The 72089-nt window shown below is 42.6% G+C and overlaps 2 protein-coding genes across 4 annotated transcripts; both read left to right on the top strand.

The window, feature by feature from the left end:
• Window positions 1-37734: 37734 nt before the first annotated feature.
• Window positions 37735-44483, top strand: LOC114274109 (uncharacterized). 2 transcript variants are annotated; one of them, XM_028215982.2, is made up of 4 exons: window positions 37735-38016; window positions 43792-43895; window positions 43973-44120; window positions 44213-44483. In XM_028215982.2, exons 1-4 carry the CDS (start codon window positions 37998-38000, stop codon window positions 44245-44247), a joined length of 306 nt encoding a protein of 101 aa, XP_028071783.2. In that variant the 5' UTR covers window positions 37735-37997; the 3' UTR covers window positions 44248-44483. The 2 variants fall into 2 exon arrangements, with proteins under 2 accessions (XP_028071783.2, XP_028071775.2); XM_028215974.2 differs by lacking the exon at window positions 37735-38016 and adding an exon at window positions 42981-43215.
• Window positions 44484-53216: 8733 nt separating this feature from the next.
• LOC145822812 (uncharacterized) lies at window positions 53217-57084 on the top strand. Of its 2 annotated transcripts, XM_082921058.1 has the most exons (5): window positions 53334-53571; window positions 54551-55207; window positions 55365-56136; window positions 56218-56316; window positions 56525-57084. In XM_082921058.1, exons 3-5 carry the CDS (start codon window positions 55570-55572, stop codon window positions 56945-56947), a joined length of 1089 nt encoding a protein of 362 aa, XP_082777184.1. In that variant the 5' UTR covers window positions 53334-53571; window positions 54551-55207; window positions 55365-55569; the 3' UTR covers window positions 56948-57084. The 2 variants fall into 2 exon arrangements, 1 of the variants encoding a protein (XP_082777184.1); XR_014364533.1 differs by having other exon boundaries at window positions 53217-53571; window positions 54551-56136.
• The last annotated feature ends 15005 nt before the right edge of the window (window positions 57085-72089 follow it).

Raw genomic sequence — 72089 nt, 5'->3', positions numbered from 1 at the left:
AGTGTAGGATTGGAGCTGAAAGGAGTGTTTCTGGTATAACATCTCTTGTCTCGGCTTGCCCCTTGATTCAGACTGCCCCCAACTTGAGTGGCAAAAGTATCATCCACAGTTTTTGTAACCATTGCAAGCACTTGCTGTTTGTTTAGTCCTTCGGCCTTCAATGCCTCAACAGCCCGTTGAAGTTGTTCATGGGGACCAATGCTTGCCCCTACCTTGTTCTTACCACCTGCTTCCCCTTTGCCAAGGGTTTGGCTTTCTTCAAATGCAGCCAGTCCCAAGATTGGAGAGCCTTTTGTTATGAAATTCCCGGTATGTGATGTGGTCGATGAGGGAGCCTATGTCCCGGAGGCCAGATCTGTCACAGTTCTTTGAAGATCTTCAATCATTCTCATCAACTCAGAAGTAGTGGGCTCACGGGTTTGAGATGATTGGGGTCCAAGTGCATCCATCATGCATAAGTCCATGCTTTCTGGAATGAACACCTTAGGCTTGGGTAGATGGGTCGGGGTGATGTATATGCTGGGGTCGAAGGTGGATGGTAGTGTATGGATGAGGTTGAGGTGGGGAGGTGACGAGTCAATACTAACTTGAGGTCCTTTGGGTGGAACTAGGGTCTCTTTATCAATAAGATCTTGAATCTTATGGCGGAGGCGGATGCAACGGTTCGTATCATGACCGTGTTGTTGATGATAGGCACAGTATTTAGCTGGGTCATATCTTGGTGGAAGAGGATTTGGAAGGGGTTGGGGTTCTAGGAGTTCTAGGTGTCCTTCTTCTCGCAGCTTTTTCAAAGCTTGAGAGAGACTCATGTAAAGAGGATGGAATTTTCGGGTTTGGGGCCGATTTGAAGTGGCAGTTTTTTGGCCATTGAGGGAAATGGTGATAGAGTTTACTTCTGAGCATTTCACAACTGCACTACCATCAGTAGTAGCATTGGAACTGCGAGCAACATTTCTCTTTAACGGCTCATTATCTTCTGCAAAGATCCCTTATCGGATGGCATCCTCGATTTGAACCCCCATTCCATGAAGGTCTGGAAAGGTAAACAGTGGTAGTACGATCATTTTCTACAACAACATGCCATGTAAATTCCGAACAATCATCCTGATCTGATCTTTGTCGGAAGGCCTTGTAGTCATCATTGAGGCCTTTGCTCTCCATCTCGTCACGAACTCTGAGAAACCCTCCTTTGGTTCTTGGAGGGTGACTTTGAGATCACGAGTTGTGACTTCGATCTGTGTGTTATAGGAGTATTGAGCAATAAAGGCCTCAGCCAGCTCTTCCCAGTTCCGTTTCACAGAGTCCTCCAATTTTGCATACCAGATTGCGGTTATCCCAGACATGGTTCGGCCAAAGAGAGACAACTTCTAAGCTGTGGTCAAACCTATTGGCCTCAAGATATCAGAAAACAGGTGGAGATGCACCCTCGGGTCTCCAGAGCCGTCAAAGCTATTGATATGCGGCATTTTGAATCTGTCCAGCAGTGTCACAGCTGCATCGGTATACCCATCCTCGATGTCCGGGATGGACTTTACTCCCTGAGATTTCTTGAACATCTTTTCAAGCTTGCCCAACTTCAATGCTAAATGGTCTATCTCGAACTCAAAGGGAGAGTCTGGTAGGTTGATTGGTGCTTTAGACAGCTGGGGTAAGATTGTGGGCGGAGCCGGCCCCGTCGGAATGTCCATACCTTCCTGGATATTTGGTGTCTCCCCAGGTGCTGGAGCTCCTGGTGGGGGAGGAGCTTGATGCGAAGCAGATGCTCTGTTTTGCTGTTGCAGCCTGGTGATTAGCTTAGCCTGTTGGGCCATGATCGCAGCCTGCTGTTTGGCAAATTCCGTCTGGCGGGCAGCGTCTTGCTGCATGAGTTTCATACTTTCTTGGAGTTGACGCATCATTTCCTCCATCCCTGTCATGTTCTGCTGTTCCGACTGACTGACTGGTATATCTATCTTTGTGATAAAAACTGAGGCCTCAGCCTGACTGTTCACTGGTGGGGTGGATAAGGGCCACTGATCTGGTAATTGTTGAACTGGTGATCTGTGCTTGACTGGCCCTTTTACCCTGCCTCTGGCAAAGGAACACTGATTGCCCTTGAATTGAATCTCTAACCCGACAAAGTCTATCAACACAAGTCCAATGAATTTGGGGGATCTCAGAGCCTTCTGAAGCTATGGTTCCAAGACTACCCTAGCAAAAGAGAAAACAGACAGCATCTCAGCCCAATTTCACCATAACAGATTTGAGCATAGCTGAATGACTGCACTCGTTACTGATTTCTGCCCCAAAATTCTACCTCAAATCTGATACCCTCGGGTAAAATTGATTCCCCAAATAGTGATGCCCGCAGGCCTGATGCTCGGACTCGCAAACTGATACATGCATTCCTGTAGAGACGCACTCTAAAAGCACATAGCAAGAAAATGAGAGCCAAAACACTCCTATGGTGGGGTAGGGTTTCCCTGTCCTATTTTGTCAGGAGCTAGGGTTTCACTACGCACATAGTGGTTTCAAACAACCTAAACTCGGGTAAGCAACCTGTCCTAGCTTGGAATGGTCACTTTGGATTCTGAATATACACTAGGTCGAATGGTCAAAAAGGGTGCCCCGGTAAAATCGGGGTTTGTATTCCTGTCGTGGCAGAGCCTGCAACCGTCAGCGTTATGGCACATTTCTCGAAGTGAGCCTCCGGCAAACCGTTCAGGAATAGCATACGGCAGACACGGTGTCCCAGGCGCACCAATGCACATGCAATGCAAAGAAACACATAAGTGTAATCAAAACAAGATATCATGAGTTCGAGTCAAGTTCTCTAAGTCCCCAGCAGAGTCGCCAGAAACTGTAGACGTCCCCGAACGTCCTGAGAGGGAAATCCCGTTCTGTTCATTTGGGCTCATTACAGTTCGGACTCAATTGTCACGGTCCTGTATCTAATCTCGCAGAGTGCAATGCAAGACCAATGAATCATCAAAGAGTCCAAATCTGGCAAATCGTTTTGAAAAATTGATTTTTTATAAAGAAGTACCAAACATGGACTGCTTTGCCAGATACAGAGTCGCCACCTAAACATTTTCTTTTGGAGGAATTTAGAAAACCCTGACTCGTGCCTAAGGCCACGTGTCTGTCATCACCAAAGTTGCCTCGGCTTGGGAACTTGGGTACGATTGGGGAAGGTCACTTCGTGAGCACCCCCGCTCGCCCGATCAAAGATCGGCCTCTACTAACCATGATATCGAGTTTTGAAAACATTATGTGCTCTTATTCCGGTTATTAACCTAGATTTACTACGTGATGCACACATCATACAAGTATAGATTGAATCGCCTGAATTGGAACAAAACACCTCATGTTTGCTTTTGAACCGGTTTGCTACTCGCAAGTAGGCAAAAATGCGAATTTGCCACCCTCAGGTGGGCTTAGAAAACAAGATGATTTGCCACTCTCAAGTGGACTTAAAACTCACAGTCAATGCATTATTCCAATTCAGATAATCCAACCTTCACCCACAGGCATTCAGGCAGGTATATCACATAAGCAGTTAGCCTCATGGTAAACATGCTATCATGGCAGTCACTCACACGCATGCAAGGATGCTAAAGCATAAACACTTACCGAGTACTCCGAGCCAAAACATAAACTAGTTAGTAATCAATGCATGATCCTAGTTCATGTTAAGATGGCTAATGCAACACATGCAAAATGCAACTAGAAATAGGCTCGCTATCCTAAGAATGGCATATGCGATGCTACAACTAACACGTGTTCAACTTAGAATTGGAATACAATGCAGTTAGTATGATGCGCCGAGCCCGGTACATGCAATACAGATGAATGATGCAAACATGCAAGCATAAGTATGGTAATTGAAACATGCCCTAATCTAACCATCATAAGCTGGTAAATAAAAGGGAGAAAGACGTGGGGTTAGAAGACATATATCACACAAACGCACACTTATTACAATTGTGCCCTCGGTCGGAGGGTCCGAATAAATATTACACAACCAAATAAATAATTAACTACTCTAGCTAATTGAATATTACAAAATCCTAATTAATTAACAAATTAACTAAGAAACGAAATAAACTAGCATGCAAATCCATGGACTGCCTCAGCTCTATTCTGAATGATGAAAGATGCATGCATGCTCGAGTCGCCTTGTCGGGAAATTCCTCGCGATGCCCGGATTTGCCTCTGTTTGCAATTGATCCTGGAACACTGTACAAAGCTCTAGAAGGCTGCTGGTTTCTGGTTTGTTGCAACAGAGAGCAAGAATGGGGCATGGCAAAGTATTTTCAACATATGTGTGCACGACTATTCTCCCCGTCATTGCATGAGCTCTAGGGAGTGTAGTCCTCGATCCTCGTGCCACCATTCATGCATCTCGATGCATGATGGCCGAGGAGTTGAATTGCACGACTCGATATGAAATAAATGCGCATATGAACACAATAACGCCTAAACTCCATCATGGGTAATTCGGAGTGTCGGCGACCAAGAATCGAGGCACGTTTCATCACTTTGAGTACGAAACGTCCCGCGTTTCCCGTGTTTGGACTAACTCTACTCCAAACACAATGCAACAAGATGGCATACACAATGTGACTAACATGCAATCCTAAATGCAATGCAACCTAATCATGTTGGCATGCGAGGGATGATATGCAATCATGCAACTAGCATACGCAATGCTATGAACCTAGAATGGCATACTCAATGCACATGAACTATATGGCATACGCAATGCACACACGAAGATGGACATGCACGAAGACATGAACAAGGCATACACAATGCGGCGATCAAGCATGTGACAACATGGACATGGCATACGCAATGCAAGATGGACTTCATCTAAAATGAGTGGACCTCAGTCACACTCAAATCAGTGGCCATTATGATGAAAATGAGATAACAAAATGCATGCAAATATGCATAGATGCAAGGGACCGAACCTAAGGCACAAAGTGCAACTCTACCAAGGCATGGAAAGGGTGAAATATGGCATAGAATCGCATATGATCCAGCTCTAAAATGGCATAAAAGATGGTCCCAAATCATGCAAACGACTCACTCAATGCATGTAGGATGGCACAATTACCGAAACTAGTGAAGTGCATTACACTAGAGGTATGCAAAGCGATGCAAAAATGACCAAATCACCCCCAAACAGTCCCCTAGGTAGACCCGAAACAGTGGGGAAATGGTCTAAAATGATGGCTCAAAGTGCATGGAAATGAAGCTCATGCAATGGTCAAAAAATGAGGCATTCAAGCACAACTCTCAAACGCATTTAAAGAGTGAAAAACATGGGAATATGGCATTCATGTAAGCTCTGAGATATGATGTACAATGGCCCCAAAACATGGAAACACCTCAGTATATGCATGCAATGGACCTCAAAACTCAAAGTTAAGCATGGATATTGAACTACAGGCATGCAAAACAAGCATCATTAGACCATGAAACCCAAAAACCGGAGCAAATGGAGAAAGTTAAGTGGTCCCGAACCGAGGCGCACGGCTGACAGCTCCGGAAACTGGAAATTGGTCTCCAAACAGGAACAATGGCTTACGACCACGAAATGTAGCTTACGGCCATTGAGAGATGGTCTACAAGACCTCTCCCTCCCTTTGGGAAGAGAAAGCAGAACCTGGTTCGTAAACCGAGGCGAAGCACAAAAGAGTCTCGAAGTCCGGAGTCAAGGCTCTCAGTCGAGACTCTATAACTTCAGAACGAGCACAATATGCACCATCACCGAGCGCTCAGTCGATGACGTCCGAGTCTTAAGGTCGGTAAAAAATGGGGTGTCTACAGTGACTTAAGGGTTCATTCCTCTTCAAGAGGTATACCTTATCTTGCCTTTGTACCATCTTTATACCACTTATTTTCCATATTTTCTTGTTGTTTTTAAGCTTTTTAAAACCTATTTTTTTTGGGCTGAAACTTGTGGTTTAAGGCCTTAAAGGGTGGAGTGGTGGTTCACCCTTCTTTCCACCTTGTTGTTCTAGCCTTTACCCTTGTGTTTCCCATACTTTCACTATCTTTTTTTTGAGCTTGTAAACACTGATTTTCAGAGTTATTTTAGTGGCTAAAATCATGTTTTGAATTCCAAATTTGGAGGGGATAGCCTCCCCTCCTTGTGTTTTGTTTACTAGCCTAGCATGTTCTATGTTTTAGCATTTTAATCTAGTTATTTTTAGCTCAATTCCAACATGTTTTAGGACATATTTTAACCTATTTTAGCACTGTTTTGGGTTGTTAGTTGCATTTGAGCTTTGTTTTGCATGCTTCTAGTGTAATAGTCCTCATAAGCTTAATGTTTTAGGTCTTATACATCACTTATTTGAGTTGATAGCACTTATTTTGGGCCTTTTATATTTCATTTCAACACTTAATAATCTTTGCAATCTCCCTCTTTCTTGCCTTTTCATTTTGCTTTGAAAGTGGTTTCAAGTCACTTGTTTTCTCAAGCATGAAATTAAGGTTTCATACTTAATGGTTTAATCCCTTATGGGGTTCATTACCAAAGGTATGATGCTTCTTTCATGCCCAAAGAAACTTGTGTTTTGAGCCCTCTTTCCTTTAGAGGACTTCAATTCACCATTGGACTTAATTGGATTAAAGAATGGTTGGTAAATTAAAATGAGTAACTAAAACTTGGAACTAAAAGTAAGAAAGATAATAATTGGTTGTGTTCAATCAGACGTTAATTGAACACATGGAAACTTGGACCATTTCATACTTGCTAGTGATGATATGATCCAAGTCCCCAAGGTCAACTTCTTTCCTTGATCTTCCATGAAAGGGAGGAGGCTTGTGTCTTTTCTTGCATTTATTAAGCTTGCACACTTGGTTTCACAAGCCATCATGCAATGAAATTGCATCCATTGATGGTTTGTGAACCGGACTTGCTACTCCTTTGATTTGCTCATGAAAAAGATGGGTAAGTTATGCAAACAAACCTTGGAAATACCTTGTATATGCTCTGTTTGTCTTCTTGCAGCAAGATAAACCTGTGCATCAGTGGTAGACAGGTGGCCGATAGACCACCAACCATGGCCGGCTGGTGGCCGTCAGTCTTTATCAGTGGTCGGCCGGCCACTAATGCAAAATTTGGCAGTATGTTGGTAAGGTAGAGCAGAGTGAGCAGCAGTGTTGGTGTTCAATTGTGCAAACAGAGGCATTCAGAAGCAAAACAATGGTGTCTTCAGGAGGAAACCATGCATGCGCATAAGCATCTCTCATTTCCCGAGGCGGAGTAGTTAATTACTTAGTTTAATTATTAATTACACTTGCGTTGTAATTATTTAATTAATTAGTTAACTACAATAGTTAATTAATTCCAGTGTTGTAATAATTAGTTAAGTAGTTTAACTAGTTATTCATTTTGGTTTGTAATAGTTAGCCTAATTGGCCTAGCTTAATTAGTTAGCTAGTTAGCTAGTTTATTCATTCGGACTCTCCTTTGTGAGAGCACAATGTAATAATGTGTATGTTTTCCAACCCCACGTCTTTCTCCCTTTTATTTACTAGCTTATGATGGTTAGATTAGGGACATCATGTTTCAATTAGCATTCTCCATGTTTGCATGCATTTGTATTGCATGCACCAAGGCTCGGTTCATAATTCTAACTGCATTATTAATTTCAATACTTCTTTGAATACGTGCTTAGACCACATGTTACCAAATTGTTTCATATGCCATGTTTAGTAGCTGAGCCTATTGAGATTGCATGTCGCATGTGTTGCATTAGTCATATTGCATAAAGTTAGGATCATGCATTTTTCTAATTCATTTCTTTTTTGGCTTGGAGTACTTGGTAAGCCTTTACTCATTTTAGCATAATTGCATGAGTGTCGATGTTGCCATATTTAGCATGCTTGCCATGAGGCTAAATGCTTAATTGCTATAACTCCTTGAATGCCTGTAGATGAAGGCTTATTGCTTGGATTGGAATAATTTGAGTAATGTTTATATGCAATCAATTTTTCAAGTGGTACATATTTCGAAACAATTTTCAAAACAAACATGAATCAAGTGTTCCAAGTCTTGCAAGTTAGTCTATAGCTTAATCTTGACTGTTGCAGCCTGGTTATTACCTCAGCCTGACGAGCAGCATCTTGCTGTAGTATCTCGACTGTCTGTTGCAGGTGGTATATCAGTTCTCCCATACTGTTTGGGGGATATTGTGCCATTGGAATAGGTGAGTGATCTTGTGCTGGGCTAGAAGTAGAAGATTGTCTTTAAGCCTGACTGGACGCAGGTGAGTTAAAAGGTGATTGCTGTAAAAACTGAATCGGTGAACTGTGCCTGAATCTCATTCGTCTCGTAACTGGTGGGAGTGAAATAAACACAGGCTGTCCCCTAAAAAGATCTCCGGCTTTGCAAAGCCTTCTGACTCAGGTCCAGAGCACTTGGGGGATATCCGAACTGTCTGAAGCTATGGTGTTTACTACTTAGCAAAAAGAAATAAAGTGAAAAGAAAGCAGTAATCAGAAACTACACAGTACCTCAGCTCAGATGTTAACAACACACAGATGGAATCAAAGCTGTAGGATTGCACTCAACACCGAATTCTGCTCCCCAAAATTGATACCCAACTTGCAATTGATACGCACATTCCTATACAGTTTGACTGTGAAACACATACCAATTAATTGAGAACCAAAACATCCCTATGAGGGGGTAGGGTTACCCTTTCCTAATTTCGTCAGGAACTAGGTTTCACTAATTCAATAAGTGGTTTCAAGCAATCCTGTATTGGGTGAGCATCTTGTCCTAATTTGGAACAGTCACCATGGCTTTACTATATGCAACTAGGCCGAATGGTCGAAACAAGGTACTTCAGCAAGATTACGTAATATACCTCTTACACTTAACACTGAGAAGTAAAAGGAAGATCAAACGGTCCAGCGGTAGCCCAGATCCAAAGGTTTTGTTCCCATTATAGTAGAGCCCACGACTGATCAGCCTTTTGACAAACTTTTAGGCAAGCCTCCGGCAGATCGTCTAGGATAGCAGATGGAAAACACAGTGACTTAAGTACACCAATGCAAATGCAATGTAAAAAACATATATAGGTAGATAAAATTTCACATAATGAGTTTAAAGTCAAGTTCTCTAAAGTCCCCAGCAGAGTCGCCAGAAACTGTAGCTCGACTTTTCGCGCTTTTTTCGGAAAGCGAATAGCCCTATAGTTTGGACTCCACTTGTGGTTCTGAATATGATTTCATAAGTGCAATGTGAAATAGTGAAAACACAAAAAGAGTCCAAATTCAGCAATTCTTTTAGAAAATCGATTTGAATCAAAAATACCAAAAATGGACTGCTTTGCCAGATTATAGAGTTGCCACCTAAATATTTTTGAAAAATTTAGGAAACCTGAGACTCGTGCCAAAGGCCACTTATCCGTCATCACCAAAGTGTCTTGGCTAGGGAACTTAGGTACGAGAGGGGAAGGTTATGAATTAAGCACCCCACTAGCCCGATCAAAGATCGGCCTCTGCTAATCATGATGTGATTTTTATTTATATTATATGCTCTTGTTCTGATTATTAGACTAGCATTACTACGTGACGCACATAAGTATAGACTAATTTGAAAAAAATTGAAACATTTGATTTCATGTATGTTTTTGAAATTTTTTTTTGATACTCGTCACTTGAAAATGTGATTTTGTACATTAATCAATTTGTCCCAATTTAAGCAATTAGCCTTCATCCACTCGCATTCAAACAAATATATCAATTAAGCAATTAGCCTCATGGTATTATGCTTGGCATATCAACAATCACACTTATGCGATATGCTAAAGCGATAAGTGCTCACCTAGTACTCCGAGCCAAAACAAAGCAAAATAATTAGAAATATACATGCTCCTAATTGATACGATATGACTAAATGCAATGCACACATTATGTATGTCACAGGCTCGGCTATGAGCATGGCATATGATTCCACTCTAGACATGTGGTAAAGCACGTATTCAAGCAATGAATTGAAACATTTGATATCGAGTTAGCATGATGAGCCGAGCCTTGAATGTATGTAATACAAGTGGATGCAAACACGAAGTATGCTAAACAAAATGTGATGTCCCTAAACTAACCATCATAAGCAGTTAAATAAAAGGAAGAAAGATGTGGGGTTGGAAGGCATACACATTATTACAACAGTTTGATCCCTCACGTAGGAGAGTGCGAATCAATGTCCGAAAGTCCGAATTAAACTAACTATTGCAAAATCGAATGAATGAATAATAATTAACTTAACTAAGCTAATTAACTACTTTATTATAACAAATGAAACTAACTAATTACAAAACGAAATTGAATAATTAATTGACTAACTAATTAGTTACAACACTTTACAAAACTAGCTAGCTACAACTAATTAATTACATTATGATAATTATAACTTTAATGAGACAATTAATAGCATTCGACAAAGGCGTAAATGAAGATGGATGAAGGTTGCATGCACAACGCCTGAGAGCTACTCTGTCTTTCCAGCCACTACCTCTGTTTTCTACAAAACTGCACTGCTGGCCACACACTAAGGACCGACCGTGCATTAGTGATGGCCGGCCTGGTCCACAGATGACCAGCTGTGCATCAATTTGGTGCAAAACTCTGTTTTTGTGTTTTGAGGTGAACCGGTGCAGATAAAGCGTTCTCAAGCTTTGTTTGTCCCTTTCTTCCTTCTCTGTCATAGGAAAGCCTCGAGAGAATGTTGAAATTGATTCCAAAACCATCAACGAGCAAATTGATTGCTTGATGATCTTAGATACAATTTTGGACAAAAATCAATGAAATACAATGAATATGACCACCCCTCCCTCTTGTCATGGAGTGAACTTAAAGAGGGTGGTAGAGACGCTTCAAGAATCATCAAACGCCATGAATTAGCGTATGATCACTCTTGACACAATGGACTCGGCATAACGTTCGGCCGAACCCAGGCAATATAACTCATTTTCTTTATGTTGGTTGGTTCATTTTAAGCCAATTTTCTTAGTCTTTTCCATTCTTTAGTCCATTAAGTCCAAGGTGATGATTACATCCACTAGATGAGAAGCGTGTGAAGCCGGAAATAATTCTCAACATGAAAAAGAGACTATGCCGTTGGTGATGAACCTCCGTAGAGATTAAGCCATTAAGCATAGATCTCTAGCTTATGCTTTGAACAACCACCAACCATTTAAAATCACTCTCAAATTAAAGAAATGAATGATAGGTTACTTGTTAAAAATGAGGTCCAACACGGAATTTAAACAAGGGCCAAAAATAACATATAACAAGCTACATATGAGAACTTGTGATACAACAAGCAAACTAATCAAAACATAAACTAATTGAACAAACTAGGATAGCCCTAAAACAGACCCTAATATGCTAAAAATAGTAGCTAAAACCATATTAAAAGAGCACAAAATATAGACAAGAAATAAAGAAATACAAAACAAGTAAGCAAATCCAAGGAGGGGTGGTTAACCCCTCCACTTTTGGGAATCCTAAACCATATTTTAGCCTCTGAAAATGGTCCAAAAATAGTCCAAGAACAGCCCCAAAACAGTGGCTAAAATAAGAGAAATAAGTGGGAAACACAAGGATATAAGCTTGGAATAAGGTTCAAGGAAGGGTAGTTAACCCCTCTACCTTTGGTAGCTCTTAAATCACAAGTTTCAGCCCTTGAAAAAGTCCCAAAATAGTATGAAAACACAAGAAAAAGATGGACAAAGATTGAAATGAAAGCAAGAGAGAAAGTAGTAAGCTTTTACCTCTTGTGGCGAAGGTGTTCTTGTTGTAAACCAAACTTGATTCCAAAGCACTCTCAAGTTTGAGTTATGATTTTCAAATCTCAATCAAAATTCCAAGTCCAAGCTGTTGATGTGGTATATATGGATGATATGAGAGCTCAACGGTTATGAGAGTATGAAGAAGACTTTCAAAAGAAGAAGTTCAACTCTTTGATAATTTCTAACACCTTGATATTTGATATTTTCTCTCCTTGATCTTTTTCTAACCCCTAAAACACAGGTCTGAGCCTTTTATTTATAGAATTTGAGCTACAAATCAAAATATCTACATAATAGACAACTGGTAGATTATTGCACAATTCTGCCCAGAAAAGTCAAAAGGCCCGGCCGGGCATTGGTTCCCACGGCCGACTATCACTGAGGCATGACCGAGCCTCAGTGTAGTTCCATTGTTTCTCACTTTCAGGTTCAATACAGGTTGGTACAATGTTCAAAACTGAATTTTGGGACAGAAATACAGTAGGTATGGGAGGTTTGGATTGTTTAGAGCTTGAAATTGGATTTCTTTGTTGAGAATTCAAACCACTTACACAATGTAACCTTCATCATTAAGTGCTCGGAACAAAGCGCCTAAGTCTTATGAGCGGTCAAAATTGGGGTGTCTACAGATTGCACAGTGTAACTTTCATCATCGGGTGTTTGGATTAAAGCGCCCAAGTCTTAAGGGTTGTAAAAAATGGGGTGTCTACAACTGCCCATGAGGAATCTGCTTCCTATGTTTCAACTCATCCGATGTTCTGAAATCTTTAAGATGAGTTTGTATGTCTCCTCCCTTGGTGTTGAGTGGGTGGCACCAATGTTTGTCCTCTTGTCTGTCCTCCCTACTGAGCACTGGCCTCTACAGCAGTCGGTGGCATTCTAGACAATGGCAACGTCGGTTGCATCACCTTACTTTGCATCATAAAGTTCACCATCACCCTATAACTTCGTCAGCTTATTCGCCAAGTCCTTTACTTCATCATCCCTTCGCATACATTGGTCCTTCTAGACTTAGAGATCACTTTTGTTATAGTACTCCTCTCAGTTGCCCCTCCTCAGGCCATTACGACCCATGGTGGCATTATTCGTATCTTGTGCATCATCACCAGTATCTTCTCCTTCAGCATTTGGATCAACGTACTCTTTGTTTTCTTTGTCCTTGCGGTACATGTTGTCCTCAACCCTTCTTTCTTGTCTGGCATTGGCTAGTTATTCCTACTAAGTTCCCACAGACGACGCCAAATTGCGGGTGTTAATTTTTTACCTCACAACCAAACTAGATCTCTCCATCGAGATCCTAGTGTTAGAAAAATAATGTTTTTTGGTGACTTTAATGCAATATTAAATTGGGTGCCAATCCTCAATTGAGGTGGAGTAAAGTGAGTTTAGATTCTTTGTAGTGAGATCTTTACACCATAAAAAGAATGACCAAAAACCATTAAGGTTTGAATGAGAAATTGACTCATTAAGTTGGCCTCATGAAAGAGGTGTTGGGAAATGTGTAAAACCTTATATCCCATATTGATTGTAGAGGAGAGCATTGTTGGGTATTTAAATCTCATTTTTTGCATAAGGGTGTAAGCTCTTTGGGGAATCCAAATTTTCCGAAGGAAGGGAGTTATAGATGCTTCAAGGATGGACTTGGGCCAAGACTATGGTCCAATTTGGTTATGCAAAAAACCGGACTAGCCAGGTCTGGGTCCGGGTCCATGGTCCGTGATCCGTGGGTCATGGATCATGGATCGTGGATCTTGAATCTTGGATCTTGGGACTTGGGCTTGGGCTTGGGCTTGAGGCTTGGGGCTTGGGGCTTACTAGAATGGATTGAGTGTGAGGATTGGGCTTGGCCCACCCATCTTAATCTTTTTAGGCCAAGCTAGATCTGTGGGCTGCAGATATATATACACAAAACTTAGGTGTATAATAGAGCTGGTAACTCCTCTATTCATGATGGATTTAATCCATAAGTTTTATAGATTAATACAGAATTGAATTCTACATTTGTGATGGGCCTTGATGGCTAAAGCCTCTTTCTCTCTCCCTCTGTGTATAAAAAAAGACCCTTTTCCTTCATTCTGTTTACCTAGAAAATTTGCACTTGTCTTCAAAAGATTTCCTCCAGTTTTATTTTATATATTCTTCCTGTGAAAGAGTGCTGCAAAGTTCTGTTCGCTGAAGCTACTCGATTGGTGCATTGTTGTAGTTGGTCCAACCGTCGTATCTTAGGAGACAGACGTCGAACAACCTCTAGCACCCAACCAGTGAGACGGCGAATTTGGTTTAAGGATACTGTCTAGTGCAGGTTTCGGTTTGCTTTCTTTTTGTCATTTTAGTGTGTTATATAATTCTATTCAACTGGTATATTTAGCATGTTTCATGTTCTGCAATTGTTTATGAATCTATTTGTATTTAATCACACAATTTATAAAACAAACTGAAAACATATTAGTGTTTTTCATGAAATTGAAATTAGATATTTAGATTCATATGAGATTTGTAAGAATTAGATTTTACTGTGCATGCGGTTTCGGTAGGAACAATCCACTGGTTATTTACTTTGTTAATTGGTACACTGTTTTGCATTGATGAATTCAATTTTTCCTTTGCATACACTATTTCGGTGGCAAAGTTTCATTGCTACTTTTCCCATTGTTTGTATAGTAGTTGTTTAATAAAATATTAATTCATACCTATTCTCTGGGCAAATGGTCCACTGGTTTTCTTTCCTGGAAATACATGATTATGCAATGATATGTTTTAATTAGCATATGTTTATTGCTAGCTCTCTAGTAATATTTACATATTGATTGGTTTAGTAAATTTTATCATAATTTCCTATCATGTTTTGTATGTTTTTTTTTTTTTTATATTTTATATATATTTTTTTATTTTATAAATTTATGACATACTTTGCATGTCGAGAAGTGTTTAAATTTTAGTTAAAATAGACATGCTAATTGGGTTCTACGGTTTGAATATGATATACATGTGAATTAACTAAATCCCATTGTTTTTTAGTGTAATTTGCATGCGGATTATTTTTCTTTAGTTTTTAGAATTATTTACATGTGAATTGCTAGCATTATTTACAAATTTGTTGTGTGTTAATTTCATACATAACTCATGACTATTAAATTTTAATTCAATGCTTAGAGTTATAGGTTTATTTTGTAACTCTTGTCTATTCATATTTTAATTTAATTGTGGAGCTATAAAGTTTAATTGTGTAACTTGTTTATACTTATATACATGGTTAATGTATAAATTAAATTATAAATTTAATTTTGGAGTTTTAGTTTTATATGTAACTCTTGCATATTAATTTATTTATTTGGGGTTACAAGACTATATGATTATTGTTTTGTATAAATTCATATGTAACTCATGGCTAGAATTTTAATTATTTAGAAGATATAAGGCTTTGTAACCTTTGTAATAATTTTATAGAACTCTTGATTGTTAACATTTAATTTTTATTTCTAGAGTTATAGATTGATTTTTGTAACTCATCTAGTATTTTAATTGATTAGTTAATTTTGTTATTAAATAGTTTGCTAGATGGTTTTAAGTAAATTATTATATTTATAGTTTCTTTAGACTGTTTGGTGTGTATTTTCTTGTGTTTTTCTACTAATTTTCTTTACAGGAATACCTATGTAAAAGGAATTGGAAAAACAAATATAAAACCAAATGAATAGTATTTGGGATGTCAAAACAAAAATGTTTGGACTACTAACTTTTGTGTTGAACAAGAATACCTAAGCGTGGAAATAAGATTTTTGGACTAAATAGAATCCTTATGGATTGGCTTCTTTCATATATATTTGAAGCAATTTTTTGCTTGGACTTTAGTTATGGTTTTTACCAATATGTAAAAGCAAGTTTTATTTGCTTGTAATGGTTGTAGTAATTGTTTTACATTTCTTGTAATTTGGTTAACAATTTTTAAATTGCTTATAAGTGTTAGACCTTAGTTTGTTATAACCTAGTTCATCCCTTGGAAAACTTAATTCTAAAAATTGTTTCTCACGGATTAAGAGTCAACATGCTCTTGAAAGTTTTGTCAAAAGATTAATTAGGTTTTAAGTAGGATCGATGTGACCCATTCAGTTTTCCTTGGAACATTCCTGACCATGTTCGATTCTAGGTTAAGTGGTGAGAGTAGTTTTGAATTAAATTTCCAACTTTGAGATTTTCTTGTGTTAAGTTTAATTTTTGGAACACAGAAAGTGAAATTCTGTTGCATTTTTTTAGAAATGACAAATGTCGCCGATACTGCTACTACTACTAATGTTGGTGGGGATTTGAACCCCAGGGCAACTGGCTTGCCAACCCCTACTGCTATGACCTTTGTGGTCAACCTGGCTGCTGTGACCTCTATGGTCAATCCTGTTGTTGCTCCTACTATTCCTGGAGGCTCGCTCAACCATCATGAGCGCTTGAAGAAGTTTACGGGAGCAAATTTCAAGAGATGGCAGCAAAAGATGCTATTCTACCTGACTACTCTAAGCCTTGTGAGGTTTTTGAGTGAAGATCCATCAATCGCGAAGGAGAATGAGCAAGACAAACAAAGCTCATGGCTCTAGACGATTAGAAGTAGTTAGACTTCTTTTGTCGGAACTATGTTCTGAATGGCTTGGCAGATTCATTTTTCAATGTGTTTTATGCCAAGAAGTTGGCAAAGGAGCTATGAGATGCTTTGGACAAGAAGTATAAGACCGAGGATGCTTGGGCAAAGAAATTTGTCATTGGTTGGTTTCTTAATTTCAAGATAGTGGACTAAAAAATTGTCATTAGTCAAGTCCAAGAGTTCCAAGTAATTCTGCACAAGATTCATGCAGAGGGAATGTTCTTGAGTGAATCATCCCAGGCAGTTGCACTGATTGAAAAGTTTCCTAACTACTGGAAAGACTTCAAAAACTACTTGAAGCACGAGCAAAAGGAGATGACAGTCAAAGAGCTTGTTGTCAGACTCTAGATTGAGGAAAACAACAGAAAAAAAAGACGGGAGTACCTCCACTGTGAAAGCAAATGTGGTTGAGCATAGCTAGTCCTCAGGGGTGAGGGAAAAACCATCGACAGGCAAAAGCTCGAAGTTGGGGACAAGAGGCGGTGTCTCCAAGAGACTAGTCTACAAGCTGTAAGAACCTACTTTTAGGTTTAATGGGAAATGCTTCAACTGTGGAACTGATGGGCATCGGGCAGTTGACTGCCGCAAGAAAAAAGAAGCCCTACAAAAAGTACCCTCCACAGAACAAGAGTCGTGCTCACATGGATGAAATGGAAGATCTATCATAAGATGTGGATGACATGCATCTGGTAGCTGTCGTCTCTGAAGTGAACATGGTGGGGTCCAACCCAAAGGAATGATGAGTGGACACTGAGGCTACTCCCCACATCTGTGAGGAGAAAAAGATGTTCATAACCTTCGAACTAGTTTCAAATGGTGAGAAGTTGTTCATGGGGAATTCTACTACCTCAACTGTTGAGGGAAAGGGCAAGGTGGTCCTGAAGATGACTTTAGAAAAGAGTTGACTCTGAACGATGTCCTATTTGTAGCAGACATTCCTAAGAACCTTATCGCAGGGTCATTCTTGAGAAAGCGTGGCTTTCGTATAGTATTTGAGGCTGATAAGGTCGTGTTGACCAAGAGCGGGGTTTATGTAGAGAGAGGGTATATGTCGGACAGTATGTTTAAGTTCAATGTAATGACTCTTGTCTCGAAAATTAATGAGAAAACTTTTTCTTCTGCTTATATGCTTCAGTCTCCTAATTTATGGCATGGTAGGCTGGGTCATGTAAATTTTGACTCTTTGTGTGAATTAATCAAATTAGATCACATACCATCTTTCAAAATTAATCCAAATCACAAGTGTGAAACTTGTGTAAAAGCAAAATTGACAAGGACTTCGTTTCATTCTATTGATAGAAGTACTGAGCCTTTGGATTTAGTGCATAGTGATGTGTGTGACTTGAAAGTCGTACAATCACGTGGTGGCAACAAGTACTTGATCACTTTTGTTGATGATTGCACTACATACTGTTATGTGTATTTGCTTAAAAGCAAAGATGAGGCGATTGATAAATTTATTCTTTTCGAGAATGAATTTGAGAATCAATTAAGCCGTAAGATCAAGGCTTTAAGAAGTGATCGTGGTGGTGAGATCCCCATTTGCCAAGACTTGTGCTCAATTTGGGATTATTCACCAAACCACAACACCTTATTCCCCTCAGTCAAATGGTGTTGCTAAGCGAAAAAATAAGACGTTAAAGGAAATGATGAATATAATGTTGATAAGTTCTGGGTTGCCACAGAACTTGTGGAGGGAAGCAATTCTCTAAGCGAAATACATTCTTAATAGAATACCTTGAAAGAAAGTAGACAAGACTCCATATGAATTATGGAAAGGCCACAAGCTTTCATATAAATAGCTACGGATGTGGAGGTGTCTTTCAAAAGTGGCGGTACCTACACCCAAAAGGGTTCGAATAGGACCGAAGTCAGTGGATTGTATATTCATTGGCTATGTACATAATAGTAGTGCATATCGATTTCTTGGGTTTAAATTTGCTATTCCAGATATACACAAGAATACTATCATGGAATCAAGAAATGCATATTTCTTTAAGGCTATATTTCCTTATCGTCTCTAAGAAAGGGTTCCGAGTTCCATGAAAGAAGTTGAAGATGACTATGATCAGATAGATGATCACGTAGATGATCAAGTCGATAATCAAGCTGAGGAAGTAGATGAGCCAAGAAAAAGTAAGAGGGCTAGGACTGCAAAGTCCTTTGGTCCAGACTTCTTGACTTATATGTTAGAGGGAGAACCTCGAACTTTCCATGAAGCTGTGACTTTACTTGAAAGTCCTTTGTGGAAAGAAACAATTAAAAGTGAGATTGATTCCATCTTACAGAACCATACTTGGGAGTTGGTTGATCTACCCCCAGACAGTAAGGCCTTGGGGAGTAAGTGGATCTTTAGAAGAAAAATGAAAGCTGGTGGGTCAATTGATAAGTATAAAGCTAGACTAGTTATCAAAGGATATAGGCCGCGAGAAGGCCTGGATTACTTTGATACGTATTCACCTGTGACAAGGATTATATCCATTCATATGGTGATTGCGATAGCAACTTTACGTGGTCTGGAGATACATCAGATGGATGTAAAGACAACTTTCTTAAATGAAGATTTAGATGAAGAAATTTACATGGAGCAACCCGAGGGGTTCTCAGCTCCAGGACAAAATAAGAAAGTCTGTAAGCTTGTCAAATCATTGTATGGTTTGAAGCAAGCTCCCAAGTAATGGCATAAGAAGTTTGACAATGCTATGTTGTCAAATCGGTTCAAAATCAATGAGTGTCACAAATGTGTATATGTCAAAGACACTAACAAAGGTTATTTCATTTTATGTCTATACGTAGATGATATACTCATTGTTGGTAGTAATGATGAGATGATTCGAACTACCAAGAGATTGTTAAATTCTAAGTTTGACATGAAAGATATGGGCCTTGCAGATGTAATTCTAGGTGTTAAGATTACCAAAACATCTGATGGTATTGTACTTTCTCAATCTCACTATGTTGAGAAAATACTTGAGAAATTGGGTAAATCAGATACAAGTGTGTCTAGGACACCGATAGACGTGAGTCTACACTTGACCAAGAATAATGGTGAGAGTGTTTCTCCACTAGAATATTCTCGGGTCATTAGAAGTTTGATATATCTGATGAGTTGTACAAGGCCGGATATAGCCTACTCGGTTAGCAGACTTAGTAGATACATGAATAATCCGAATACTACTTATTAGAGAGGGCATTATGCGGGTGTTAGGTTATCTATGCTACACCCGGGGTTATAGGTTGCATTATACCAAATACCCAGTGGTACTAGAATGGTATAGTGACGCTAATTGGATATCTGATATAAAGGACTCCAAATCCACTAGTGCTTATGTGTTTACCCTTAGAAGGGCAGCTGTGTCTTGGAAATCTTCCAAGCAAACGTGTATATCGATATCAACGATGAAATCTGAGTTTACTACTTCGGATAAAGCAACTGAAGAAACTGAATGGCTTCACCAGTTTGTTAAGGATATTCCACATTGGTCGAAAACTACTCTCGAACGGAGTTGTCACTTTAGACTATGTAAAGTCTAAGGACAGCATTGCGGATCCACTAACCAAAGGGTTAAATCAAGTGTTAGTAGAGAAGTTGTTAGAACGAATGAGGTTAAGGCCTTTAGTGTATGGTATTACTAGAATGGAAACCCAATCTAGTTGACTGGAGATTCTGAGATCTAGGTTCAATGGGAGAACCTAATTGCGTGTAACGGTGGTATGTCACTGAGGACGTTAAACCTCCAACCATTCTTTTTATCAATGATACCTGCAAGTGTAACGGTTAAGCTGAGCTTTTAATGACTCTTGTGTGTTGAGCTATAAAGCTGAGTATAGCAGGATACTCAAGTAGAGTCACCTATGTGAGTGTGCAGTGGGGCCGCTTCTCTAAGAATTGATAGGGCCTAATTCTTTAAACCACTCACTGAACCAAGCTAGTGTTCCAGGGCCAAAACGAACACAACAGTAAGAACATAACGATGGTTGGAGTAATTCTTGTGTGAAGTCTGTTGTCTTGGTTTACATAAATGACAGAACAGTTCAAGACTTCGTGTTCATTGGACAATCAGTAAATCCGATATACTTGACTAGGAAGGGTTCAAAGCCAAAAGCTACCCTTTCCGATGTCGGGGTTATTTCGTTGCATCGTCTTCCTGTCTTTGTTGTTAAGCATTGTCCGTTTGTTATTATTCGGTCAATTTTTATTCATGTGGGGGATTGTTGGAAAAATAATAGTTTTTTGGTGACTTTAATGCAATATTAAAGTGGGTGTCAATCCTCAATTGAGGTGGAGTAAAGTAGGTTTAGATTCTTTGTAGTGAGATCTTTACACCACAAAAAGAATGACCAAAAACCATTAAGGTTTGAATGAGAAATTGACTCAGTAAGTTGGCCTCATGAAAGAAGTGTTAGGAAAGGTGTAAAACCTTGTATCTCACATTGATTGTAAATGAGAGCATTGATGAGTATTCAAATCTTATTTTTTGCATAAGGGTGTAAGCTTTTTGGGGAATCCAAATTTTTCGAAGGAAGGGAGTTATGGATACTTCAAGGATGAACTTAGGCCAAGACTATAGTCTAAGTTGGTTATGCAAAAATTGCCACACGTGCGGACGCGTGGCACACAGACTGGACCGGACCGGGCCGGGCTGGGTCCTAGGTCCGGGGGTCGTGAATCTTGGATCTTGGGGCTTAAGCTTGGGCATGGGCTTGAGGCTTGAGGCTTGCTAGAATGGATTGAGTGTGGGGGTTGGGCTTGGGCTTGGGCGACCCATTTTAATCTTTTTGGGCCAAGTTAGATTTGTGGGCTGCCGATATATGTACACAAAACCTAGGTGTATAATGGAGCTAATAACTCCTCTATTCATGATGGATTTAATTCATCAGTTTTGCAGATTAATACATAATTGATTTCTGCATTTATGATGGCCTTGATGGCTGGAGCCTCTCCCTCTCTCCGTCCATGTATATAAAATGAAATCCTTCTCCTTCATTCTTTTTACCCAGAAAATTTGCTCTTGTCTTTAAAAGATTTCCTCCAGTTTTATATTTTATTCGTCATGTGAGAGCGTGCTGGAAAATTTTATTCCCTGAAGCTACTCAGTCGGTTCATTGTTATAGCTAGTCTAATCGTCGTATCTTGGGAGACAGACGTCGAACAACCTCTAGCACCCAACCGGTGAGACGATGAATTTGTTTTAAGAACATTACCTAGTGCAGGCTTTGATTTGCTTTCTTTTTGTCATTTTAATGTCTTATGTAATTCTGTTCAACTGGTATATTCAGCATATTTCATGTTCTGTAATTGTTTATGAATCTATTTGTATTTAATCACACAATTTATAAAACACCTAGGAAGTTAGCTATAGAGCACATGGAAGAATAAATGAGCCCAACACCTGCACACAAGAAAGTAACACCACAGTGGCTCGTCCACCCGGGAGTACTCTGAGAATCAAGTCAGTCAACAATTTCACTAGATATCAGTACAAGTAAATTACTTGCAAACAAAAACGTACTTTAGACTCACGGGGGTGCTTTACTTTTATAGTCAACAATGCTCTCGTCCTCTAGAAGTATCACTTCGTAGGACTCTATCGCTTAGCATAACATCTATCTCAGACTCTTCTAATCCGAATTAGAGCGAACTCCCTTAAGAGTCTCATCTCTATCCACACAGAGAGTCTCAAACCATCTAGGACTCTTATCCTCTATCCGAATATCTTGGATGTCGATATAATCGCATCATATCTCGGTAACTTGATTCATTCACGTAGCACATCGACTAACAATTTCAATTACATGAAGAACTCTAAAAATATCCCCACAACTTATTTATCTTCTTGTCAAAAGAAAACAAACCTAAAATAAATTATTTTTTACTTATTTATAAAAAGTAAAAAAAAAAATTGTTTATTTCTTCGTTCCCAAAACACACCTAAGCCACTATGCAAAATCATCTCTTCGAAATATTCCATCTGTACTGCCACATCCTTGTGCTTGTCATGTGAAGACGAATTTATATGTAGCACCAAAGCCTCGAAGGAATACAAATTTGGATAAGAGATGGAGGGTGTGTTTGGTTTGGTTTTGGGAGATAAATTTTTAAAAAAAAAATTGAAAAGAAAGTTTAGAAATTTTTTTGGTTTGTTTGGTTGTATATTTTGGAAATAGTTTTGGAGTATGTGAGTTTAGGATGATTTGATATTTTGTTATAATTGAGTATATGTGTGAGAGAAAAAGTGATTAAGAAGAAGAGAGGAGCGAGAAAAAGTGATTGATTGATGTGTAGGAGAGAGAAAGTAATTTTGAATTTTTTTTTCTAAAATCACTAAACCAAACAAAATTTTAAATTTTTTTCTCCAAAATTACCCTTTCAAAAGAAAACCAAACAAGGCTGGCTTCTTCCAAAATATTTATGTTACAACTTCTTGAATGGCGTTTCTATTTCATATGCCTTGATTCATGGCATGACATGTGATGATACAATAATGATGGTAGGACGGGTTGGACTGATCCACGTTCTTCAAGCCTAATATCCGAATGACCAAGCCCACTAGAGAACCTGCACAAGAGTTCAACGGGGAACGGGGAGTCCCCCAGCGAACCCTCCGATGAACAAGTTAGAGAGAGAGAGTGGAGTATGTAGATAGATTAGAGATAGAAAAAATTAACCTTCTTCTTGTCTTCAACGTTTGCTTATATCCTTTGGTAATCATTTCGTTGTCCCTTTCAACCTGTCACGTTGGCCAAAAGTCTATGCTGTAGCTTACCTTGCTCAAGGTGAGGGCGTGCTGTCCCGACGGAGAGGTGTTGTCGTAATAAATGCAGTGAGGGGCTGCATTAATGGTGATGTGCAGTGGCAATAACTTTGCAGATCTTTGTCTGCTTACGTGGCTTGCCTTTTACCTGCCATGTGTCTGAATATCATTGGTCTTTCATGCCATGTTGACTTCCAGATGGTGCTGGGCCTTATCAGTTGGATTATGTATTGGGCCCTAAGTGGTGGGCTCGAGTTGTCCATGGTGGGCTGTAGCCTTTATAGGCTTACCCATGTCAGTAGTCCCCCATTCCTGAGTGCAGCTTTAGTCCAACGAAGGGAATAATGAAGAAAATGAGGGTGGTTAAAGATCTGCAGGAGGGGGGCCGACTGATAGGAGTGATCGAGCGTAGGGGCCGATCAAGAAGAGAGCCGAGTGGAGGGACCGACCAGGAGGAGGGCCGATCGCGAAGGGTAGCCGAGTGGAGGGACCGACCAGGAGGAGGGCCGACCGCGAAGGATAGCCGAATAGTGTGGCCGACCACGAGGAGGGCTGACTGCGAAGGGTAGCCGAGTGAAGTGGCTGACCATGAGGAGGGCTGACCGCGAAGGGTAACCGAGTGGAGTGGCTGACCATGAGAAGGGCCGACCGCGAGGGGTAGCCGAGTGGAGAGACCGACCATGAGGAGGGCCGACCACGATGGGGGAAGTGGCAGGGGCAGGGCTCGAGAGACGGCGAGTCACGTGGTGACTTGAAGTGGAAAAGACAGGGTAGGGGAAGGGTGTAATGAATCGTGGTCATACACGTGGCATCATCTCGTGGTGGGGGAGGTTAGGCGTTGGGCCAGAGGTGAAACGATAGGTCATAATGGGTGTTGAAAAGACAGTTTCGGCGGACGGTTGAAAATTTTTCAAACCGGCGGCAATTAATTGTGACCCCTGGAATACAGGCAAGCCTTGGGCTTTTGAGATTATACATTTTACCTACCTTTTTTTGAAAAATCAAAACATTCCAAGTGTAGACTCCTTCGTTGCAAGTGATACACCCTTGCGACATTTTTTGAACTTTTTTGTGCCTACATCCGAAACCATTCGCAGACACGCAACAAAAATGGCCCAGGAAGAAGCTAGAACTGCCAGGGTTGATCCACTAGGGGACGATGATGCGGTGGAGTTGGCGGAACAGTACAGGACGGAGAGGCAAGTAGAAAGAGTAGGGGGCCTGGCGGGACCGCCGCGTTCATGGACATTGATGGCAGCTCTGAAGCTAATCAACCAGGCTGAGCCAGATCACTGGCATACGAAGGCCGACAGGTCGACTGTTACTGCGGGGGAGTTGAAGGGTATGTGCAAAAAATACCAGGTTCCGCAGAAATAGAATTGATGCTACCAACACCAACAGAGAGGCTGTTCGACGCCCGGTGGGGGGAGTTTGCCCTCTACGAGGAGGTGTTGAAGGGTGGGTTGAGGTTGCCGCTTCTGCAGGTAGTAGTGGATGTCTTAAACAGATTGGAAGTGGCGCCTGGTCAACTGATGCCCAATGCGTGAAAGATTGTACTAGCCTGTGCACGTGCGTGGCCGAAAGCGAACGAGGGGGCGGTTATGACGGTAGACGATTTTTTTGCGTGCTACAAGGCCTCTGGCCAACAAGAAACTTGGGTCACGTTGCAGGCGGCGGCAGGGAGGTGTCTGGTGACAGGGTTGCCGTCATCAATTAAGGGATAGAGGCCGCGGTGGTTCTACGTGTCTGCGAATGGGGGAGTGGGGGTGCGCACGGTGTGGAGAGTGCCTACCAAGTTTGTGGAGCCAAAGTTGGGGCCTGTAGCGGAAGAGAGGGTAAAAAAGGTGAAGGCCTGGAGGGAGAAGGAAAGCGTCAAGTGGGACGATCTCGTCCAGCCGTCCGCTTTGTTTGCCGCAGGATTGGGCCCTTAGTTGATTGGTGGAGATTTGGCACCGGAATTGGCACCGGAAGAACTAGAGGTAAGAAGAAAGGCGTAGGAGGCTGAAGATCGGACCATTTTTGCCAGGGCCCAAAAATTCAAGGTGGTGCAGTTAGGCCCACCACCAAAACCGGTTGCGAGGGAAAGAATTCGACCGCGCCCCAAGCCACTGAGGGAAAAAGACTTGGGCAGTTTTGAGCCGTGACCACCCCCCGTGGATCTAGTGGAGGAAAGGGCAAACAAGGAGGGGGAGGTTTTGAAGAAGAAGAAAAAGAGGAGGGTTGCCCCTGAGGGGGCCTCAGATGCGCCTGGGTCGAACAAGGCCAGGTCAAATGGTGAGGGCATTCCGATGGCAGAGGAAGGAGGGGAGAAAGGGGTGGAGGCTACTCCAGAAGTGGTGGTTACCCTAGAGGCACAGGAGGAGAAGAGTCAAGGGGTCCCAGAGGGAGTGATGGAGAGTGGGTCAGCTGACCCTAAGGAAGTGATGGGGCAGCAGCCCCAGGGGGTCCCTGCGCCCCAAGGAGAAGGGGCCAGACTGACGATTGCAATCTACCACGCTCGCGCAGTGTCTGGGCGGCTGGAGGGAGAGGAAGGCCCAGCCAGGGCGGCTGCAGATCGCCTTATGGGGATTGTGGACGACGCAGCCGTGCGCTCGGTGGCCAGGTTCAATGAGGCTGAGCTGCTAAGGGGGTTGTGCTCTGCCCAAATGGAGGTAACGACCTTAGCAGGGGCTTTGCTGAGAAAGGCGGTGGCTGCGAAGGTCAAGTCGGAGGATGCTAAGGCCCAGCTTGCAAGTTTCAAGAAGGAGAGTGCAAGTTGGAAGAAGGCTGCGCGAAGCACATGTGCCAGGGGTTGGCAGGAGGCTGAGAAGGCAAAAAAGATGGAAGTATTGGCGATCGTGCAGGGCAATGTTGTCGACGGTGCCCACGCTGAGTTGTTGGCGGTCAGATTAGAGCTAGAGAACGAATGGCGCAAGGTAGTGTCGCTCGAGTTCCAGCTGGCTGGCGAGCAGAAGAAGCTGGGGGATGCTCAAAATGCCTGCACGGTCACCACCGAGCGGTTTGAAGAGGCCATGATCGACAATGAAGAACTGCGACCCCAGCAGATCGAAGAGAAGAATGAAGCAGGTGTGAAGATTGCTGGGCTGCAGAAGGAGCTGGAGGATGAGCGTGCTAAGGTAATGGAGGAGAATGCAAGGTTGCAGAAAGAGTTGCAGAAGGAGTTGGAAGAAGAAAAAACCAAGGCAGCCTCTGAAAGGGTAGCATACCCTGATTTGTGCGTGGTAGCAGTAGAGCAATTCAAGGGGTCTGCTGACTTCCAAATGACGATCGACGCCGCGGTCGCCAGCAATTTGGCAAGTGAGGTGACTGGGGAGGCGAGCCCGTCAGGAACGACCGCTGGAAACAGGACTGAAGCAGAAGTTATTGAGAGCTTCCAGCGGTCGGACTTCTACAAACACGAAATAGCTGAGTTCTGGGACAGTGGCTGGAAGATGTTCAAACGGAAGGCAGAATAATTGTTCCTAGACTTGGACCTTAGCGGTGTAAGGATTGATGAAGACGACGTGGCCCAGACCCCCCTAGATGAGGGCATTGAAGAAGAAGACCTGGTGTCAAGTGAGGAGGAGTAACTGGTGTGAACAAATCCTGTGCTTAGGGTTTGTTTTGTGTTTTTGTTTTGTTTTGTTTTTTTTTGTGCTTCTGAATGATTGTAAGAAACTTATGTACAAGTTTGTGAATAAATAAAATTTTTATTCTTGTTTTCGTGTTACTACTTTTGTTTGCACATCTGAAATGAATGAGAAATGCGACTTGTATAAGGCTTATGTATAAATTATTGTGAAGTGTAAAATGTAAGGAAAACTCAATGTAAAGTGAAGTTTAACTTGTGAGAAAAATTCAATGTAGAGTGAACGTGAGAAAAACTCAATGCAGAGTTAATTTTAACTTGTAAGAAAAATTCAATGCAGAGTGAACGTGAGAAAAACTCAATGCAGAGTGAATTTTAACTTGTAAGAAAAATTCAATGCAGAGTGAATGTGAGAAAAACTCAATGTGGAGTGAATTTTAACTTGTACGAAAAATTCAATGCAGAGTGAGTGTGAGAAAAACTCAACGCAGAGTGAATTTTAACTTGTAAGAAAAATTCAACGCAGAGTGAATGTGAGAAAAACTCAATGCAAAGTGAATTTTAACTTGTAAGAAAAATTCAATGCAGAGTGAGTGTGAGAAAAACTCAATGCATAGTGAATTTTAACTTGTAAGAAAAATTCCATGTAGAGTGACTTTGAGAGAAACTCAACGCAGAGTGAATTTTAACTTGTAAGAAAAATTCAATGCAGAGTGAACATGAGAAAATATGGCCACTGTGCTTATGATCATGAAGTCGCAATAATGGCTTCGGCCTGGCTGGGGCTTTAAGTGACTCGGTCTGGCTGAGCTCTGCATGCTCTGTCTAGCTGAGGCTTTTTGTGCTCAGTTTGATTGAGGATTTAGGTGACTCGGTCTGGCCAAGCTCTTCATGCTCTGTCTGGCTGAGGCTTTAGGTGACTCGGTCTGGCCAAGCTCTTTATGCTCAGTCTGGCTGAGGCTTTTTGTGCTCAGTCTGGCTGAAGCTTTAGGTGACTTGGTCTGACTGAGCTCTTCATGCTCAGTCTGGCTGAGGCTTTAGGTGACTCGGTCTGGCTGAGCTCTTCATGCTCAGTTTGGCTGAGGCTTCCTGTGCTCAGTCTGGCTGAGGTTTTAGGTGGCTCAGTCTGGCCGAGCTCTTCATGCTCAGTCTGGCTGAGGCTGCAATCAAATCATTATTGGAATACCACAGATAATTGAGATATAAGCTTGCTGTTATACAAAGTGTAGTCTGTGGGGTCACAAATTTACACTATATGAGGAGAGAATGAGAACGTAGATTGTCAAAAAGAACATACAACATTTTGGACGATACAAAAATAAGACTTGTATTGAAAATAGCACTTCAAATGTTCAGCATTCCAAGGGTGGGGGAGGTCTCGACCTTTCATGTCTTGAAGTCGGTAAGTGCCTGGTCGTGGTCTGGCTTTCACGACGTAAGGTCCCTCCCATTTGGCTGTCAGTTTGCCTTCAGTCGGATTATTGGTAGGAAGAGTTACTTCTCGCAAAACAAGGTCCCCCACAACGAACTCCCTTGGTCGGACTCTGAGGTTGTAATGTGTTCTCATTTTCTGTTGGTATGAGACCCGTCTGACTACAGCTGTTTCTCGGAGCTCTTCAATGAGGTCTAGGTCTGCCCGACGCAGCTCTTCATTTAGTTTTGGATTCGGATGTAGAACCCTTGGGGTAGGAAGACCGATCTCCACTGGGATGACCGTCTCTGCGCCGTATGTTAAGCAAAAAGAGGTCTCCTCCATGGGAGTCTGAGCGGTAGTGCGGTAAGCCCAAAATACATTCGGCAACTCCTCAGCCCAGAGTCTCTTAGCAGCTTCCAGCTTAGTTTTGAAAATCTTGAGAAGAGAACGGTTGGTGACCTCAACTTGGCCATTGGCTTAGGAATGGCCTGGGAGGAGAAACATGGCTGGATTTGGAGCTCTGCACAGAATTTCCTGAATTTGGCATTGTCAAATTGTTTGCTGTTATCTGAGACGATGGCTTGAGGGATGTCAAATCTACAGACGATTGACTGCCAGATGAATCTGGTTGTGTTCCGCTCGGTAATGGTGGCAAGGGGTTCTGCTTCAACCCATTTGGTGAAGTAATCGATGGCGACAATGGCGAATTTGGTTTGGCCTCGTCTAATGGACAGTGGGCCAACCAGGTCGATCCCCCATTTGGCGAAGGGGTAGAGACTGCAGAGGGTAATCAATTCTGTGGGAAGGGCGTGGGGGATGTTGGCAAAACGTTGGCACTTGTCATATTTGAGCACAAAATCTGTCGTGTCTTGATTGAGAGTAGGCCAGAAATAACTAGTGCGAAGTATTTTGTGGGCTAGGGACCTGGTGCCCGAATGATTGCCACATATACCCTCAAGGACCTCTCTCATTACGTAGGTCGCCTGAGCAGGATTGAGGCATCTCAGGTATGGGTGTGAGAAGCCCCTTTTGTACAAGAATCCGCTGACAAGAGTGTAATTAGCCGACCGGGCCCTGATTTTGGCGGCCTGCTGTTTGTTATTTGGAAGTGCCCCTGTTGTTAGATACAGAAAGATGTCTGCGGCCCAGGGGATGGGTTCATTTTGGAGGAACTGGACTTCTTGCTGGTTGGGGGAAATGGCAGGGTGGGCTAGGTAATTGAGGCGGACACCATGGCTGAGATCAGACTGGTCTGCAGAAGCCAACTGAGTCATCTCGTCCACCTTAGAGTTTTCCGCCCGAGGGATGTGCTTGATGTTCAAGGTATTGAAGAGGCAAACAAGGGGGAGTGCTATGTCCCTGTAAGCCCGCATTGTGTCCTCCTTGGCATCGAATTCCTCCGTAATTTGTCCGATAATGAGCTGGGAGTCGTTGAACACCCGGATGTGGCTGACACCAATATCCCTGGCTAGGCGGAGACCTGCTATCAATGCCTCATATTAGGCCTCATTGTTACTGGCCGCGAACAAGAAACGGAGAGCACATTTGAAATAACCACCCTCGGGGGCGGTGAGGATGAGACCGACCCCACTGCCTTCCTTGCAGGATGATCCATCGACGTTGAGAGTCCAAGAGTGAAGGTCTTCTAGGTCGGTACGAGTTGGTGGGGGTGGAGGGGCCGTGGTTGGGGTAGGATTAGTGAATTCTAGAATGAAATCGGCGACAGCCTGCCCCTTAATCGCTGTGCGAGGTCGGTAGGAGATGTCAAACTGGTTGAGTTCTAGTGACCACTGCATGAGTCTGCCGGAGAGTTCTGGTTGTTGCATTACCTTCTTCAAGGGTTGGTCGGTGAGGACCACTATGGAATGGGCTTGGAAGTAAGGACGGAGTCGTCTGGAAGTGGTGACCAAGGCCAAGGACAATTTTTCTAATAGTGGGTAATTCTGCTCCGCTCCCTTGAGAGCCCGACTGATGTAGTAGACCGGCCGTTGGACAGAGCCATCTTCTCTTATAAGAGCGGCACTGACTACGGTGCTTGACATGGCTAAATAGAAGAAGAGGGGTTCACCCGTGATTGCCTGTGAGAGGAGGAGGGGTTGGCCATGCACTGTTTCAATTGCTGAAAACCTCTTCGGATTCGGTCGTCCATTCAAAAGTTTGCCGAAGAACTTTGAAGAATGGGAGGCACTAATCCGTTGCGCGAGAAATGAAGCGATTGAGGGCAGCCACTCGGCCAGTGAGGCTTTGAACCTCCTTAACCATTCGGGGTGATTGCATTTCAACCAAGGCCTTGATCTTTTCAGGATTTGCTTCAATACCCCGCTGACTAACCATGAAACCCAAAAACTTCCCAGATCCTACGCTGAACGTACATTTCTCCGAGTTGAGCTTCATTTGGTACTTTCGTAGGGTGGCAAAGGTCTCACGCAGGTCGGTCAAATGATCAGCGGAGAGTTTGCTTTTGACTAGCATGTCGTCGACATATACTTCCATATTCTGACCTATCTGATGATGGAAGACAGCATTGACCAAACGTTGGTAGGTGGCCCCAGCATTTTTCAGTCCAAATGGCATCACATGGTAATGGTAGGTACCTCGGTCGGTAATGAATGAGGTATGTTCACGATCAGATGGGTGCATCAGGATTTGGTTGTACCTAGAGAAGGCATCCATGAAACTGAGCATTTGATGACCGGCCGTGGCGTCAACCAGTAGATCTATGCGGGGGAGAGGATAATTGTCTTTGGGGCAAGCTTGGTTGAGGTTGGAGTAGTCGACACAGAGTCGCCATTTACCATTGTTCTTACGGACCAGGACGACGTTTGACAACCATCTAGGGTAGTCCACGTTGTTAATGAATTGTGCCTCAAGGAGCTTGTCGACCTCTGCAGCAATGGGAGTGTTGCGCTACGGATGAAAAATGCGCTGCTTCTGGCGGTAAGGTCGAAAATGGGGTTCAATGCTGAGGCGATGGGTTATAAATGAGGGGTCAATACCCGGCATGTCTGAGTGGATCCAAGCGAATACATCGTTGTGCTCGATCAGGAGGGCAGTAAGATCGGTCTTTGCTTGGGTGGATAGTTGGCTGCCGATTTTGGCAGTTTTTGCCGAGTTAGCAGGGTCGATAGGAACCTCAATGAGCTCCTCCACAGGCTCCCCTCTGACCAGCTTGTCCTCATCTCAGACGTCAAGTCCTTCAATGATCATGGTCTCCTTAAGCTTAAGTTCTTTAAGTGAGGCAACATAACATTCTCTGGCCACAGTCTGTTCTCCCCTGACTGTGCCGACCCCGAGGTCGGTGGGGAACTTGATAGCGAGATGGAAGGTGGAGGTGATGGCTTGGAAGGCGTTTAGGGCGGTTCGGCCAAGGATGATGTTATAAGCAGAGGGGCAGTCGACAACAAGGAAGGTGAGAGACTTCGTGGTCTGCCGCGAGTACTCGCCGATCATGATAGGGAGATCGATGGAACCAATGGAGGTCACCCGGTCGCCAGTGAAACTGACCAAAGGGGTTTGGAGAGGGGACAGACTTTCCTCCCCAATCTTGAGCTGGCGAAAGCAGTTGAGGAAGATGATGTCTGAAGAACTGCCGTTGTCTATGAGAACCCATCTGACCTTGTAGTTGGAGAGGAGGGCTGAAATGACGAGGGGGTTGTCGTAGGGGTAACAAATGCCTGTGCAGTCGGCGTTCGTAAAAGTGATAGGCTCAGTCCACTGTCTAGGCTGTTTGGAGGGTCGATCCAGTGTGCCAATTTCTTTATCTGAGCCTTGCCTTATTTTTCTGAGTTCTGCCCGTTGAGTAGAGCAAGATGGTCCGCAGCAAGCAAGTCTGCCGGAAATAACTCTGATTTCTCCAACAGGTGGGGCGGGGTTACCCTGTGCCCGAGGTTGCTGTAGGGGGCGATCATGGCCTTAGTTAGGTTGGGCTGGCTGCTGGGGAGGGGTGCGCTGGCGGTTGTTTCTGGGGGAGCTCATTCCTCTGCCTTTGCTGAGGGCGGGTGTCCGTGAACCGGCTAAGACGTCCCTGACGTATGAAGGTCTCGACCTGATCTTTGAGGTTGACACACTTATCGGTGTTATGGCCGTGGTCTTGGTGGAAACGACAATATTTGGATTGGTCTTTCCGACCGGAGGGGGTCCGTGATGGTTGGGGCCATTTGAGGGGGTAATTCCGCTGGATCTGGTTGAGAACTTGCTCCATGGGGGAGTTGAGGGGTGTGTATCGCTCGAACCGACCGGGCGGTCGGGCTGGTGCCGACCGGTCGGCTCGGGGGGGTCGGTCTGTATAATGCGGTGTTTGGTTATTGTACTGGGTATTTCTGACTTCTGGGTCTTTTCGCTTTTCTTGGAAGGTCAGGTTTTTTGTTGTAGGGTCTTGGCAAGCGGCTAGGGAATCTTCTGCATTCATGTATTTTTGGGCTTTGGAGAGTAGGGCTGCCATGGAGGTGGAGAGATTTTTAGAGAGGAAGAAGAGGAAATCAGACGACCGTAGTCCGGCCATGAAAGCCGTAAGGATGACTTTATCATCGTTTTTCGCCACCTGCAGGGCTTCGGTGTTGAAGCGGGTAACGAAACTGCGCAGGGACTCCCCCTCGGTCTGGCGGATGTTGAGGAGTTGGGTTGCCGGACGGCGTTGGCGTTGGCGCTGGGCTCCAACAAAATGGCTGAGGAATAAGTCACTGAGATGCTGGAAAGTGAAGGCAGAGTCTGCTAGTAACTGGCTAAACCACAGCCGAGCTGACCCCTTCAGTGTCACAGGGAAAGCTCGCACATGATCTCGTCAGGGAATGCATGGAGGATCATGAGGGTTCTATAGGTCTCCAGATGGTCGACTGGGTCTGTCATGCCGTCAAAAGAGTCGATGGTGGGCATTTTGAACTTGGGGGGTAGAGGTTTATCCCAGATGGAGGCGACAAATAGTGAGTTTGTTGTGGTAGAGGGTTTATGCTGGATGTTCTGCATGACCCCTTGGAGTTGGAGCTTCATGGCTCGGAGTTTTGCATCCCAAAGAGGGATGTTATCGCCACCGGAAGGCAGCGGGGGTTGGACGCTACTGGCCTCCCCTTTAGGGGTTGGTGCCAAGAGCGATGGATGCGGGGGCCGGGGTGGGGGATTCATATTAGGAGGAGAAGGTTGCAAGCCTTCCAAGTTGGGTGGATAGAGCTGCGGGATAGTATGGCTTGGGGCTCGTTCTTGGTTGGGCAGAATATCTGGAGGTGGTCGAGGGGGCATAGGTAGGTTTCTTTGGAGTAGAGCATTTATTAGGGCTTAGTTTTGCTCGGCCATGCGGTTGATGCTGTTAGTAAGCTCGATGAAATACTGTGGTGGGTTATTTGGATTGGGGGGGTCGGCTTGGTGGTCAGCGACATTTTGGTGAGAAGCGATGGATCTAGTCATGACATACACTTTGATGGGTATCAAGAAAGGGTTATTGGGACAGGGTCTCCGGTGACAATGAACACAACTGGCGCAAGGAGCAAAGCGTTCCCACAGACGGTGCCAACTGATGATACAGTAATGATGGTAGGACGGGTTGAACTGATCCACGCTCTTCAAGCCTAATATCCGAATGACCAAGCCCACCAGAGAACCTGCACAAGAGTTCAACGGGGAACGGGGAGCCCCCCAGCGAATCCTTCGACGAACAAGTTGGAGAGAAAGAGTGGAGTATGTAGATAGATTAGAGATAGAAAAGTTTAATCTTCTTCTTGTCTTCAACGTTTGCTTATATCCTTTGGTAATCATTTCGTTGTCCCTTCCGACCTGTCACCTTGGCCAAAAGTCTATGTTGTAGCTTACCTTGTTCAGGGTGAGGGCGTGCTGTCTCGACGGAAAGGTGTTGTCGTAATAAATGCAGTGAGGGGCTGTATTAATGGCGATGTGCAGTAATAATAACTTTGTAGATCTTTGTCTGCTAATGTGGCTTGCCCTTTACTTACCATGTGTCTGAATATCATTGGTCTTTCATGCCATGTTGACTTCCGGATGGTGTTGGGCCTTATTAGTTGGATTATGTATTGGGCCCCAAGTGGTGGGCTCGAGTTGTCCATGGTGGACTGTAACTTTTATGGGCCTACCCATGTCATCATGTATGCTTGGACTACTTTAGCAAACAACTCCCAATAATAATAAAAATAATAATAGTAGAAAATATAATAATAATAATTTATGGTGCCAGGAACAAATTTCATAAGGGATTACTAAGACCCATAATTTTGAATTTAAAATATCTATGAATTATGAAAATTTATTTTAAATTTTATTCCAAAAGTGATTATGTGGTGTAAATTTAAATTTAGTGGGGGGTGTGAACCATATAATGGATGTATATCCTTTAATTTCTTTTTCCGAGTAATTTTCAAATAAATAATCTAAGTTATTAGCATTGTTGCTTCAAATTTTACTCTATGCTATACTTTGTTTTAGGTTCAGATGGTAGATTCACTATTTATGAGTGTTTTAACTACTAAAATTCTAATAAAATTAAATTGTCAGGTTAATATCAAGATCAAGTTAGGGTTCACACAGTTTGCCAAAAAAAAAAAAAATAAAATAAAATAATTCATTTAACAAGTGCTGAAAAACTAAAAACAGTCCAATTTTTTAAAAATTCTAAAAAGGAAATGCCTCCGACCCCCAGTGGGGGTGCTGCGGGTCGTGCGTGTAGGGTCCTGATTGGACGAAAAAAAAAATTATTATTATTATTTTTTTCCAGCCAATGAGGCTGTGCCACGTCACTGGGGGTCTGTAGCATTGCTCTTCTAAAAATGGTTGAAAGTGCTGAGTTTGGAACAACTTTTTTGAACCTATCCTAAAACCATGTTAAGTCTTTTGGACGTTATATTTGAGCATTATTTGAACCACAATAATGCTAAAAATATAAAAATTAAACACAAAATTTGGCATAACTCTATCAAAAGGGGTTAGTCTTACGTGTGAGCCCCACATGTGTAGATCACACTCAAAGTATTGTGTCTCTTTTTGTATTTGATTTCTGTATACATAAATTTATTCTTTGAATCATGGTAATTTTTTTTTTAAGATAGTGAAACCATGGTAATTACAAATTTCTCATTTGTAATTATTTCCTCAAAATTCTATTTTTTTTTTTTAGATTTCTTAAAATAAAAAATAAAAAATGAAATATGATAAAATAAAGTAAATTATTAAATATAAAAGTATGGATTCCGTGGAGTTTGAGCCGCAATTAATGCCAGCCAATCAGAATCAAAGAAACACGTCAAATGATAGAGCCAGCTTTGATTGAGATATGCTATCCTGTTCTACAAACACACCTTTAAAGTGAGGTCGCAAGTTATCATTCGCTACGCCAGAAAGTTCACGGGAAATTATTTAAAAGTTATTTACATGAAAACACATTAAGAGTTATTATTTTAATTCTTTAAATTATAAAATAGTAACAGTATAAACAGATTTTATAAATTATAAAAGTGTATAAATTGAATTCCCTAACAGTCCGTTGGATCGTAATGTGAGGTGAGAAAAAAAAATGAATATGATTTCTTTTCATTATATTTGGATGAATAAAAGAGAAGAAAATTTAGGTAGTGTTTGATAGAGTTTTCTAAATATGATTTAAGAATAGAGTTGTATTTTGAATTTATAAGTTTTGAAATTATGATTTGAGTGTAGAAAATTTGTTTGGTGAATGAGTTTTGAAAATAGTTTTGAATTGAGTGGAGAATTTTTGATATGACATATGATATTTGATAAAAAAAACTTACAACTCATAACCAAATACATAACTCAAAATTCTATTCAAAACTCATAAAAAATTTTAAAAATTCTAAATTTTTTTTATTTAAAATATAAAAAATAACAGGTGCCAATTGTAAATATAAAAAAAAAATTAGTTCTATTTTGGTCAATCGATCGGATGTTTGGGAGGACGATTGGTTAGCCCAAATTTTTCCGCCTTGGAAAGAATTTTCAAAAGTGGATGTTAAATTAACTTTTGAAAACTGTAAACAAACAACACATTCAAAAGCGGGGGTAGAAATATATTTGGAGAACTCTACCAAACAGAGCCTTATTTTCTCACTTATCTTATTTGGATAGAGTAAATACGAGAAAAGAAAGAAAACTATTGTATTTTATTTTATCAAAATAACTTTTCATAATAATAAGTTATATTTTTTCATAAGGGTAATTTTAATATTTTAGAAAATTTTCATTAAACTCAATTATTTTCTTACCAAATCTCATCACTTTTGGTGATAAACAACATGTAGGTTTGGTGAGAATTCCTTTCTCATCATATCTCAATATTTCTCACTTACTTAGCTATCGAAACAAGTAAAGGAATTGTCTATTCTTACCATTTATTTTCTTTTCTCTTCTCACCAAATCCTTCAATCCAAATGGAGTGTAACGGAATTGATCAAAATGAAACACGCTATGGGGCCGAGTACATGAATTTCCTAATTGGAAACAGAGCACATTCAAACCCATCACTGGTGTGCCAAGTTTAACTTGGGCCCATTGGACTTAAGTAGTTCGACGCCAAGTAGACCCCGAGAGGTTGAGATGTACGTTAAATATGAGGTGCTAACCGTTTATTAGCACTGACGCCGAGTAGTGGAAGCAGATTGGCACATCAATTCACTTTACGTGGGCCCAAATTGTCCCTTTTCGAAGGTGTGGTGGGAATGAGAGCCTTGGCATAGTAATGATCATGAGATAACTATCACAACTATAGGAGAAATATCTGCGAAGGATCTATATAAAAGGAAGATAGTTGAAAGTAGGAAGATATGTTTTAAACCACTCAAGTTTACTAAAATATAAGTACTTCTTCTCTTAACCAAGAACTGACTTCCTCCATGGAGTGCTAATTCTGATATCCTCAATCGGAGTATTCTTCTTGTTTCAGGCATCGGAGCTAGGATCTTTCAAGGGTTGCTTGGAGTGAATGAGTATTATAAAATCATGCCTCACACACGCAAATAGTTTAAAGAATCTATTTGTATATTTTTATAATTTTGGAGCAAAGTGATAAATTTAAATAGTTTAGGATATCCATGTTTTTGTAATTTAGGAGTCAAAATTATATTTCTTAATAGTTTAAGAGTCTTCGTGTAAATAATCCCATTATTTAACGATCTTAGAGTAATATTTTAATATTTTATAGGTAAATTACACTTTTATCCCTTACATATTTTATCACTTTGATCTTTAAAGTTTACTTTTTATTTCATTTTCATCCTTACTGTTTCAAGTTTTTTTTTTTTTTCCAATTACTCTAAAAGCTAATTTATATTTAAATTAGACCAAAAAAATATATATATCAACAATCACATAATATAAAAGTACTTTATTATATATAACTCACACATATGATATAAATTCAAATTTTAATACAGATTTAATTTTTTTTTATGTTAAGTGATAGTTAACATGACATTTTTTTTTTTGTTGATAATCTTGAATCGAAATTAACTTAACAAAAAATTAGAATAATATAAGAACTAAAGTTTAAAAAAAAAAAATTCAAGCATCAAAATAAAAAAAAAATCTATATGAAACGCAAAATATAATTTGTCCACAACAATGTTTGGCATAAATTTTGTAGACATGTTCGTGTTCCACACGGTTAAATGTTTTTCCACCGTACGCGGCAATGATCAATAGGGGGTGTGTAGGTTAAAAGTGTGAAGGCGTCCACACTGAATCGTCATTCAGCATGTCGTTTTGAAGCGGTGACTCTTCCAAGGTTGACGTTAAATTTCTCTCTCTCTCTCTCTCTCTCTCTCTCCCTCTCCCTCGGTGAGAAGACCGAAGAATACCCTGGTAGAAGAGCTCCAATACAATGCCTTACGTCGAGAGAGGTACTCTCTCTCTCTCTCTCTCTCTCTTTAGTTTTCTATTGTTGTTGTTTGATTGAATTGAATACTTATCGTTCTTCACATCCTATCGATTCTTTGAAATTAGGGTTTTATTTGTGCAATGTCACCCTTGTTTATATGTATATGTTCTTGGCAAATCGTCTATCCGGAACCTTGAAGAAATTTGGAAAGCGCGAATTTCCCTTCAAAATTTAATTCATCATTTAATGGCCCCCCAGAAATTAATCTGGCCTCGTGTTAAAAAAAAAAAAAAAAAACCATTTGGTAACTATTATGTTTATTAAAAAAAAAATATCTTACAATAAAACAAGGAATATACTCTAATTTATTGGTGTGAAATTATATTTAAAAATATAAATAAATCTTGCTAAAAGCAGTTAAATTCTCTAAAGTTTCGTTTGTTTGGATGGAAAATATTTTCTGAAAAATATTTTTTGTATTTTGTATTGTTTGATACAATGAAAAACGAAATTCAACAGAAAATATATTTCATGTTGACAGAAAACAAACTTATATAGGCAGAAAATGTTTCTATTTTTAAAAGAGGAAAGTTATTTTTCGGACTAAAATTTTATCGATGTCACCCTGCTACCCCCACCACTGTCACCTGCATGATGACACCACCATCGCCATGGCTATTGCCACCATCACTGTCGCTACTGTCACTGCCACTGTCACCTCCACCTCAACATTCGTACCACCACCACCACTACCCGAAAATATTTTCTGCCTAAACACACAGAGCTTGACGACAACTTCTACATACCATCAATTCCCATTTAAATTTTTATAACCCATTAGGTCCTACGCGCATCCAAAAGACAATAATAATACCTATAAAAAAAATTCAGTGAATGTTAGAGAGATGATAACTCAAGCGAATCTTTCTTTGCCTAAAACTTCTGCCCATCATTTTTACATTGAGTTGCCCTTTGTTGAGATCCTATTGCCTCTACGAATAGATGATGTCTTTTCCATTATCGTCTCTGTATAAGATTCAAAAATCAAAAGACATCTAATCTCACCATAACCGACATTGCTAAGATTGTGTTGTCAGCACTAGTGTTTCTAGAAAATGTTACTACCCTAGCGAATTAAGTTTTGGAATGCATGTTTTGAAATATGGTACACTTTTGTTTTAAAATTGTAAATTTGGCTATCTAAAGTGATTACAAAAGTTTTTTCTAATTTATTTCTTAAAACATTTGTTAGGAGTAAAAATAATTTAGGGACATTTATTCATAAATTCTTCTTCACCTACTTATATTCCACAATTAGTCCAAATTATTTTCTTATATTTTCAATAAATCCTATGAGTGACATAATTACCACAATACCCGTAATGATAATAGGTTAAAGCGCGCATTAATGTTCACATTGACAGTGTGAATGTTCAATTCACACTGTCAATATGAATATTTACACGTCAATTTAAACATTCACACTGTCAAATATGAATGTTCACATCACCAAATTGCTAGGTTCAAAAAATATTTATAAGGGTAAAATTATCCATAAAATACCTTAATTATATGAATTAAGATTTGGTAGATCAAATGTCTAAATAATAAGACTTATTGGAATACAATAATATATTATGGACTAATTGGAATATAAATACTTGAAAGAAGATTTTCTAATAAATTCCCCAACAATCAATATAATAAATTAAATTCTAAGATGAGTGTAGTTTTGACAATGCAAAATGTCAAAAAAATGGTCATAAATCATGATGCTTATATAAATAACCTATATGACTAACTTGAAAAAAAAAAAAAAAAAAAAAAAAAAACGTTTTATTAGATGTCTTGTATTGTTAAAAAGAAATTACTTTAGAAGTACCTTAAGATTTTAATAGTGTAATATATATAAGTTTACTTTTATTGTACCACATTTTATAGCATGTGGTGTATTTCATTCGTGTTCATGTTCTTGTTCTTGTTCCCATTACACATAAGAACAATCAATGTTCCTGTAAGATAGGCTTGCACATATTGCGATCATGTTCACACCTTGAGCAAAATCGTGCCGACTCGTGCCATGATGAGCTAGCTCTTTGTGTATGCATATGTTCCCAAATAACACAATCTTCATGGTGGGTTTGCCGCTTTGGCAAAGGAATGACTCTTGCATATCTTCACTGAAGGATTTTAAATTGACTAGATATAGTTATTCTAGTTTTTCTTCCTCTTCATCATGAATAACTCTCATTAGCAAGTCACAACCTGGACAAATTCATAATGTGCATTTGTTTAATAGAATAGGATGGCCAAGGAAGTTATGGTTGGTGTTTACATGTACATATTCCAAATCACAGGAAAAGTAATTAATTATTAGTTTTAATGGTGATATCACATGATGAAATGGTGGTGTCATCAACTAGTAGGAAATCCCATTTTGTTGTAGTGGGAATTACATGGTTGAGTTAGTAGGAAACAATTACACTGTTTAATTGGGAATTCACAATTTTACATATAATTTATGAATGTGTTGTTTTAGCTTGGATTTATGGAGACATTGATTGTAATGGGAGAAAGCCAAATTCCTTATGACTTCTTCACTGCTTGTATATTTTCATCACTTAGAATTAGACATTTGTTGTATGCATTGCAAAAGGGAAAAAAAAAAAAAAAAAAAAAACGTACACAGTGGGTACTTTTTGGTTTGAAACTGTGATGTTTTAGATTTTTAATCTATTTTTTCTCTACACTCATATGTCTTGCACTATTTGCTTAGTGCTTTATTTACTACTATTACTACAGCGTTGCATTTTCTTGTGTATTTTAGATGGCATTTTGTCTATGTGCTGGTTTAGGAAACCTAATTCTCACAAATTGTTCTATAACAATATGCTTGCTTCCTATATTGTTCTGTAATTGGTTAAAGGTGTGAGAGTAACCTTATAACACACTCTTTCAAATTTTTCATGCTTAATCGTAGATAGCATTAGAGTTGGCACTGCTAACCCAGATCCGTTACTTCTCCCATGCCCACTCGGCAGCAATATATGGGTTTGAACCCCCTTATTTGTCACAGGGTCATAATTGGGTAATAATGTTGAACCCACTTCATTATGGTTTAACGGGTTGGTGGTGGGTTCTTTATGGGTGAATGCAAAATTTTCAACAAACCTGCAGAGCTCAAGGTCTGAACTCTTCCCACTTTCAGAACAAGTTCACCATCAACCATTCCACCACCTATTACTTACTTCCACAATATGCATATTTTTTTATTTATACTAATCTTGTGATAATAGAAACGCACTGTACCAAATTAAAATATTATGAAATTGATTCTAATATTTTAGTATATATAATATTTATAATAAAATCCAAACACATGTTTTTGACCTTTTAAATCTCTCCCTCTCTCTTTCAAACTTGGATTTTTGAACTCTTTTTTTTCATGTACTTCCGACTGTAGTCTTTGCATGTATATACATATGCTTGCATATCTATATATCTACATATGAAATCACACAAAAACAACTATTTATTGTTATGTATGTGTTTGGGTTGGAATTTTAGTGAATGTTAGTTTTTTTTCCTTTTCTGTTTTCTTCCTTTTGAATCTACATTCTAATAATTAAGGAAAAAATGGTTTTTCTTTTTTGTAAGGTGTTCATACTTTTTTTTTTTTTTTTTGCCCTTTTTCTTTTCATACATGATTGTATCATGTAATTATCTTTTTTTTTTAAAAAAAAATTTATATTTTTTTTTGTTAGCACCAAAAAACATATTTGTAAAGAAATATTGTGTCTATTAGAAAATGAGTTTAATAAAACAAACGGGTTGGTCGAGTTGATTTGGTCTGTATCCAACTTAACTCAACCAGCTTAAACCCGTTTAACAAATGGGCGGGTTTGGGTTGAGTTGTTTTAATACTTAATCCATTTTGACCCGACCAAACCCGCCCATTTGCCACCTCTAGATAGTATATAGAGTGGGTTACCTTCTATTAACTCTTGAGGTGGTTCCTCATTAATATTCTGTGAATTGGATCATCCTGAAGTCAAATAAAGGATCACTAAATGGAGCAATCCAGCCTGACTAACAAAGAATATAACCTGAGATCTTCAGAGTAGGTACCTCTAGACACAATTGTTAGATCATATTTTCTGTTTCTTTTGTTTTGTTCCATTTGGTGTAATTAATAATTTTTATTCACATCAAGCCTGTCACTCTACATTGGGGCTTGCAATCTTCTGTTGTAGCATTTTGGTGTGACAAAAGAATTATAATTTTGGCTTTTTTATGCGATTGATGTGATTAAGAACCGAAGGACAAGAAATTTTAAAATTGGTGTTATAATGAATGTTTACTTGAGCTTAGAGTTAGATGTTGCATTCTCTGTCTTTCTTTCTCTGTACTTCCCTTGCTTTATATGGCAATTTTTTAATGGGCTTTGGTCTTATTAGGAACCATATGCCAACAGAAAAATTGTCTCTTGGTTATTTATCAGAAAAAGGTCTGCTGTTTAGTTTTACCTTGCATTTCAGTCAGTACTATTCACGAAAGAATAATATAATCATTGCTGGATGGATTTCGGTTACTGAGAATGTATTTTGTGTTATGCCAATATACTTGCTCAGTGGGTCATATTTTTGCAGAGCTGTGATAATTAATTTATTCTTACATATCTAGATGATGACATTCTGTTTTTCAAGACAAATCTAATGAGAGTTGACATTACATTTAGAATAATTTGCAATATGAACATTATAATAGTATTTTTCTTGAGTTGCTAGGTAAAATTTTCTTCTACAAACTAATTATAGGGCGCTTTTGAATAAGAAGCATTCTCTTTCCTTTGTATCTATGCTTTACCTTTGCTTAACATGTCAGTAAAGGCTCACCAGAGCCTTTCTCTTGTAACAATTTTTTTCTGGAAAAATAGTGGTCTATATTTCTTAAGACTGTAGTTCATTAGAGTCAAAGCTTGTAAGTGAATATGTTTCCTAAATGATTCTATCAGATCTTTACAAAAATATTTATGTGTTATCTGCTGTGAAGCATGGACACGGCAAACTCAATGCCGTAGCAGTGTCGGAAATGGGGATGGCCGGCGTGTCCCCTTTTTTTTTGGGTGTGGGACATACCAGGCGGGGCACGGCAGAGGGACACGGAAGAGGAGAGAGAAGAGAGGAAAGAAGAGATGAGTACTTGGTATTTGCCCTAACCAGTTGAGTTTAAAGCTCCGACCTTCGACCTTCAGCCTTCTCTCTCTCTCTCTCTCTCTCTCTCCCGTCGAGCTCTGTTTATGTATACATATATATAGCCTAGATATAGATATTATATAGTATAAATTATAATTATAACACAGATATTATTATAATTATAATTGTAGTATGAATTATAATTCATATTATATTATTATAACCTTGCTCTGTTTTAATTTTTTATTTTTTTTATTATATATTTTGTTTAAATATATATAAAAAAAATTGCCGTGTCCCCAGTCGTGTCCGTGCCCCATTTTTTGAAAATTGCCATGTCCCGTGTTTGTATTCGTGTCTGTACTTCATAGGTTATCTACAATTTTTTTTGCAATATTTCTTCTTTTTATTTTTACCTTTTTTTTTTTTTTCCTCTGTGGGTTGTTTTGGGGGGGGGGGGGGGGTCGAGACATTGAAATCTACATCTTTCCAGAGGGAAGAAATGCCTATTCTGGAAGTAAATCACATTCCATTCACTAAATTTACTCACCAGTATTAGTTTTCTGTTTGGGAACTGAATTTATTATTCTATTTGTCCGCAGGTGTTGTGAAATCCAAGAGATCAATATGGAGGTTGAGAACAATCGCTGATTTCTTCTGGGCCATTGTTAACATCATTGGCGTGTATTTTGCAACAATGTTTTCAGTAAGTCAATTTTTGATTTATGACTTCTTACCGGTTCAGATTTTGAGTACTCATCTCTATTCATTAAATGCTTTCAGGAGGAAAAATCAGATACTTATAGAAAAGGCAAGGCTTCAGGCAAGAAATGGGATGGTGGGGGTCCAGGAGGTCCTGGAAGTGGTCCATCTGGCGGTGGTCCGCGTGGTCCAGCTCGTGGATTAGACAATGTTCGAGGAATTGATCACAGTAAGTTCTTGTTTTCTGATTTTTTTAGTGTGATCAATGTTTTGTTTCTGTAATTTATGTACCAATTAAAAATTTATTTGCTAAACTCACAGGTTCCGTTCCTGCCTGTGGTTCCTGCTGTGGCTGAAGGGCTGGAGATATCTCTTTCGATTTGTAATGGTGTCTTGAATGCTTGGTACCAATTTATGCTATTCTAGATTTTATATGGTCCTATGAATGTTATTACTATTAGAGCCTTTACGAGGATATGAAGCATACGTATAAAAAAAGAAAAGCAAGACTAAACTCTTCTAATAACAATGGAAGTCTTGTACATGTATCTGGTGTTATCTAGTCATTCGCTTGTGCTTTTTTATGTGTTAATTATCTAGTCTCTCAATGTCAGAAATTCGGAAACAGAGATATTTTGATTGTTTTCATGGATTTGTTGAGTCTTTGGGCTAATATACTAATTACATATACTTTTGACCCTTTTTCACTTAACTTCTGTGACATTTGAAATAGTAAAAAAAAAGCCCTTACGTGCCTTTGAACTAAAATGTAAATACTAACATATTTTTGACTAATCTCTGTTATATGTATACAATCTGCAAGTAAGATAAGCCCATAACAATACACAGAGTGGTGGTTAGGGTTGGTCTGAATGTTCTGTTGGATGACAAGAAGATCACAGATGGTAAATTAGAGCTAGTGTGCCCACCATCAAGTACTTGATGGGTCATGGTGCCAAACTAATCTTCTGTATACCCCGGGGAGATGAGAGGAGATGGCAGGAACATTCTTAGGTGACGGGAATGGGAAAGGGGGTGGCAGTGGCAGGAGAGGTGGCTTTGGGGGCTGTGGTTGGATTGGTCACAAATTTTTTTTTTTCGTTTCAATTAAGACAATTAGTAATGGAGGAACGCGGAGTACAAAAGGGGTCAAAACTGTAAAAAAAACCCAACTACAAAGGGTGAAGTGGACTTTGTGCTATAATTTTTGCACATAGCTATTTAATATGAATGTTTTTATTTTACTCTATTCTGTTTTGTTATGTTTTTTTTACCCCTTTTAATCTTTTAGGGGTTTGGGAAATTGGGGGATATTGTGTGCAAACAAATAGCGGGTTTCCAAGTTCAGTGGGGGAAAAAAAGGTGGTGAAAATGGTTAGCATATGAGGCAGATTAGGAGCAGGTCCCAATTCTGTGGTTTTTGGATTTTGTTGAGTAAGATTTATGCATTTTTCTCTTTATCTATTTTCTTAGCCAAATATTCTCTTTTAGAGTAATATTAGAAAGAAAAATGTTTGGTGGCCACAATTTCTGTGGCTCAAATGGCTCGAAACTGCTAAAACGATGTCGTTTTGGCTTGTTTTGCACCTAAAACGACGTCGTTTTGGCAGTTTAGGGCCATTCGAGCCACAGAATTTGTGACCACCTAGCATTGCTGTATCAGAAATTAACTTTGTTAACTAGGTTGCAGAAAAACACTTGTCCCAAACTTTTCAAGAATTTTTTTCAGATTAAGCTTGGTATGGATCAACCCTTTAATATGTTATAAAAACTGAGTTGGCCCTAGTGTTTTCGAGCATGACAAAAACCCACATTTATGCTATTCTAATGTGGATAAAACTGAATCAGTAAAGCTTAGCATTCGAGTTTGAATCAGTTAATCTCATTTTTCTTGGCTTTTTATTTTTTGTATTTTATTAATCTATTTGTTTTACTTCATTTGTATTTGCTTGCTATATATCAATGGGGTCATTTTTTGGAAGGAAATTACCAATCAGTATAAAAGATTAAAAATAATTACAAAAACATGGTGGTGTAACTTTTTATTTACAGAGAAATTAAATCAAAAGTTGAACCCTCATCTCTTGGTAAATAGTTATTCCATTTCTCACTGTTTTGTAATTTTTTTTCTTTTTTTCATGTTTATTAGTTCGGCAACTAATACTAGGTTCTTTTTTTTTTTTTTTTTTAGAACCAAAAGTAGGAGACTATATTAAACATAAGATAAGAAAGTTACAGATTTTGCAAGTTTGTGTGCTAGATCAATCAGCAACCTATCCACTTTAGTTACAAATAGAATTCGAAAATACATACTTAAAGCCAAAACATCTTACTAGTTGACTAGGTTGTAATCTATCTATTTATCTATCTTATTAAACAAGCAAATACGTTATTGGGTCTTTGAGTTTAAAGTATCAATGTAATTTTCTTTAATGGTAAAATATATTTTATGAAAACCTAATTTTTTAAATTTTTTATTTTAGAAGAAAAAGATAATAATCAAGAATGTTGATCACTCATGAATAGATAAGGAAAAAAATCTCAATTTATCTGATCACCATCCTTATTGAGATTTGAGAGGGTAATTTATGTGATTAAATTGGGCCACACTAGGCCTACTGGGCCAAGCTTCTCGTTTTTTAGGCCGGTGCTTGGACAATGTGGTCCTAGACCGTTTAGGCACCGAGCTAGCCCTGAAGTAGGTTGCAAAGGCTCTGACCCAGCTATCCAACGCTAGACCTTGTGAAGGGTCGAGGTGTTAATAGGAAAGCGGACCAGGCTAAATGCGGCTTTGCAGCACGCTGTCCTGCTTGAAGATTTACCTCGATACTACCTTGGGCATTACGGAGAAGTAATGGTTCGGTTGAGTATGATACCAGTCGGGGTAAAAGGATTCAACCCATCTTGTTTGAATGACAATGGGAGGGGTGTTTTAAGAATAGAGATTATCCTTAGGAGTATAATTCCTAGGAGCACTCTTATAAGAAGAGTTGAAGTCCTACTAGGATTGTGCCAAGTGGAATCTACAAAAGCTCATGACAAGACTTATGTACATGTATCACAATTCTCATTCTAGAATACACAGAGTTTTTGTGTCTATTGTTTATTTGCTGAGTTAGGTATCGGAGAGGTTTCCGGCACACACCCGTCGACTAGCTCACGTTTGTGTTTTCAGGTGACAAAGTGACGACGTTTGGAGGAGTGCAAACCTAATCAACAAGATTATACGAGAAGATTATTTCGTGCTCGTACAATTGGTGTCGTCTGTGGGAAGACACACAAAGAACAAACCTTTTGATCAAGTTTCCTCTTTAGTAGAGATCTATGGCGCACAATGAAGACTTACCACATTCTGCTATTGATGGACAGACCTCGGAGGGAGGTGAGAGGCGCGAAGGTTTACCTTTTATCCCACCTATGGTAGAATTAGATCCTTAGTGACGAAACCCACGGAGAGACATACGAGAGAGACGAGGCTCAAGCCCTTGTCGCTCTCAAAGCCCTGATAGGCAGAGGCGGAGGTTGGATCCTCAGGTTCTGGAAGATCGCGTAAGGGAGCAAGACGAATTGATACGAAGGATGGTGGCAATGAAGCGCCAGATAAAGGGCAAAGGGGTGGCAATAGAAGAGGGGCGCAAAGGCAACACACGCTCTTACCACTCAGAAGATTGTGACAAGCAAGTCACACCGTCATAAGCTGAGTAGAAGTCTTAGGATAGGCGATACATAATCAAGGACTTCCAGGACTTGTTACTCCAAGTCTGAGAGAACGAGGACTGAAAGGTCTTATATGGAGGGAAGCAGTTATTGGCCCTCGCTGTAGACGTCCTCAAACGCCTCGGGAGGGTGAGCTCCCGTTCCGTTCGATATTGGGCTTACTACAGCTCAGGACTCTCAAATTGTCACGGTTCTAAGTCTGAACCAAAGAGTCTAAATCCGGCAAATCGTTTTGAGAAAACAGATTTTTAGAAAAGAAGTGCCAAACATGGACTGCTTTGCCAGATACAGAGTCGCCACCTAAATATTTTATTTTGGGGAAATTTAGGAAACCCTGACTCGTTTGCCTAAGGCCACGTGTCCGTCATCACCAAAGTTGCCTCGGCTCAGGAACTTGGGTACGATTGGGGAAGGTCACTTCGTGAGCACCCCCGCTCGTCCGATCAAAGATCGGTCTCTACTAACCATGATATCTAGTTTTGAAAACATTGTGTGTTCTTATTCCGGTTATTAGCCTAGATTACTATGTGATGCGCACAGCATACAAGTATAGACTGGGTCGCCTGAATTGGAACGAAACATTTCATGTTTGTTTATTTGAAAGATGGTTTGCTACTCGCAAGTAGGCTTAAAGATGCAGATTTTGCCACCCTCAGGTGGGCTTAGAAAAGATGGTTTTGTCACTATCTAGTGGGCTTAAAACAAACAATTGATGATTTATTCCAATCCAAGTAACCCAACCTTCATCCACAGACATTCACGCAGTTATATCACATAAGCAAATAGCCTCATGGTAAGCATGCTATTCATGGCAGTCACTCACACGCATGGAAGGATGCTAAAGCATAAAACTCACCGAGTACTCCAAGCCAAAACAAAAGCTAATTAGAAATCCATGTATGATCCTAATTATACAGAAATGCCTAATGCAACACATGCAAAAATGCAACTATAGCAGGCTCGGCTATTCTAAACATGGCATATGAAATGCTACAACTAACATGTATTCAATTTGGAATTGAAAGTACAATGCAGTTAGTATGATGCGCCGAGCCCGGTGCATGCAAAACAGATGAATGATGAAAACATGCTGTCATACTGTATGCTAATTGAAATATGCCCTAATCTAACCATCATAAGCAGGTAAATAAAAGGAAGAAAGACGTGGGGTTGGAAGACATACATCACACTCACGCACACTTATTACAACATTGTGCCCTCGCGCAGAGGGTCCGAATAAATATACAGTCCCGAATAAAAGAATATTACAGTCCAAATAATGTACAAATTCCTAATTAATTTACAAATTAACTAAGAAAGCTGTAAAACTGGCGTGTAAGCCAGGGACTGCCTTGATTCCATTCCGGATGATGAATGATGCATGCTCGGGTTGCCTTTGCACGGAAATCCACGACGATGCCCCAATTAGCCTCTGTTTGCACCTGTTCTTGAAATGCGTGCCAGGCCTCGGAAGACCGCTGATTCTTGATTTGCTGCAACAGAGAGCAGGAAAGGGGCATAGCAATGTATTTTCACAAATGTATGCATGCCTCGATCCTCGTGCCACCAATCACGCATCTCGATGCATGATGGCCGAGGGGTCGAATTGCACAATTCAATATAGGATGAATGCACATGAAAACACAACAAAACCTAACTCCATCATGGATAATTCGGAGTGTCAGTGACTTGGAATTTGAGATACGTTCCGTCACTCGGAGTACGAAACGTACCTCGTTTCCCGTGCCCGGGCTAACTCCTATCCCGAACACGATGCGATATGCATGACATGCATGAAATGCAACTAAGATACAACCCTAGCATACACAATGTCATGGAATGGCATACACGCTGCACAAGGTAATACACAACCGAGCATACACAATGCTATGGATGAAATGGCATACGCAATGCAATAATGGGCTTACACCAACATGAGAGAGCCTCAGCCACACTCACACAGGAGGCCATCAGATGAAAACAAGACAACTCGAAATGCGTGCACGCAAACCGAGGATCGACCCTCAGGCACCGAAATGCCACTCTAATGAGACATGGCAAAGACATGGAGTATGATATGCTATAATGCAAAAATCAAAGGTAAAATGAGATGCAAAACAGCCCCAAAACCCGGTAAAATGAAACCCGATGCATGGAACGAGCCCCGAAACATGGATTTTGGTGCATGAAATGGCTTACAACTATACAATACAAACATAATTTGAACATGAGATGAAAAGACAGAAGCAAGGCAGCCCCTAGACAAGCATTTTTACAGTTTAAGGCATGGCCAAACAGTAAGCACAAGTTGGGCTAAATTAGCATACAAAAGTGGCCCTAAATGTGAGATAATGAAGCAAGTGATAGATGCAAAGCCCAAACAGAAAAAGACTCTTCTACAACACTGAAGAGGGACCAAAAATATGACTACTTACAGTTTATGGCAACCCCCAAAATAATATACAAGTATGCTCAAAATGCCATGCAAGGTAGGGGCCAAAAGAGGTCAAAACACAAAGTATACAAAACATTCACCAAACAGCAAAAGACCCTTAATAAAACATGACAAGGGGGTCAAAATATGGCCACTTTCAGTTCGGACCAAGGTCCAAAAACAGAGACACAATAGGCTAATAAATCATGCAAAAATGGGGACCAAAGAGGGATATAATGACAAGTGGCACATGGATGTCCCAAACAGTGATGAGCCCTTCTTCAATGTTGAAGAAGGGCTCAAAATAAGCTCACTTACAGCTTATAACATGCCCCAAAACAGATTACATATAGGCCAAAATAGCATGCAAGATTAGGGCCTAAAGAAGAGATAAAGAAGGAAGTGCAAGATGGGGACCTCAAATGCCAAAATTTCCTTAATGAAACATGAAATAGAGCTCAAATAAAGGGTACTTTCAGTTTTGGTCGGAACTCAAAACAGTAAGTAAAATAACTAAAAAAAGAGATACAAAAAAGGGCCAAAAAGAGGGGAAAGGATGCTTACCCTTGTAGACTATTCTTTAGCAACTTCTTGGACCAAATTTGCAGCCTCCTAGCCTCTGAGAAGACCTCCAAGCTGCTGTAAATGGAAGTGGTGGAGTGGTGCTAGGTGATGGTGTGAAAATGGGGTAGGATTTGGGTGTTTTTTGAAGGAAATGAGAAAGGGAGAGGGATATAATGCAAGAGGCTCTTAGGGAAATTTTCTAACCCTTGGGACAGAGCTGGAGGCTCTATTATGTAGACCAAAGAGGGGGAGAAAGGGAGGGAAAAAGTGGGGGGAAAACAAGCCAAGTTTCCCCCCAAAAGTTGTTCCCCCTGGATGCAGATTTTTTGGGGGAAAAAAGTATACAGCTGGAATATACACACCCTGAGGAGCAAGGCCGGAAAGGTTTTGGAGCTACAGGTGGCCGGCCGGCCACCCCCCATAGCCGGCCGGCCAAGGGTCAAAAGGGTCAAGAAGATTTTCTGGCCGGCCACCACAAATTGGTGTCCTCCCAGGTGCTCTCAACAGAACCCTGTGGTTCAAAATTGCCAACTGTAAAACAGGAGAGAGAATAGGCCATTTTTAGGAAGGGTTCAAAAGGGTCAGGTGGAATTACTGGCCGGCCACCAACTTTTGGTGTCCTCCCATGTGTGCACAACACAAATGTGGGGGTTAGGTTTGAAGAAAGTGACCCTAGGGTGGTCAACATTGGCTTGGAAGTGAGAAAAACGGGCGTCGGAGGGCGCCGGAGGAATATAACTGGTTGCTGAAACAATTGCTGGCCTCCCACCCTTCTACGGCCTTCCTGGTGATGAAACAGAGGTACCTGCCAAAAATGAACGAAAACCGATGCAAAACGAATGTTCGGGGGCTAGAACGCGCAGTTCGGGGCCCCGAAAACGGGCTGTTAAGCACCGAAAGTGGCATTCGACCACGAAGTGGGTTTCTCAGACCTTAGTGTCCCTCAAAAGGGAGTAAATAAGATGCATGCCAAAAATCGGAGCAAATGGAGGTGGTTAAGCGGTCTCGAACCGAGGCACACGGCTAATGGCTCCGAAAAATTGGAAACCGGACTCCAAACGGGCAAAATGGCCTACGACCACAAAACGTAGCCTACGGCCACTGAGAAATGATCTACGAGACCTCTCCCTCCCTTCGCGAAGAGAAAACAGAGAAAACCGAGCCTGGTTCGCAAATCGAGACAAAGCACAAAAGAGTCCGGAAGTCCGGAGGCAAGGCTCGCAGCCGAGACTCTGAAACCTCTGAACGAGCACAATATGCAGTATCACCGAGCGCTCAACTGGTGACGTCTGAGTCTCAAGGCCGGTCAAAAATGGGGTGTCTACAGTTGCCCCTCTTTGACAGAACTCGGAAGTCACAAGTGACGGGAGTGAATGTCAAAGCCCTGAGACGACCCATTTTTGACAAGGCCGAAGACTTAGACAAACGTACAAGATAAACAGAGATGTGCCCGCAGGCATGCCCGCAGGCAGGGGCAAAATGCAAAGCGATATGCACAGAGCCGGAGGTAACTCAATGATCATGCAAATGCAGCAAGCTGTAATGAAGCAAGTATTCGCAAATAGATGCAACAGTTTTAAGCAAGAATGCAAAGCAACAACTACAATTCATGCAGTTAAGAATGCGGAGAATTTTTCAATTCTCGCCGCGTCTCACACGGAGAAGATACGATACCTGCGTGATTCGTCTGGTCGCACCAGTCTCAAATGAACCGTACATACAATATCGTGCCTGCAAAAGAGAGAAATTCAACAAGCACAGTATGCTAACAACATATATTTAATGTGATTCCAAAAGTTTGACACACACAGTGCCGGCGAGTGAATGCATCGCGATGCGAGAAAGGAACATGCGTGACAACGCATGCTCAAGCACAGAGGTATGGCAATATCAAGAAATGTGCATAATAATGCAAGTATGCTCATGAGAATGCAAGTTATGCACATGATAGTGCAAAACGAGCATAAATCAAGGTGCCCGTTTGTTACGAAATAACGAGCAAGGAAACGCGTGTTTCGGCGAAGGCGACTCGATCACGGCCTCCGATTCACCTCCTGGAGAGGCTACAACACATTCAAAAAGGATACATTTTGATTTTGATGAATAATGATGAGACACATGTCAGAATTTGAAGCTGAAGTTCCGGCGGAGCAATTTCGCGACAGAAAGTGTACTTTTCTTGAACTTTTTCAGGTCCCGGGAACTCCAATCCTCCTCAAAATTTGCAAAGAGCTAGGTGAGCATGTGGGGAACATGGCCGGCCAGTTATTTTCCCCAGGGGAGGTGGCCGGCTAGTTTTTCAAAAAGAGAATAGCCGGCCGGCTAGAAAAGGTGGCCGGCCGGCCACCTGCCCAAATCCGCGGGCAAATTGGTCTTTTTACCTCCTTTTCTTTATATTCTCTCACCCAAACACTTTGAGCTCATAACTTCAGCCACAAAATCTTCTCCTCTTGCTTCCCAAACCATTTTCTCTCTCAGATCTGAGCTCTATACGCGTTTTCCAACGCCCCACGCAAGTTGTTTTCGCGAAAACATTCAGTTTCAAACACTTTGAACCGATTAAATTTTGATTTCGGGGCTTCTTTTCTCATTTTCGCCACTTGAGGTGAGTTTGTCTCAATATTTGGAAGATTTTCTCGGGAGTTGACTTTTGTTGACTTTTTCATTTCCCGAGAGTTGACTTTGTTGACTTTTTCCAATTTTGACTCATTTTTGCTCCTTTTGCAGTTTTTCCGAAATGGCGGGTAATTTTCCTCATGGTGGAGGCTCTTCGGGTGCCGGGGATGATTTTGATGTCATGACTTTGCCTCCGAGGGTTCGGCCCTTTATTCCCGAGAGGTATGCCCCGCCGGCACATGTTCTTCCTCGGGCCATTTTTCGTCACTTTACTGATTTTGATGATCGAGCACCCGGAGATCTACTTCTGCGAGAGCCAGAGCAACACCTCTTCTATGAGGCACGAGAGGTATTTACTTCATTTTCTGCATTTTTCGTGCATTTCGTGCCTTTGCCATGCTTGAACACACAGTTTAGCCTATGACATAGTACTTTGCTTGCATCCTAAACATGTGGCTTAAACACTTTAATTTCTGAACACTCGGCTCATTAATTGATTGCGAACGCACAGTACACATTAGTTAAGAAGTGAACACACGGCTCAAACACTGATTTGTCGAACACACAGCCCGAATTTGAAGGTGAACACACAGCACACACTGACTAAGAGTAGAACACGCAGCCCAAACTCTGATTTTCTGAACACGCAGCCCAAGTTGAAGGTGAACACATAGCCCACACTGATTGAGAGTAGAACACACAGCCCAAACTCTAATTTTCTGAACACGCAGCCCAAGTTGAAGGTGAACACACAGCCCACACTGATTGAGAGTAGAACATGCAGCCCAAACTCTGATTTTCTGAACACGCAGCCCAAGTTGAAGGTGAACACACAGCCCACACTGATTGAGAGTAGAACACGCAGCCCAAACTCTGATTTTCTGAACACGCAACCCAAATTGAAGGTGAACACACAGCCCACACTGATTGAGAGTAGAACACGAAGCCCAAACTCTAATTTTCTGAACACGCAGCCCAAGTTGAAGGTGAACACACAGCCCACACTGATTGAGAGTAGAACACGCAGCCCAAAATCTGATTTTCTGAACACGCAGCCCAAATTGAAGGTGAACACACAGCCCACACTGATTGAGAGTAGAACACGCAGCCCAAACTCTGATTTTCTGAACACGCAGCCCAAGTTGAAGGTGAACACACAGCCCACACTGATTGAGAGTAGAACACGCAGCCCAAACTCTGATTTTCTGAACACGCAACCCATTTACTTGCACACAGCTTACTCATTTCATTGGCACACAGCTTACGCATTTCATTGGCACACAGCTCATTCATTTTTATACTGACACATGTATTCATTCTGAATGCAGGTTGGTTCTCGCACTGTGCGGGGATATGGCTCCACCGCTGCGAGAGATTGGTATGTTGAGCTCCCGGAGGCTGTCCGGGATTTAGTAGATCTGGCAAGGTTCGGGGCCTTCTGCATTGGGTTATCGCGTTGTCCTGCTAGGAGGACACTGATGGCAGCTTTGGTAGAGAGATGGTGGGACACCACCAACTCCTTTCATTTTTCCGCCACTGGGGATTTGACTATGACCCCGCTGGATTTTGCTGTATTGACTGGCCTGGACATAGGAGGTTGGTCCATTCCTTACGACGAGGACATGGGCGAATGGGAGGCTGCTTGGATACATTTGCTGGAGGCCCGCCCGCCTGTTGACAGAGCTTCCGAGAGAGTCCGATACACCTGGTTCTCTTTCCATTTTCGGCGGGTGGAGATGGAGCCCGGGACTCCTGAGGAGACAGAGCAGTATGCCCGTGGTTTTCTTATGTTCCTCTTCGGGACTACTCTGTTTGCCGATAGAGGGAACACGGTTGGGCTGTATCTGTTGAGCGCTCTGGTTGACCTATCACAGGTCGGTCGGTACGACTGGGGTGGCGCCGGCCTGGCTACCCTTTACTGTTACATGAGCGCGACCTCCCGCGTGCAGGGAGACTTACTTGGCGGTTATTGGAGAGCCTGTGAGGTACTTTCTGTCCTCTTGATTTACATTTCTACTCCTCATTACTTGTACATTGCACACACAATGCACTTTACAGTCTGTATTTTGCCCTCAGCACTTTGTATTTACATTCTGCACTGCTTTTCTCACTTATGGGTCTACGTATATTTCCCGACGTTAGCCCCAGAGTTGGAGGTGCCAGGGCCCCTCATGACCCCATACTCACTGGTGTTCGAGGGCCAGCACCGGCCGAGACCCCGAGAGACTCTCTTTTATCTACGACAGTATTTTGACTCTGTGCGAACGACGGAGGTATTTCAAAACTCTCAGTCCCTTCCATTTTCATCTTTGATTTGCCCTGCATATTCCCGATTTCTGATTGGTTTATGCACTTGTTATCCGCAGATTACATGGCAGCCCTGGGCACCTCCCAGTACAGGATCCTGCTCGAAGGACCGGTTGGTAGAGCATGGTTTCTGGGGGAACGCTTTTTACGTCAGGTATGGGGGTACATTTCTCAGGACCCTCCCGCAGCACCCCCAGTCAGTATGCGGACTGCGGATAGGCTCTCTTCCCAGGATGTAGTCAGTGCTATGCTGGGTACTGATGCTTTGCTACACCTCGAGGAGGGGGATTACACCACTTATCGTCATACATACCTGATGCCTCCATTGACGGGAGTTCGCACCCCGATGATGAGGTCTGCTGGTTCGCCATCCTCGAGCCAGGCCCGGGCTCGGGCTGCAAACGCCCCTTCCACTAGTAGGGCTGGTACATCGATAGGTGGAGGTAGATCGGTTCCTCCGATTCCTCCGACTCTTCCTCATCCTGGGTGGCCGGATATGCCGACAGAGCTGATGGGGTGGCAGTTTGGGACTACCTCTCCGATTTCGATCCCGATTGAGCCTCCGATGCCCGGTCATCGATATGTCATTGATCCCGACTCACCGCCGGTATGTTCTACTGCTTTTCATCTATCACTCAAATGCTTAGACACTCCTTTATTCGTTGATGATTTGAGCTTGTATTTGCAGCCACCCAGAGAGTACATGGAGGAGGTGATCGGATTGGTGGCCTCACTCGAGGGCATGGTCTTGCGGACGGAGACACAGTTGTCTATCATGGGCTTTCAGGTACCCTTCAGTTTTCTGGCATTTATCATACTTCTGATGGCATGCTGATTTCTACTGCATTGATAGGTTATTTGTGTAGAGCACATCTGACACACACCCTGCTTGTACACTGTGTTTTCATGCACCCACTTCATGTAGTTTTTACTTGCATCTGCATCTGACGTACATGTTTGGACTAATGTATTTAATTTGAACTCTTTGTTCTCAGATGCCTCTGGTATATGCTCAGCCGCAGGCCGGGCCACCTAGGCCTTCTCAGGGAGCTGGGCCATCCAGGCCTTTTCACGGAGCTGGGCCATCCAGGCCTTTTCACAGAGCTGGGCCATCCAGGCCTTCTCACGGAGCTGGGCCATCCAGGCCTTTCCGAGGAGCTCGAGGAAGGTCCTCTCGCAGACGCAGGGCACATGTTATAGAGGCGGAGCCCGATGAGGAGGAGGAGGAGGAGGTTACAGACCATCAGTCAGAGACGTCTGTTGAGGAGGGGGACTCCGGTCTTGGTTCCGGGAGTGCATGCGAGGCTGAGGGGGATCCTGAGGACGACAGCTCCAACCCGGATGGTGATGGTGGTGCAGAGGTTGTCCCGCAGAAAGGGATGAGGAGGGCCTCTCATTCCCGCTCCCGAGGGCATTGATGCTGCTGTTTCCTGCTTTATTTTCCTTTTTGCTAGTAGTTTGTAGCACTTTGCATATTGTTAGGCAGTTTTATTTTCTGTAAAACTTATACCTTTGTTTATTGTAAAACATGATGGAATGAAACAGCTTTTGAAAAGGTGTTTGTATTTTAAACTTTTAGCATCGTATCGCATCATTTTATTTTGCACAAAAATGAAATTGAATGGGAATGTGCATTGTGTAATCATCAAGTCAGGTAGTGAACCGACGCAACAAATTAAGCAACTCGACTTGCTAAGATATAACAGAACCCTAGCAAGTTTACAACTCGATAATCAAAATGCAATAATGTTGACAATTCGATAAACAAGACTCAAACAAAAGTTTAAACAAAGAGTAACAACTCAAAAACACGAAACACGACAGCTCGACAAACAACTCCATAAGCAAAACGACAACTCGATAATCAAAACAACAACTCGATAAACAAGACTTAACAAAACGGAGTGTGCTTCGGACGATCTGGGCAATGGAACGCATCCAAAACAGAGGGAAATAGAGGCCTTCGGCACATCCGTTGCATGGAAATGCTTGAAACTTTCTCCCGGAGGGTAAAACAGGGCCAAAGGCATACATTGGAGCATGGCCGGCCACTTTTGGGAGCCGGCCGGCCAGTTTTTTGCAGAGAGGGGGGCCACCGGCCATTTTTGTAACCAGAAGTGGCCGGCCTGCTAGAAAAAGTGGCCGGCCGGCCACTTATCCCTGCAGCCGCCCAATTTTTGACACTTGTCCCCTTGAATAGTGTTTTTCCCTCTTTAAAAGCCTTAGCTCCGTGCTTTGATTCAATTCATCTTAGTTTTGCACAAAAATGGAGGCGTTTCTCGTTGAAAATCTCACAGCTTGGATCGTTTCTCTAGATGGCTCGGAAAAGTTAAACTTCCGGGGTTTCGGCTTGAATGCACTATTCACGCTGAGCCGCACTCCGCTGCATCTCCCTTTCCTCCATGCCGTGACGAGGTTTTGGAACCCGGTGACGCACGTCTTTAGCTTCGGCGGTCAAGAGGTATGTCCAACTTTTGAAGATTTTCAAGTTTTGATGGAATCTGAAAGTCATGAAGAGATCTTGCCCCAATTCCGCTTTGGTCACGCCCAAGCTTTAGGGCGGATGTGTGGACTCACCGCACATGATGCTCGGTCTCTGATCTGTAATGGGGAACTGGATATCCTTGGTTTGATCCATCACTTTTCTGACGCCGGTGACCGCAGCAACCATTATTGGCAAGGTTTCCGGCAACACGCCCTTTGCTTGTGCTTGTTGTCTTGCTTTCTGCTTTCCCCGGGCTTCGGCAGAGCTAGCATTCGTCTGATTGAAGTTGCTTAAGGCCTGAGAGAAGGAAAGAGCTGTATCGCCATGACCTTGGCCGAGACGTTGATGGGTTTGGATTCTGTCTATCGCCGGGAGACGACTAGATTTGCCGGGAGTCCACTGCTGCTGCAGGTAATATTTCCCACCCAATCTTACATATGTATTTGCTCACATCACTCGGCCCTCAGGCTCGGTTTTTCTTACAAAACCCTTTTCTCGCTTTTCTCTCAGCGTACATCTCTCTATTCTTTATTCTCTCATTTTTCATCCCTCCCCAGGTATGGTTGATAGATAAATTGCAGGTTGTGGACTTCTGCCCGGCCTACTCAGCTCGAGGCTATTTCTTTCGACAGCGCCTAGTCGATGCCCCTGATGAAAGGTGGTGGTTTGACTGGATGTACAATTTGTCCGCAGATCGCATTGCTTGGCGTTGTCCTTGGCTCAACCTCCCAGCAATGAGCTATAGCATATCCCGGCTGATCGGGATCCAGTTGATTGGTCTAACCCACTGTGTGTTCTACTTTCCGTTCCGGTTCCTGCGCCAGTTCGGTCATGATCAGATTTGCCCACCAGAGGGGATTGAGTACCCGGCTGCTTTCCCGGTCCGAGGGGCACAGCTTGCCCGATATGCCACATCATGGAGGACTAGAGAGCTCCTGGCTCCTGCTCCTACTTTCAGTTGCACTTTGTCCGACGAGTGCTTGGATTGGCTCAACGAGGAGGCACAGGTTGGGCCTAGCTTGGCGTCAGAGGCTTCGACCAGCTCTGGGAGGGGGCGCAGGGATACTTGACTTGACTATGCCCCAGATTTATTGCTTTATTAGTACTTTCAAGTTTTCTTTATGAATGTAATAAAAAAGCAACTTCGATTGTATGCAAGAGCAGGAGAACTCTGTTTTGAAATCAATGAAATTGAAGGTTGTGGTACTGAAAATTTGCCGCTTTGGTCCAAAAATGGTCTTAGTTGTAAAGAGACTAATTTGAACAAAGTCAACTTTTAATAAAACTTTTCAAAACCATTTTCGATATGGATCAGAACTGGACACGCCTAAGATCTGTCACTGAGATGCACAACCCCAGATCCCTGCAATTGGAAAGTTGCCCCTAGTTTGAGGAGTACCGTGGCACTGCATGGCAACGGAAAGTTGCCCCTAGTCTGAATAGCACTGTACCGGAGATCGCGATAAAAGCTGATGGTCAAAGATGACCGAGATGATCAAAATGGACAAAGTTGATCGGGGAAAAGTTTATGGCTGAACTTCAAGGTGAAGTTGCCTACGTATCCCAAAGATGGGAATCAAGCCTTACGTAGTTCAGGCTTAGGTTCACTCGGGTATTTTCGCTCTCCTTTTACGCTCTAACTTTTGCCAAGATCGCCCTTTGCGGGTTTTCGACCTTGCGAGCTCAGTTTTTATCTTTTCCAATTTTTTGTGCCCTAACTTTTGCCTAGGTCGCCCTTTCGGGTTTTCGGCCTAGCGAGCCTCTCAAGGGTAATATTTCTTCAACTTGTCCATGTTGATCGGTTGTGAAAACTCTAGGCCATCTAGATCCATCAGAACCACAGCTCCACCTGACCAGATAGCTTTGATGATGTAGGGACTAGTCCAATTGGGTTTGAACTTGCCCCTTGGGTCGTGGATGGGAGCTCGGTTGTTCTTGAGCACCAAATCTCCTTCCTTTAGATTCTTGGACTTAACTTTCTTGTTGAAAGTCTGGGCAATTCTGCGCTGATAGCCTTGAACATGGTACAGTGCTTTCAGTCTCCTTTCATCAAAAAGCATGAGTTCCTCAAATCTGCTCTGCTACCAATCTGCTTCGGCTATTTGACACTCAGCCAATACTCGTAACGACGGAACCTCAATCTCGATAGGTAGAACGACCTCCATCCCATAAACCAATGAATACGGAGTCGCTCCGGTAGAAGTTCTGATTGAAGTCCTGTAGCCCCATAGAGCAAACGGCAGCTTATCTGGCCAATCTCGGTAGGTTTCCACCATCTTCTGCAGTATGTGTTTGATATTCTTGTTGGCGGCCTTGACGGCTTCATTGGTTTGCGGCCGGTATGTAGATGACTTATGAAAAGCCACGTTGTATTTCTTCAACAAGTCTATCACTTCCTTCTTGAAGTGGGAACCATTATCTGAAATTATCTCGTTTGGGACCCCATAGTGACAAATGATGTTGTTTCTGATAAACTTTGCAACGTGTGATGCCTTCAACACCGCATATGATTGGGCCTCGACCCACTTTGTGAAATAATCTATCGCAACCAGGATGAACTCATACCCATTCGACCCCTTCGGAGTGACAGCCCCGATCACATCGATTCCCCAAACTGAAAATGGCCATGGCGAAGTCATGTTGTACAGCTTTGACGGCGGGATGTTCATGCGGTTTGCATGAATCTGACACTTGTGGCATCGCCGAACAAAACTAATACAATCCTCCTCCATGGTGGACCAGTAGTAACCTTGTCTGAGGATCTTCCATGCTAGCATTACTCCATTCATATGCGCACCGCATTCTCCTCCATGGATGGCCTCCATCAGGCGCTTTGATTCCTCAGCTTCGACACACAGCTTGTGCATTCCCAGATGACCTCTCTTGTACAATTTACCCCCACAGATGATGAACTGGACGGCCATTCTTCTGATTGTCTTTTTATCCTTGGCATTCACCCCTGGCGGGTATACTTCCTTTTCCAAGAAATTTCAAATATCATAATACTAGGGGTTTTGGTCCTGAACCTCATCTATAGCAGCAATCGACTTGTAGGCTGGCGCAAATTTCTGGTCAATGACGACTGGACGCATCCGGATTCCAAATGAGATGTCTATCATGGAAGATAGAGTTGCTAAAGAATCTGCGAACCTGTTGTTCTCTCTTGGAAGATGAACGAAGTTTAGTTTTTCAAACCGAGGGATTAGCAAGTCCAAGGTTTGGTGGTACATCATCATCTTTTCTTCCTTGACTTTCCAGTCTCCGTTTGCTTGAGACACAACAAGGTTCGAATCCCCGATGACGTCCAAGCGTCTTGCCCCTAGTTCCAGGGCCGCTTCTAGGCCGGTAATGCACGCCTCATACTCTGCTTCGTTGTTCGAGACTTTGAACCGGAGTTTGAAGGCTAGAGGGATACGGGAATTGTCGGGTGCTATCAGCAACACCCCTATCCCATACCCGTATTGATTTGATGCTCCGTCAAAGTACATCGTCCAATATTCGTCGTCGATGTGCAAAATGGCTTCATCTGGGAATAAATACTCCACTGCTTCACCTTCTTCGACTGGATGGTCGGCCAAGAATTCTGCTACTGCTCTTCCTTTAACCGACTTGCGTGTTACGTATTTCAGATCGAATTCGGAGAGCAACAGCAGCCAACGAGCTAGCCTACCCGTAAGTGCCGGTTTCTCGAAAAGGTATTTGATGGGATCTAGTCGTGAAACCAACATTACAGAGTGAGCTAACAAGTAGTGCCGCAGCTTCCTGGTAGCCCATACCAAAGCCAAGCAAGCCTTCTCGAGCGGAGTGTAGCGGGTCTCGTAATCCAACATCTTCTTGCTCAGATAGTAGATGGCCCTTTCCACCTTGTCCTCTGACTCTTGCGCGAGCATACAGCCCATTGTAGTCTCAGTCACTGAAAGGTACAATATCAACGGTTTCCCCGGCTCTGGTGGCGACAACACGGGCGGGTTCCGTAAATATTTCTTGATCTGTTCAAAAGCTGCTTGACATCGATCGTCCCATTGAAATTTCTTGCCTTTCTTCGGGAGACCAAAAAGTGGTTCACAAGTCAAGGTTAATTTTGAGATAAACCGTCTTATGAATTGCACTTTACCCAGAAAGCCTCGCACCTCCTTTTCAGTCCTTGGTGATGGCATTTCTAAGATGGCCTTAATCTTTGAAGGGTCGACCTCGATGCCCCTTTGTGTAATCAGAAACCCCAGCATTTTTCCCGCTGTGACACCGAAAGTACATTTCTAAGGATTTAGCCGCAATCGAAATTCTCTGATCCTTTGAAAGAACTTTTGCAAGGCGGTGTAGTGGCCCTCTCTTTCCTTGGACTTGACAATCATGTCGTCCACGTATACCTCAACCTCCTTGTGGATCATGTCGTGCAATATTGTGGTCGCGGCCCGTTGATAAGTAGCTCCGACGTTCTTCAACCCAAACGGCATTACCCTGTAGCAGTATGTTCCCCATGGGGTGGTGAATGCAGTCTTTTCTCGGTCTTCTGGTGCCATTACTATCTGATTGTACCCTGAGAAGCCATCCATGAATGAAAGTAAAGCATGCCCTACTGTGAAGTCCACCAACTCATCTATATGCGGTAAGGGGAAGTCGTCCTTCGGACTAGCTCTGTTTAAATCCCTGAAATCCACGCATACCCGGATCCTGCCATCCTTCTTCGGCACTAGAACGATGTTGGCCAACCAAGTTGGGTATTCGGATACCAGCAGGAAGCCTGCGTCGATTTGCTTGGTGACCTCTTCTTTGATCTTGAGAGCCCAGTCGGGGCGGATCCTTCGGAGTTTCTGCTTAACAGGTCGGGCCTCAGGGTCAAGAGGGATCCGGTGCTGTACAATCTCAGGATCGATCCCAGGCATGTCTTCGTAGGACCACGCGAAAACATCTTTGAAATCTTTTAGTAAAGCGACTAAGCGCTCGCGTTCCTCCGAAGACAGCGTGGACCCGATCTGGACCAGCCGCGGGTCCTCCTCAATACCAATGTTCACGGTAATGATTTCATCTGTTAAGGGTTTGACAAATCTCTCCTGCTCCTGCTCAATTAAACGTTGCAAAATCGGAGGAATTTCGTCCTCGTCGTTTTCATCAAAATTTTGAAAGTCCGAATTTATGCAATAAATTAAGGGCATAGAAAAGTACTCAGAAACCACAGTTACTTGATTCTCATTAAGCACATCCAAATCGTCCAAATTCTCGGTTACAACAAACTCAAACGAGAAAGAAAAAAACGACCTGGACACAACTGTGGCATCTGGGTTATGATCCCCAGGATTACCAGACTCAGACTCAGTCGAGCTGGAACCTGATTCCGACTCACAGGACTCGGTGGAATCAGATTCCGGCTCATTACCTGACCCGGTGCTACTGGACAAGAATCCCTCTTTGTATTGCCAAGTGAGAGAGGGTGTGATAGATGCATCCAAGATAGTCGCTGGAAGGCCCGCAGCCGTTTCATCTCCAATCATGGAAACCGAGGAGTTATCCCCCAGGCACTTTTGGTCTATCGAAGGATCTGAAAGTAGACACGCCAGCGCTACCCCCATCTCAAGTTCGGTGCTCTCAGAATCCACTGCCTTATACTACTCAACCTCAGCTGATGGGTCTGTCTGCTCTTCGGCAACGTCATCCCCAGGTAATTGCAGGTCGAAGAAGATCTCGAAACCAGGCACGCGCTTCCTCTCCGCATTCAGCCATGGTTCTGGGAAGCCGCAAAACGGAAAGTCCTCCCCCTCCCGGACGAAGCGTCCGTTCAGGGTACCCTGAATGGGCCTATGCATTAATTCGAAAGGCTTCCCAGCCTTCTTTGCTCTGGCTCTTCCGGCCATCTCTTTACCCTTCCTCACCCAGTCCTCTTTGGTAGGCAGATAACCCAATCCAAAGATGTGAGGGTTGTGTGGCACTTCGGCCAATGCCGCGACGCCTTTCCGGCCGCTCCTTCCCAATCCCATTCCGGGGATGTGTTGTAACTTGTTCATGAGGTAGACAGATTGAGCGCTGACGTACACCCCCTCATTCACAGCCATAACATTCTGTACCACTCGAGCCTCAGCCAAAGTGAACCCCGATAAGAACACATCCTCCGTGCCGTGCTTGATTTCCAAGACAGGTGTGGACACTTCCGGCGGCGGATGGATTGACGAATTCCCAAAAACAATCGCTACCCCCTTCCCGTAAGGGTACTTCAGCATCTGATGTAGAGTGGAAGAGACTGCCTTGACCTGGTGCAACCACGGTCGCCCCAAAAGTAGGTTAAAGGTTGCGGGAATGTCCAAGACAGGGAATTCAATGCTGTGTTGTCTTGGACCAACCTTGGTTTGAATTTTGACAGTCCCCATCACTTCCCTGCTAGTGTTATTGTATGCTCTGATTACCTGAGTAGTTGGGACGAAGTCCGTGGGCTTCAACCCGATTGCATACGCTGTTCTGGTTGGGCAGACATTAATAGCAGACCCGGTATCGACAAGTACCACCGGTATCCATTTGTCTCTACACTCCACGAAAATGTAGAGGGGTTTGTTGTGATTTGTGCCCTCAGGCTGTAGTTCTTTGTCTGAAAAGGTTAATGCCGGGGAACCTCCTCTCGGAAAAACCAACCCAACCAGCTGCTCTGGTGTAGTATCTATGGAGAGTTTGGACTTGTCAATAGCAGATAGGACAGCTTGCCTATGTACTCGCGATGCCATAAGCAGTCCCCAGATGGAGATGTCTGCTTGTATCTTCTTTAGCTGTTTCAGCACAACTTCCTTTTCAATCTGCTTCTCCGCTTCTCTATCCTTTCCGGATGCCTCGGGTTGGTCTAGGTGCGGGGGCTTGAAGTACCGTCCGCTTCTCGTCATGTGATCAACCTCATCGAGGTACCAAGTGTCATCCGGTTGATTACTTCCCCAGTCTTCATCCGTGTGGGCAAGACATAAGTCATCGTCTTCCCACCACATTCCACTGGCATTCAAAAGACACCTGTCTGGTTCGGGTATGTTTGTGCTCACAGCACTTTCAGCCCGCATGCCCACAGCATCATCTGTCTTTGTGCCCGCAGCACTTTCGATCCCTTCATGGATCTTGGCTTTCCCGGTTCTCTCAGAACCCTGTTGTTTTATCTGCGTCAGTGCAGCTTGTTGTTCAATCTTCACAATGCTTTCATTCTGAGCGAAATTCTTCGTACCGGCGCTCTCCGGCAATGTAACTTGACTTCCAGCCCTTCCGGCCACAGCTGATACTCCCACCCCTGCCGGGCCCTGTTCTGGTTGCGATTCTCTCACTACATCTGGTTGATCATCGAGCCATCCAGTGGCCTCTGTCGATTCCTCATAGTCAAACCAGTTGATTATCGCATCTCCTGGTTCCTGGTCATCGAAAAATTACAGGTTGGCAAAGTCCTCCTCTACAGCTGTCAGATCATCTGCTCTCTACTCAAACCCCTCCTCGGATCATACACAGTTCTACACTCTCTGGCAATCCCACACTCAGCTCGGATTGGCCCACCGATAGGATGTATTCACTTGGGTCGTAGGCTTCCCCAGCAAAAATTCCAGACTGTTCAAACCCAGCCTCGACCATTCTATCCCCCTCTGCAACCCCTGCTGCACTATCTTCCACGGTCACCACCGCTGGTTCGGGTTGGGTTGTAGAGATGTCCAACATGCACAAAAGGTCAGTGCAGTCGGGAAGGAGCACCTCTGGCTTAGGTAGGTGGGTGGGAGTAATATAGATGCTAGGATCGTAAGACACGACCCCAGTCTGGATAAGGTTGACTCTTTTGGGAGGTGGAGCTTGGTTGTGTGTAGGGAGGGGGTTGGTTGTGACGTTGGGTTTTTCCGGTGGCAAAATCACATTTTTATCAACGAGGTCTTGAATCTCGTGACGCAGCCTGTAACATTGGTCAGTATCATGGCCATGCTGCTGGTGATATGCACAGTATTTGGCTGGGTTGTGAGAAGGAGGGAGTGGATTCGGCAATGGCCTCGGCTCTAGGGGTTTTAGATGCCCCTTTCTGATCAAGACCCCCAGAGCCTTAGACAAAGGCATGTATAGTGGAGTGAAGGTTTTTTGGCCTCTGGGGGGTATTTGGAGGTTTGAGTATTGCTTCCGGATGCACCGGAGAAGGGTGTGGCTGCCATGGGCCTTGGAAGGGGAAGGGGAGGGGGAATGGTGGTGACCATACTGACCTCCGAAGCTCTTGCAGTTGCAGCGCCACTCGGGCCTGCATTGTTGTTACGGTTGAATGCCCTCCGGGGTTGCTCCCTATCCTGGTCAATCAGACCTTGTTTCATTGCGTCTTCGATTTGTACCCCCATCTCGTGTAAATCTGAGAAAGTGGGAAAAGGGAGTACAATCATTCTTTGCATCAACTTTGGTTGGAGATTGCGCACAATCATCCGGATTTGGTCCTTATCGGTGGGCCTCAAAGTCATCATTGATGCCTTTGCCCTCCACCGGGTTACAAAGTCTGAGAAAGTTTCCTTGGGCTCTTGCCTTGTCGTTTTGAGATCACGAGTTGTAATCTCGATCTGAGTGTTGTACGAGTATTGCGCGACAAAGGCCTCAGCCATTTCATCCCAACTCCTCTTTATTTCATCTTCTAACTTCGCGTACCAGATGGCGGCCACACCCGACAGGGTTCGGCCGAATAGTGAAAGCTTTTGTGGTCGAGTCAGGCCCATTGGCCGTAGGATGTCTGAGAATAGCCGAAGATGGACCATGGGGTCGCCGGACCCATCAAAGCGGTCAATTTGCGGCATCTTGAACCTATCGGGCAATGTCACGGCCACGTCGGTATATCCATCCTCGATATCCGGGATAGCCCTTACCCCTTGCGATTTCTTGAAGAGTTTCTCAAGCTTGCTCAATTTCAAAGCTGTATGGTCAATCTCGAACTCAAAGGGGGAGTCCGGGTGGTTGGGTGTATGGGTTTTGGACAGTTGAGGCGGAAGCGGGGGCGGAGCTGGCCCCGTTGGAAGGTTCGTGTCCTCTTGTAGGTTCTGGATATTTGGCACGGTGTTTTGGGTGTTTGGCAGAGTGTTCTGGGTATTTGGTGTCTGCTCAGGCAGTGGAGCCCCTGGTGGGGGAGGAACTTGATGTGAAGCGGATGCCGCATTCTGCTGTTGCAGTTTGGTAATTAGTTCGGCCTGCTGGGCCATGATTTCGGCCTGTTGCTTGGTGAACTCATCTCGGCGAATGGCATCCTGTTGCATAGCCCGCATGGTTTCTTGCATTTGGCGCATCATCTCCTCAACTCCTGTTGGTGCCGCTATACTGTTTTGATCTATCTGAACTACTGGCAGATCTATCTCTATAGCAACAATGGGGATCTCAATCCGACTGTCCGCTGATGGGGGATACCACTGTTCTGGCGACCTCTGTTCAGACGCACTGTGCTTTCTCGGCTTTCTTCTGACAACAGGGGGTAGAGAATGGAACACTGGCTGTCCGTCGATTAGATCCTCGGATCGGTTGAGTCGACGACCTTGTGTCCAAAGTGCTTGGGGGGTATCTGCTGGGTTTGAAGCAATTGTGCTAGAACTGCCCTAGCAAAAAGATAAATAAAGCAATAAGGAAATAAATAAACAGATAAACGGACAGCATAACAGCTTAAAATAAATGCATGACACACAGCCGGGCATAACAACACACGGTCGACAAGCTGAATACACACTGTCCTCAAACATTGATTATCATCCCTGAATCACTGTCCCCAAAGACTGAATCTGATACCCGCAGATAACTGATTCTCAAATACTGATTGATGCCCGCAGGCCTGATACCCACAATACTAAACTGATGCCCGCAGGCCTGATGCCCAAACTCTGTAAACTGATACATGCATTCGTATGGAGATGCATCCCAAAGCACATAACAGATAAGTGAGAGCCGAAACACCCCTATGTTGGGGTGGGGTTTCCCTGTCCTATTTTGTCAGGAGCTAGGGTTTCACTACGCACGCAGCGGTTTAAACAACCTATAAACGGGTAAGCAACTTGTCCTAGTTTGGAAGGTCACTATGGATCCGAATATGCACTAGGTCGAATGGTCAAAAGGGTGCCCCGGTAAAACCGGGGTTTGTGTTCCCATACTGGCAAAGCCCACAACCGGTCAGCCTTATGGTCATGCCTTGACAAGACAGGCCTCCGGCAAACCGTTCAGGAATAGCAGATGGCAAACACGGTGTCCTAGGCGCACCAATGCAAATGCAATGCAAAGAAACACATAAGTGTAGTCAAAACCAGATATCATGAGTTCGAGTCAAGTTCTCTAAATCCCCAGCAGAGTCGCCAGAAACAGTAGACGTCCCCGAACGACCCGGGAGGGTGAGCTCCCGTTCCGTTCGATATTGGGCTTACTACAGCTCAGGACTCTCAAATTGTCACGGTTTTAAGTCTGAACCAAAGAGTCCAAATCCGGCAAATCGTTTTGAGAAAATAGATTTTTAGAAAAGAAGTGCCAAACATGGACTGCTTTGCCAGATACAGAGTCGCCACCTAAATATTTTATTTTGGGGAAATTTAGGAAACCCTGACTCGTTTGCCTAAGGCCACGTGTCCGTCATCACCAAAGTTGCCTCAGCTCGGGAAATTGGGTACGATTGGGGAAGGTCACTTCGTGAGCACCCCCGCTCGCCCGATCAAAGATCGGCCTCTACTAACCATGATATCTAGTTTTGAAAACATTGTGTGTTCTTATTCCGGTTATTAGCCTAGATTACTATGTGATGCGCACAGCATACAAGTATAGACTGGGTCGCCTGAATTGGAACGAAACATTTCATGTTTGTTTATTTGAAAGATGGTTTGCTACTCGCAAGTAGGCTTAAAGATGCAGATTTTGCCACCCTCAGGTGGGCTTAGAAAAGATGGTTTTTCCACTATCTAGTGGGCTTAAAACAAACAATTGATGATTTATTCCAATCCAAGTAACCCAACCTTCACCCACAGGCATTCAGGCAGTTATATCACATAAGCAAATAGCCTCATGGTAAGCATGCTATTCATGGCAGTCACTCACACGCATGCAAGGATGCTAAAGCATAAAACTCACCGAGTACTCCAAGCCAAAACAAAAGCTAATTAGAAATCCATGTATGATCCTAATTATACAGAAATGCCTAATGCAACACATGCAAAAATGCAACTATAGCAGGCTCGGCTATTCTAAACATGGCATATGAAATGCTACAACTAACATGTATTCAATTTGGAATTGAAAGTACAATGCAGTTAGTATGATGCGCCGAGCCCGGTGCATGCAAAACAGATGAATGATGCAAACATGCTGTCATACTGTATGCTAATTGAAATATGCCCTAATCTAACCATCATAAGCAGGTAAATAAAAGGGAGAAAGACGTGGGGTTAGAAGACATACATCACACTTACGCACACTTATTACAACATTGTGCCCTCGCGCAGAGGGTCCGAATAAATATACAGTCCCGAATAAAAGAATATTACAGTCCAAATAATACAGTCCAAATAATGTACAAATTCCTAATTAATTTACAAATTAACTAAGAAAGCTGTAAAACTGGCGTGTAAGCCAGGGACTGCCTTGATTCCATTCCAGATGATGAATGATGCATGCTCGGGTTGCCTTTGCGCGGAAATCCACGACGATGCCCCAATTAGCCTCTGTTTGCACCTGTTCTTAAAATGCGTGCCAGGCCTCGGAAGACCGTTGATTCTTGATTTGCTGCAACAGAGAGCAGGAAAGGGGCATAACAATGTATTTTCACAAATGTATGCATGCCTCGATCCTCGTGCCACCAATCACGCATCTCGATGCATGATGGCCGAGGGGTCGAATTGCACAATTCAATATAGGATGAATGTACATGAAAACACAACAAAACCTAACTCCATCATGAATAATCCGGAGTGTCGGTGACTTGGAATTTGAGATACGTTCCGTCACTAAGATACAACCCTAACATACCCTGATTCTTGATTTGCTAGAATTTGAGATACTTGGAATTTGAGATACCTCGTTTCCCGTGCCCGGGCTAACTCCTATCCCGAACACGATGCAATATGCATGACATGCATGAAATGCAACTAAGATACAACCCTAACATACACAATGTCATGGAATGGCATACACACTGCACAAGGTAATACACAACCGAGCGTACACAATGCTATGGATGAAATGGCATACGCAATGCAATAATGGGCTTACACCAACATGAGAGAGCCTCAGCCACACTCACACAGGAGGCCATTAGATGAAAACAAGACAACTCGAAATGCGTGCACGCGTGCACGCAAACCGAGGATCGACCCTCAGGCACCGAAATGCCACTCTAATGAGACATGGCAAAGACATGGAGTATGATATGCTATAATGCAAAAATCAGAGGTAAAATGAGATGCAAAACAGCCCCGAAACCCGGTAAAATGAAACCCGATGCATGGAACGAGCCCCGAAACATGGATTTTGGTGCATAAAATGGCTTACAACTATACAATACAAACATAATTTGAACATGAGATGAAAAGACAGAAGCAAGGCAGCCCCTAGACAAGCATTTTTACAGTTTAAGTCATGGCCAAACAGTAAGCACAAGTTGGGCTAAATTAGCATACAAAAGTGGCCCTAAATGTGAGATAATGAAGCAAGTGGTAGATGAAAAGCCCAAACAGAAAAATACTCTTCTACAACACTGAAGAGGGACCAAAAATATGACTACTTATAGTTTATGGAAACCCCCAAAATAATATACAAGTATGCTCAAAATGCCATGCAAGGTAGGGGCCAAAAGAGGTCAAAACACAAAGTATACAAAACATTCACCAAACAGCAAAAGACCCTTAATGAAACATGACAAGGGGGTCAAAATATGGCCACTTTTAGTTCGGACCAAGGTCCAAAAATAGAGGCACAATAGGCTAATAAATCATGCAAAAATGGGGACCAAAGAGGGATATAATGACAAGTGGCACATGGATGTCCCAAACAGTGATGAGCACTTCTTCAATGTTCAAGAAGGGCTCAAAATAAGCTCACTTACAGTTTATAACATGCCCCAAAACAGATTACATATAGGCCAAAATAGCATGCAAGATTAGGGCCTAAAGAAGAGATAAAGAAGGAAGTGCAAGATGGGGACCTCAAATGCCAAAATTTCCTTAATGAAACATGAAATAGAGCTCAAATAAAGGGCACTTTCAGTTTTGGTAGGAACTCAAAACAGTAAGCAAAATAACTAAAAAAAGAGATACAAAAAAGGGCCAAAAAGAGGGGAAATGATGCTTACCCTTGTAGACTATTCTTTGGCAACTTCTTGGACCAAATTTTCCGCCTCCTAGCCTCTAAGAAGACCTCCAAGCTGCTGTAAATGGAAGTGGTGGAGTGGTGCTAGGTGATGGTGTGAAAATGGGGTAGGATTTGGGTGTTTTTTGAAGGAAATGAGAGAGGGAGAGGGATATAATGCAAGAGGCTCTTAGGGAAATTTTCTAACCCTTGGGACAGAGCTGGAGGCTCTGTTATGTAGACCAAAGAGGGGGAGAAAGGGAGGGAAAAAGTGGGGGGAAAACAAGCCAAGTTTCCCCCCAAAAATTGTTCCCTCCGGATGCAGATTTTTTGGGGGAAAAAAGTATACAGCTGGAATATACACACCCTGAGGAGCAAGGCCGGCCAGGTTTTGGAGCTACAGGTGGCCGGCCGGCCACCCCCCATAGCCAGCCGGCCAAGGTTCAAAAGGGTCAAGAAGATTTTCTGGCCGGCCACCACAATTGGTGTCCTCCCAGGTGCTCTCAACAGAACCTTGTGGTTCAAAATTGCCAACTGTAAAACAGGAGAGAGAATAGGCCATTTTTAGGAAGGGTTCAAAAGGGTCAGGTGGAATTACTGGCCAGCCACCAACTTTTGGTGTCCTCCCATGTGTGCACAACATAAATATGGGGGTTAGGTTTGAAGAAAGTGACCCTAGGGTGGTCAACATTGGCTTGGAAGTGAGAAAAACGGGCGTCGGAGGGCGCCGGAGGAATATAACTGGTTGCTGAAACAATTGCTGGCCTCCCACCCTTCTACGGCCTTCCTGGTGATGAAACAGAGGTACC

This window comes from Camellia sinensis, chromosome 3, assembly GCF_055761805.1.
Source record: "Camellia sinensis isolate YWXY chromosome 3, ASM5576180v1, whole genome shotgun sequence".
NCBI classification, from domain to species: Eukaryota; Viridiplantae; Streptophyta; class Magnoliopsida; order Ericales; family Theaceae; genus Camellia; species Camellia sinensis.
The sequence above is the reverse complement of the archived record's forward strand: the minus strand, read 5'-3'. Positions and strand labels throughout refer to the sequence as shown.

What these genes read in the sequence shown, in the direction of transcription:
- LOC114274109 (XM_028215974.2), top strand. Translation starts at nt 42,996, where the DNA reads ATGATTCTATCAGATCTTTACAAAAATATTTATGTGTTATCTGCTGTG. An exon ending in CTTGGTATTTGCCCTAACCA is followed by an intron (nt 43,216 to 43,791) that starts GTTGAGTTTAAA and finishes ATTTGTCCGCAG; the next exon opens with GTGTTGTGAAATCCAAGAGA. An exon ending in ATTTTGCAACAATGTTTTCA is followed by an intron (nt 43,896 to 43,972) that starts GTAAGTCAATTT and finishes AAATGCTTTCAG; the next exon opens with GAGGAAAAATCAGATACTTA.
- LOC145822812 (XM_082921058.1), top strand. Translation starts at nt 55,570, where the DNA reads ATGCACTTGTTATCCGCAGATTACATGGCAGCCCTGGGCACCTCCCAG. An exon ending in TTGATCCCGACTCACCGCCG is followed by an intron (nt 56,137 to 56,217) that starts GTATGTTCTACT and finishes TTGTATTTGCAG; the next exon opens with CCACCCAGAGAGTACATGGA. An exon ending in TGTCTATCATGGGCTTTCAG is followed by an intron (nt 56,317 to 56,524) that starts GTACCCTTCAGT and finishes CTTTGTTCTCAG; the next exon opens with ATGCCTCTGGTATATGCTCA.